Below are 58,636 nucleotides of genomic sequence, written 5' to 3' on the forward strand. Positions count from 1 at the left end.
ACATCGATATTAGCAGGTACACAGCATTGTTATTATCAATTGTAGTAAGGCACATTGTTATGAGTTTATAAATACACTAACTGACAATACAGAAAGTATATATATTGATAATCATAATTGATAATAAACAATCCGTGACTGAGACAGCAATGTCATAAAAATCCAATTAGCTACCTCTATATACAATCCCATGTGTATTATACATGTATATTAACTCAAAATTTTGAAACTTTAAATGTTTATATCTAATAAACGAATTAAGTTATATTAAAAATTCAAATGCCATTTACTATTAAATTAAAAACTTAAACATTTTATTAAATTAAAAATTTGTGTTACCATTTAAAAAAACAAAGTTGACCCCCCTCTAAGGCATAAGGGATAAACTTAAAAAGTATTACATAGTTAAAAATTCAAGAATAATGTGTAACTAAAGATAATAATAAAAAAAAATGTTTAAATTATTATTATTCTGCAAGTAATTGAGTGGGTTATGATAAAAAAATCACCCTGTATAATATGAATTATTGTTTGTTTTAAACTCGAATAAATCGAGTTTAAAATGTGTAAAAAAATTATTAAGAAAAAATCATAATTAAACCGATTTCGTGCTGAATAAAACAATTAATTTAATTAAAAAAAAAAAAATCAGATTCTTTCAATAAATTTATGAGTCACATTGACAATTGGTTTATTTAAGTTTAAATGCATTACCGTACTTATACATTACATCTCTTCGCTAATCTTCAATTTACTTTTTATAAAAAGAAGTATTTAAATACAATTAATGTGTATTATATATTATTGCGATAAAACAGTTACTAATGTAAAATTTGGTAAAGGTAAATAAAATCTAAAATAATGGTTTTTTTCAAGCATAAATTTTTATAATTATTTTTGTGACTAATATTCACCTTAATATTTTAATAAAATTGTACAACATTAATGCACTTAAACCATTGTTAAATTAATTTACACGTCTAATAAAAGCTTTCATTATATAAAGAAGGGTCAAATAATAATTATGTTTTACTTGAAGTTAGTTTTAAAAAGATAGAGTTAAGTAATAAGTTATAATAGTAAACTGGAAAGTTTTATTCGTAAAATTACCAGAGAGGTATTGAGTTCTATTTTTAAATATATTTCATATCGTCAAGATTCATACATTGTGTACATGTCATCTGCATTTAATTATTTGGTTAATAGATAATTCATGAATTTGTCATAAATCGTTTTAATAAAAATAAATCACTTTTACTATAGCTAAGATCATTATATTCTAATCCTAATTTTTTTATTTTTTCCAAAGTCACCGTTATATAATAAGATTTCTTGAAGTTTTCAATATCCATATTAGAATGATCATTTTTGCTGTGAGATAAAAAATATATAGCATTTTTCTCTAAATAAAAAACAATGCAAACCATGGTTAATTTATTATTTTTGATAAGCACAGTTATTTTTTTATTTGGGAGTTTACAAGGTGATTTGATCATCATAACCCTGCAACTACTTATATAATTTCGGGAATAGTTATTTTTATATTTTTAATTACATATACTTCTTGATTTATCAATAGTAAGTACTTTTTGTATCATTTCTTTTACCTAATAAGGGTGTCAACTTTATTGAAATTCATTAAAAGACAACATACATATTAAACTAGCTTACATAACAGAAAATGATTTAATTAAGGAAATGAAAACTTTTGGAACAGTACTTTTGAAGTTTTAACATTATTATACCAAGGCAGTAGGGGAGGGAGATGTCGAACAATAAAAATAGTGATAAAAGCGCCTCTTCTTCAGTCTACATTTTAAAATTATTTTACATTTCTTAAGATAAAAGTCGAATTATATATAACGCCAACGATTTGATATGATTTATTTGTAGCTGATCTAAAATTTTTATCAAATAATATACCAAGGTTATTTTATCTTTCAAACAATTTACTTTTGATCATTTCATTTGAAGTTATGTTGATTTTTTATCAATCTGATTTAATCAAAAATATATTTGATTATTGAATTTGGAAATTATATATCTCATTCAGCCGTGTACTAACAAAAATGATACTACATAATATTAGGAGCAAATAACAAAAAAATTAAGGCCAAAAAAGGCCAGTTTCTTATTTATATTTCTTATTAAAAATTCACAATAATTTCAAGTATATTAATTAAGTTACATTATACTGAGAGTGCAAATATATATTGGAATAAGGGATGCTGTAGCATCTCAGCCAGACAGCGCTTGAACTCATTAGTTTACTTTCAACCTCGATTGTGATATATTTTCCTGAAGCCTTACTATAAACAGTTTTAGAACCTAATAGACAGTAGTTCTCATGTCTATTTCAAAAACAATAAAATTGAGCAATTAGTAATAAGTATATTACTAATACGTGGTTCATATTTCTTCTTAATTAAATACAATTGTTTAAAAAAAATATTTGATTATTTAATATTAAAATAAATAATATCAACTTTTTCTCAGATAATACAATTTTATATATTTGACAAAAAATAATAAAGTTAAAAAAATTATTATTTTATTATATCTTTAGTATTAATCAGGTTGTATAGTTCATTAAAATAAATAAAACCTTATTCAGTACAATTTTATAAAATATTTATTATTTATACAATTAAAAAAAATTGAGAATAGTACTTTTAGTAAATTATTCTACTATCTACTATATCGTATCTAGTCGAAGACATTACCCTCAAAAATTGACAAAAATTTCCCTCGTTCACCGTAAATGAGGTAAATCTCCAAAAAAATACGATTTGTTATCTTTTGACGTATCTTTGAAAGAAATCGATTCGGTGAGAGCTGAGAAAAAGTCGTAACAGACACAAAAAAAAAAATAAATAAATAAAAAATTAAACACATCATAGTAAAATTTAGTGATAGTCCTTTTCCAATATTTTAAACTATCGAATAACTATTTGAATTGTTTTTATACAACCGAATAGTTTATTTTTAGCATAAACTATCGAATAGTTTTAAAAACTTTTCAAATAGGCTACCGAATGGTTTTCAAAAAATATTCGATTAGTTCTATCTAAAATTTTTATTAAGTACACTTAATTATAATAAGAAGATATTTAACGAATACTTAAAATAAATTATTATCCAATTAATAATAGTAAAAATTAGTGATAGGCATTTTCAAATATTTTAAACTATCGTATAACTATTCGAATTGTGTTTATACAACCGAATAGTTTATTTTTAGCATAAACTATACGAATATATTGTGTAACTATCGAATATTTTTACTATTCGAATATTTTTTGAATCGCTATCGAATAATTCGATAGTTACTATTCGATATTTCCCATGATTAGTAAAATTCATACCTTCTCAGCTTCGTATCGAATCTAAAATTTAAATTAAAAAAAAATAATAATATTAATTAAGTATATAAATAGTAGTATTTCTACTAGCTGGTTTGAAAATTTTTTTCATAGTAACCATGTATATATTTATTAATGATGATGATTTTCACTCTAAAATCTATTATGAGCATAGTTAGCAAAACAATAATAATCGACTCTGGTAATTATTAATAGTGATTTAAAGCAAATATCAATATTTATTGATAAAATATGGCTAACTCAATTAGTTATAATATTCAAAAAGAAACTTTGTTTAAAAAAAAGGTAAATGTAATTGTATTTGAACGTTAGTCAATTTGACTTTTTCTATTTATGATTAATTTATTTCTTACAAGTTGTAGTCAATTTAATTTTTATTAATATTTTCTTTGATTTTTATATTATTGAGTTACCTAAGTAGAATGTAAAGCACAGACAATAATATTGACAGATGACATAATTGCTAAAATAAAATCTATTCCAGAAACACATAACTTGATTTCACAAATTAAGAAAATTAAGAACATTGCAATCCAAACATGTATAATTTCCTCTGAGAAATTTACTCAGACTAAATTTAAAGCTATGTTTATTGCATCTGAAACACAAACAGAAATATCATCATTAAATTTATTAAATTTTGAAACACAAACTGTTCTACCATCAGATGATATTATTTCAAAAATAAAATCTTTGCCAGAGTCTCATAAATTAAATTTATAATTAAAAATTTTATGAACACTACTTCTCAGTGTTATCTCTTGGCTACTCCAAAGAAGCCTATTTTAGACATAAAGAAATTATCTTAAGGTGGTAGTTTAATTTAAATTTAAGGCAACAATTAATTATTTTTAGTTATTTTATTTAGTACATAATTGCATTAGTAGAACAATTTAGAGAGCATAAATTGCAGTTTTGTCTTTTGATTCCTTTAGATGCGTTTATTATGGAAGGTATGTTTACTTAAAAATCGAGATCTATTAAAAATTTAATAGGAAAAACAATTTTTTTAATTTATATTTTAGTTGATGTGGTGCATGATTGGTCAAATTCTAAATTGAACGTTAAAAATACATACTGGATAATTAGAAATTACATACTCATTTTTTTCTAATACTAAACACTAGTTTTTTTTTAACTGTTGATATAAGCATAGCTTTATAGAAAGGAATTCAAAAATAAATAATAATGTAGTAATAATAGTAATAAATAATAGTAATATTTTTGTTGTCTTATAGAATGATATTGTAAACTAACAGTGCGGAGCTAAGGTCATTAATAAATTACAATTCAATATTCTGGAAAATATTTCTCAACTTAAACTTAGGAATAATTATGATTATAGATTAAGAGTGCTGTACTCTTATGAAGATTTTTTTTGCACGACAAAAGTTAAATATGAACAAATGATAAAATCTATGGAGAATAACATGAAGGGATATATAGACAGATTCAATATCGTTGTTATAAACCACTACGTGATGAGCTTTGTGTCGTCAAATATAGTAATCAACAATTTTAATTATTAAAATAATATGAAAATAAGTAAACTGCATACGGATTTATTATAGTTATTTAATCAACTCAAAGAACTATTTAGTGTCTTTTATTTTTCATATGAATGGTTTATAACTATTAATAATCAAAAAACGTCTTTAATATGAAGATGTTACACGCCATAACAAAATCTACCATTATTTTTCTGTTAATATTTTTATTACTTTAATTTTAGGAGATGATAGTTGGTACAGAGGAATTTGTATTGCTATTGCAAACAGTATAGGGGACCAAATGTATATTATTAATTTAATTGATTGAGGAGAATCAGTTTCTGTAACATCTGCTGAACTACATAGATTGAAAAAGTTTTATATGAAACATGCGCCTCTGGCAGTTAAATGTGTCATATGAGGTACCTACGAAAATATTAGTTTGTTTGTTCAAAACTTAACAATTTTTTTTATTTAGATTTTAAATTTAAACACAAAATTAAATGCGCATAAAAAAACTCTGAGTTAACTAAAGAATAATGTTTACAAATGCAATGTCCATTCAAAACTTGGCGTCGTATTTATTTAATAACTAAAATTCTGGACATATTACGCAATCGACTAGATGTTTGATATTTTCTAAAGTATAATATTTTCTGATCAATTAGTTAATAATTAACTTAATTTGTATATAGAGAAATTATATAATTTATAAATTATATAATTGTTTATTATATAATTAATTTTTGCTCAGTTTGTTTGAGATAAATTTGTATAGATTAAATGTTTTTTACATTTACCAAGTTGGTTTTTTTAAGAACTAGTTTTGAGATCTTCAAAAATAAAAAGTAACCGAGGTACTTTAGATTAATAATAAATTGGTTATTAGCGTTATTATAATAATGAATGGAAAACCCTGTTCGGCTCTATTTATAAAAATAAGGTAACTTTTATAAAATCCAAAAGTTAGTTTCTGAACTTTATTTGATAAAATTTAAAAAATGAATATTTCCAATGTCAACAAGTAAACAAATTTAAGCTAATTCAAATTTCAAAGTTATTTTCTTGACATAGAAGAAGCAAAATAATTTATATGCTATGTCAAATATATTTATATAATTTTTATGAAAATCTGTATACTTCACTTGTAAGGTATTTTAAAATAAAATATAATACAAAACGGTAGCACAGTGGGGTTGCGGCACAGTGTGGACGTGGCATAGTTGGGACAAGTATAGATGATATCTGACAGTAATAAAAATCACAATCCTAAGAAACGCTTCGATGCAAATCTATAGATTTCAAGTTCGAATCAACCAAAGTAAAATATTAACATAATATACAAAAAAAATGATCAACTCTTTGTCATATTACAATTATTTTAATGATAAATTTATTTATTTATAACAACATATATAACATGCATACAATATTTTATTAAGTCTCGAATAATAAATCAATTTTTAAAAGACAAATTATTGAAACCTAATTCCTCATAATCATTTTTCACAACCTTTAGAAAAAATGATTTCAAATAATCACACAAAGAATGATAAGTAGTACTATATTCTGTTAAGTTATCCATTTGAATCAATCGTTCAAATGTTGTAGTTAAATTTATGTCTGATTCATATTTATTAATTCTGCAATATTTCATGTTAAATTCAATTACGTCTTTAAATTTCATCTCTAAATTTAAATAAACGTGAGCTACTTCTTTAAGAAACGTTTGAGCTTCATAAAGTCCACCATTAGTAAATAAAAATGGGGAAAAATACTTTTTTCTGATATCATTCAAATAATTAATAAAAAATTCTACCACTTTCTCTACTAATAATTCTGAATTTCGCTCTTTTTTTTTTATTGTGTAATGTCTTAAATTAACGAGAGCAATTAACATTTTTTTAAACATGTCATGTGATGTGATTAGTGTTTCATAAAGCTTAACCGCACAATTCATTTTATTTTCATATTTACAAACATTAATTATATGCCTCAACATTATATTAAAATTGTGAAATATTTCAATATAGCGACATCTTAAATAAAGTGCAAGATATGTCCGCATGAATTTATAATTTTTTGTATCATCCATTTTTATAAAGTCTTTGTAATACAGTGACTTTCCTTTTGTATATTTATTTTCAACAGCTATATGTTTCCATGATATCCAACCAATGTGAGATATAAAATGATTACACAATGCAATACCTTCCATATGGCCATATTTCCTAGGTTTGAAAAATTTAAACCTGTATGGAAAAAAAAGTCATGCATAGTTACTCAAAATTATTATCATAGCAATATAATCTTTTAAATAGATAAATAATTAAAATTGTGCTTAACAAAATAAATTTTTTAAATTTAAATAAAACTAAATGTAAATCTTACTTGAACGTATTTGTTCCTTCTAGTTGTTGAAAGCCTAATTTTGTATAAAAATTTTCAGTAATTCCAAAAATATATGATTCAAGATCTTTGTAAATATTATTAATATAATCGTTGGAATCCTCTACCAGTTTTTCCATTTGATCGATGTTATATTTCATCAATACATATGTTAAAATAGAACTTGTATGTTCTGTCCCGCACACTTTTCTATTTTGGTAAAGATTTGATATCATTAATTCAGCTTCTTTATTGAAATCTATTATATTTTCAAAAATATTGACCAAATTATCAGTAATAGATAAAACAATGAATTTATTTAACTGAAATGCGTAATTGTAAAAATAATTAATTTCACTATCTACAGTTTTAATATTAAGGACAGGCGAGTTTATAATTCGTAGGTCGATATTATCGAGATATTTTGCCATATTCAACATATTTTTAAACATAAATAATGAACATTTAAAAATATTAATAATTAGCTCTGTGCAATATTTCAATGGTCCATATTTATTTTTTGAAATGTACATTTCACATTTATTTAAAACAACGCTTAAAATTACATTGAAAGTTTGCATTGTATTGGTATGTTCACAGTTTAAGAGACAAGTTATACAGTAGAGTTTTTTTATAAAGTTTTTTTCATCGATAATTTCACTTGTGACGCTATTTTTATTAATTGTTAAGTGCTCACGTTTAATTTCTGTATGTTGAATAAAGTTCCATCCATTTTGAACACGAATGTAGTTTAATGAGTCAATAAGGTATTTTTTAAAATCTTTACGTTCAGTATAACAATATACATCTAAAACTTGACTTAATTGCCAAAATAAGAAAAACTCATATAACATTAATTTTTTATACATGCTTTATAACTTTTTGAAAAGAAATCTATGATATGATATTATTTTTACGAGTAAAATAATTTTAAACTCATTTTTAATATTGCTAATACTTTATTGAAATAGAATAAGAACAACATAATTTATTTTTATAATAACAATTATAATGCGATTTGTAAGTTGTTTAATATGATATTACTGTGTAAATTTGATTTTATAAAAGTTAAATATTTTTAGAAATTTTAATGACGTAATACATGAATTAAATTTTATAATGTTTCAAAAATTCATTGTTACACAAATGGTTGTAAAATTCTAACAATTTTATTAATTTCAAAAATATGAAGTTAAAATTTGTATGCGTCTAAAAACTATCAAATAAAATAAAGCTATATAGGTTAGCTATTTACTAATGATGGTACATGTATTTTTTTTTTTAATTTATAGTACGTAAAATAAGCTTTAATTTAACATATGTTTTAAGGACGTAGTATTTCCGGAACATTTTGAAAACTTAAGTTGAAAAAGTTGAGTTTTGTAAAAAAGTTGCTATATTGAATCTCCCCCTGTGGGCCAGTAAAGTGTCAGATTATCATAAAATTTATATCAAATGAAAAGGAAATACGTATAGTGCTTATATAAAAAAAATTATTTTAGTTCTTTCCTTTTTCCAAACGTTATGGCAGTTTTAAGTATCAAAATAACATTGATTTTTTACACGATGATGATATTTTTTGTTCAAATTTGATGGTCATTTGCACATAGAAAATAGGTAATCGGGAAATTTTTTTTTTTTTAACTTGTAGTATTAATGTAAGCTTTAATTTAACATAATTTAAAGGACGCAGTATTTCAAAATAGGTTTTCAAAATTAGAATATATGCTTATTTGCTAACATTATTTTCTCAATATTTGCATACTTCGAAAATAAAATTTTCTTCTTCTTCTTCGTCTTAATCCCAAACTACTTGGGGTCGGCCACCCTTATCCTAAACTTCCACTTGACAGGATCTCCCACATCCTCTACGCTCACATCAGTTGTCCTCATATCGCATTCAATAACATCTCTCCATCTTTTTTTTGGTCTTCCTCTACCTCTTCTTCCTTCAACATTCATTTCTATAACTGTTCTTACGGCTTCCGATTCTTCTCTTCTCATAACATGATCAAACCATCATCTTAGTCTATTTTCTCTCATCTTATCAGCGATTGACGCTACACCTATACTTTTATTACTGCTACTTTTATTATTAAATTTTTTTTGAAGTTATACATTATTAAAAGAAAACTATATTAGATAACTCATAAATAAGATTTCTTAACAAAAACAGTTTTTAAATTGTTTATTGTGGTTTATCTTGTAAAAATATATTTTTAATTAAATTTCTTATACTTGTTCTATATTATAATAACACATTTCAAACTATAACCTTTAATTTCATAATTTTATTAATATTGTTGATATCAAAAATAGTGTTAAAATTTAAATATTATTAAATTATTTTGGTGACCTCAGTCAATAAAAGTCAACCTTATACCCTACACATTTCACTAATTATTTTTACTCGTACTCTATAAACTCTGTCTTACTCCTACTTATTCTTAAACTTTTTTCTTCAAGAGCTTGGTTGGGTTTTCTTCCACACCTCTAGTCTTTGATTAATTTCCTCTCTATTTTCTTCTTTTAACACTATCGTCAGCAAACCACATGTACCACGGCACCTCTCCTTGTATTTCTTTAGTAATTTCATCCATTACTATAGAAAATAAGTAAGGGCTTAAAGCAAAACTCTGATGCTCTCCTACTCTTACCCGAAAACCTTCTGTTACTCCTCCCACATTTTTTACCCTATTATAAGTGCCATCATACATATCCTCTATTATATTAATGTACCTTTTCGTGACTCCTTTTCTCATTAATGCCCACTTTAGAACCTCTCTCGGTCATACTCTTTCTCCAAATCTATAAATACCATACAAAACTTTTTCTTTTTTTCCCTAAATTTTTTTATTAGCTATCTCACACAAAATAATAGTTCCATTGTTGACTTACCAGGCATAAATCCAAACTGGTTTTTGGATACCGATGTCTCATTTTTTATTCTCTTATCTATTACCTTTTCCCAAATTTTCATACTCCTGTATGTCTCCTTTACATTTAAATATCGGCACTACAATACTATTCCTCCATTCATTTGGTATTTTCCCTTCTTATAATATTTCATTTAAAAGTTCCTTCAACCACCTTATGCCAACACTGCCTAATATTTTCCATACTTCTACTGGCATTTCATCTGGTCCTACGGCTTTATTCTTTTACTTTGAAAATAAAATATTAAGACTTAAAAAATATTTAGTACTTTCACGTTTAACATTAAAACGTAAACTAATTAAAATCAATGAAAATGATATGCCGTTTCATAAAAAGCTTAATTTTTATCACATGGTAAAAAACGCTTCCGAAAAATTCTAACCAAAAATGAGACCATTATACAAACATACAGTTGAATGTATTTATAAAAAAATAAACATTTAAAATACATTTTATCATATATCACTAATGTGATCAAACAAAAACTCTTCCATTTGGTTCAAATTTCGAACATTACGTACTACTAATTTCTAAGTATATAAATAGTTAAGTGTCTATAGACAAATTGTATTTCGTTATAATATTTTAAAAATAAATATTTTCAAGAAAATGAATGACTTTTTTTAAAATAAAAAATATTCTGTTAGAATAAACTTAAAATATCATAATAATTTTATATTCAAAAACTAGAGTAATTTATCTATATTACATATATGATTTGTTATACATCATAAAATATACAAAAAAAAATTCTCAGCAAGTTGCCTCATAAAATAATAATAATTTAAAAATAAATTGCTACTTCATAAAAAATACTAGATTGTATAAGTTTTTGCTGTCGATTTAAAGTCAGCTTTAATATTTCTCCCCGCCGTTTTATCTCGATAACTATAATTCAACGAAAATGATTAAAAGTATTAATATCATACTTCGATGTTGATTTATTATAACGGCGAAACAGCCTTAGTACTCATCAATTAAGGGGTAGAACGGATAAATTTTTTCAATAGAATTATTTTTCTCTTTGATATATTGCTTAAACATTGAGTATCATTAATTTGACCGTTTTTCTTTGAGATAATTTTTATTATTTATTAAAATTTTGTTTTATTAATGTTCTTTGCTATTTGAGAAACTTTTAAAAACTATATTATTAAAGTTCTTTTGGTTGTATTTATGGTGAAATGTGGCACTTCTTTAATAAATCAGAATCGTGACATGATAAATTTTAACTTAAAGTTATAAAAATATACTGAATATTTTAAAAGTTTTGTATTAAAGAACTTGATTTATACTTCGAAGGTCATTAATATAAACACATTTTATTATTTTCTACTGTTCACGGTTAAGTAGGTCAAATGCTAATTAATTCATCAGATGTACAGAACCATGAGTTTCATTGTTTCTAATCAATCAATTGTATACATATCCAAAAAATATGCAATATCAAAAAAATAACCTTACATTGTAATAACAATTTTTTTTTTAATCTGTATAAAATTTGCTAAATTTAGTTTAGTATTTATCTATTGCATGTACTAAAAACCAAAATTATATTTGAACCATTGAAATATTTCAAAAAATTTATACAGAAATCATTTCTATTTTGTTCCAAATAATATATTGATTTACTCCATAGCAGTAATGGTAAAGAGACAGTGATAATTGTTTAAAAACAAAGAAAAGAAGTAATTGAATATTTTATTTATAAAAAAACATTTACCTAAATGAATATCTTTACTAGATTATAAAGTAACTATCCAACGTAACTATATAAAAAAATTTTATCACATAAAACTAATACCACATTACCATCCGCAAATTCCTAAAATTTTACTGATTGATAAGAATCAAAATTATTTTATTTAAAAAATGTTTAAACTTTGTAGTGTGAAATGTAAAAGAATAAAATGATTAGTGAAATTCTACTATTATGAGTGACCTGTTCACAAAATTCTTAAAATAAAAACACACATAGATATCATAATTTTACTCCTGACAAGTATGCAACACAATCAACATTGAAGTATGATATGTATCGTTTGTTTAACGGATTCAAACATACATAATCTTTTTCAAAATTTTCATTATAATATTATTATAATTATGTGAATAGGGTACACATTAAAATTTTCCTTGTAACACTATATTTAGTTCACAACGTGTGTTGTACATTGATGTTTATTTACATAAAATTAATATCCAAAAAACAAATATTGCTCGTTTACGTAAAAAAAAATTTACAATTCAATTATTAAAAAAAAAAACTAATTGTATATACAAAAATATTGTAAAATAATTCAGATAAACATAGATTAAACAGCTAAATTAAAAAAAGCTACTAGTTGTCAGTAGGTAAAGTTGACCTGTCTTCTCAAGGTTTTTCATTTAGACCAATGAAAGGTTAAAAAACGTGACATACTGTCCAGCCGCTTCGCACTATGACCATCGCAATTCAGCTCAATGGTAACACTGTAAAAATTATCATAAATAGAGTGACGACGGCCATTGTGATCTCACTGGACGATCGGCTAGAAGATTTACTAGGTGAATCGGTTGGCATTGGTGGTGTCGTAGGTTCGGCTGTGGGAAGACTAGTGCCGGGACAAGTCTTTCCAGCGATTAACTCGTCTCGGTAACCTGCCAGGGTCATACTTGCTGGTTGTTTACAATTGTTTTCGGCCAGTAAAACCGTAAAATAACTGTCATCAGACAACAGGCCCGGAAAGACTTGGTTGAGCTTCAGTACGCTGGTCCGCCGCGAGTCGCAGTCGCATTCAAACCGGTTACCCGACACCCGAACTGTGGGCCCCACACCAAACAAAAAGGGTCCGAGGTCCACGTCGTGCACAATGTTGTTTGCGAACGTCACGTGCCGGTCCGTTTTGAAAATTTGCAAATCGGCTGGTAGGCTGAAGAACTCATTTCCGTCTATGGTAACATTCCCATCGCCAAAGTTTCGAGAGCGGCTTATGGTCACACTGTCGCCAACCAAAGACACGTTGTTGAATTTATTACCGGACAAATTAATTTCCCTACCTTCTTCGACTATTATTGAGCCACTGTGTAATTTATCAAAAGTGCTGTTAACTATTTTTACTGAACCCGACCGGACCATTACACCTCCTGCCTCAATGGTTTTGACCTTAATAAAAAAAATTTAATTAATAAATTTGTTTAGTTAAATAAATAATCAGACTGTTAAATAACTTCTGACATACTATTTATTATTCTATTTCAATAGCATTGAAAATAAAATTCATTAATAGTTTGTTAAGTCAATTTTAAATTTACTAAATTTATAAATGAACAAATAAATACATGAACAAGCACATTCGGCAAGTCTTTGAGATTTAAGCGAAATTCCGTAGAATTATTAGTTTTTCCGTCGAATTTATAAACATAACAAATTTTATTGGTTAAAAGTTATTAAAATACAACATTACACAAGTGTTTCAAATGTTTTAACATCAAAGTTTTGTATATATTATTCTAGGAATTCGGTTATGAATTCTCAGACTATTCATTTATTTGCTCTAAACAACACTTTGACCCCAATGGTCGTAAGATCATTTACAAAAACACAACTATCAAAAATAATAAAAAAATTTTTATTAGCAATCGCCGATTACTATATAGATAATTCTTACGAGTTTTTATAATTTGTTAATCTTATATTCAGAGAACATTTTATCCAAATCATAGAAAAATAAAATAATATTATTGATTTATTTTTCTTCAATCACGTTCGTTTTATTTTCATATCTATAATTACTATGGCGAAATAAATATAAGCGTGTTATTTGTTATTATTTATAAATACTTTAAAGGTGTTTTATTACGGAAATATTTTTTTTAGAAAATTTAATCATAATTCCCATATTGACGACTGTCGATGACCTATTTTATTTTCTATACTCGCACGTCGTTGTTGACTGTTTTCAATAAACGAAAATATATTGAATTTATGGTTTCCAAGACATCCACAAGATCCAAGTTGTATATTATTATGAATTACACGAGTGACCATAAGAAATGACTGTTATTTTTGTGCATCATAGCAAATAAGGACGAGTTTAATAATATTATTGAAAATAACTAATTTTGAGTTTTCATAAGAAAGTTATTTCCATTATTGTTTGTAACAACTTCCAAAGTAACGCACTTTTAAACTTAGCCGGACAAGTACTTTGGCTATTGCTATGAAGAAGAAGACATTCACACGACAGATGTAAACAACTGAGCTAAAGTAATTCTAGCGACAAACAATTTTTCACGAATGTAAACAGATACTATATTTATATTGGCTTACTCTTTGATAATAAAAATAATAAAAACAATGAAATTGCGTACATATTGTAGTTCAAATAACATTATATGTTAACGTCCGGCCGATATCACCTAATTTTTAACGGTAAACTCTTAAGAAATTCGTTCCGATCTTCGACAGAACGAAACAGTAGTTTTGATTAAATTTATTTAACTGGTAAAAACATAATTCTACAAAATGAATCCCAAAAAAATGGCGACATTTTTCTTGTAATATCCCATGTTTTTAATTATGATAATTGTTATTTGATAATAATTCATTAATCTTAGGTTGGAGGATTATCATGTTATGTTTGTCATTTTGATACATACACGGAGAACTGAATGAAAAGTTTGATATTAAAAACTTTTAACATTAACAATAACATTTTAATAAATATCTCTCTAGTTAAATTGTTTGACTTTTGAAAACCGAGCAAGTGTAGTTTTTTCACGAGAAATCAATATTATGTATTTGTTTATGTATCAGCTAAAAAATGGCAGAAAAACAAACGATTTAATGTCGTCCATCTAAATGTATGATTTATACTGCAATAAGATAACAGAACCATATTTATTAATAATATTTTGCCTTATGATAAAAAAATAATTCCACTTTACACATTTATCATCCTTTAAAATATGTATCGAGTTTAAATTAGTTTACATAATAACGACTGTGCATGATTTTTAGTTTATTTATGAAATTGTATTATACTATAGGGAGTTCTATTGAAATAATAAAATCGAAATTTCTGTTTACTCTTCGGCGATATCAAAATGCTTTTCTCTCATCTTTCTTAAAGTTTTCCACGAGCTTTCATGCATGTTTAATATATTTATATATTTGCGTTCCATAAGGTCTGCCGACCTAAAAATAAACGAGTTTTATTTCTCAGCATAATAGGTTTTTTCTTCTTTAAAACTGTGCAACAAACTATTCAAAACCTTTTATGGAAAATTTTTACGTAAAATGAATTCTATTTCAGACAGATTATTTTTCAAGTTAAAGATTCCAGTGATTGCAAACAAATTGAAATACCAAATCAGTATTGAAAACCTTTATTTTTTTATGCGTGTATATCATTAAATACATGTTTAACATTAATTTATACATACGTTTATAAGAACACAGTTTTTTTTAATACATCACTTGAAAGTTTTCAGAAATATTTATTTGTATTACGCATTTTTACCGGAATAAATTTTATTTTTCTCGGTTGTTTTTTCGTACATTTTTATGAATGTAATAAATGTAGGCTATAAAATATTTTTGGTATTTCTAACCAGTTAAGATTTCAATGTGAACCTCTCCAACCACAAAGTCAGAGATGTTGTCCCCAATGTTCAATTTTTATGAACTGTCCGATATTTAGTCTTTTCTTCATCTCAACATTTCTTTGAATACTTAAGAAACCGATACCAGTTAGTCAATAATTGTTACGTCGAATAAATGCATCTATACATTCTGTCCAATATCAGACTGTCAGTAATGCATGTTTTTAATTATATGACTTTTAGTTTGTGTTACTAGATATTAAAAACGATCGGAACAAAAAACAATTGTAACACTGCATCGATCGTTATGCGTATAGATGGCCGATAACAAAAGTCAAGATAAAAAACGTGTTAAGTCTCGCCTTTTGTCGGCGATATTCTGTTTTTCATTAACCTCATCCGTTAACGGTCACGCAACACAAGAAGAAAATCTATTGTATTGTTTGAAACAATTCGTTGTCATATATGACCACTGTTTTCAGTCCAACAAACACTGCATCGTTAAATAATTAAAAATTTTCTAATTGTGAACAAAAGGTATTGATAATCAACTTTTGTCTGTATTTAAGACCAGTTAAACGATTATTGGCCATGTTTTACGAACATTTCAAAGATCAACAATACTATTGAACGGATTCTATTAATTATCGAAAAACCCAACCTCTTCAATGTATTAAAACACTGGTTTTAAAATTTAAGTGCTCATCAGAAATTATTTTATTAGTACAATATGATTTGATTGGAAAATATTAAAGTTGTATCACTTCTAGTCGAAGTCAATATCAAATATTCCGTTAGTGACTACACTTTATTTTTAGCTCGTGAAATACGATAATTTCATAGTTTTATAATTTAATGATTAACACATGAATGATAAAAATACAAAGCCTGTATATATTTATGTTTATTTCGATAAAAGAAATCAGGCTTTTTATATAGTAAAAATTGACCTATTACACTTTATAAATTAAATATCGAATATCTAAATATGTTTCTAGCAAAATATAAAATTAAGAATAAACAAAAAACAAATCTTATTTCAATCGTATCATATGTAGGATTTACACGATTTCGATTGATTGATCAAAATTGGGTCATTAATTAATGAGTTATTGTTTTATTTTTTTTCTGAGACTGGGCACTAACACGTTTAAAAGTTGAAAGTTGGCTTGACGTTTTATCTTTACAAGGTAACTTAATAAATACATTTGATATTTATTTCTTAATAAGTTAAGTTAGTGTTCAGTAATTTTGGTTAATAGACATTTTATTATAGTACTGATATAAAATAAAATAATACAATTTTCCCATAAATTAAAAATAACGAAAAAATGTCTGAAAAGTGACTGTCTATGATTTGAAGAACAATAACAAAGTTATGTGGTATTTAAGATTTGTAGTATTACAAAAAAGTGTTAAAAAATAAATGTCTTTATTGCAGTATTTACGGCAGATAGTTAAAATTTACTCTTTCTTTTGAAATAAAAATTGCCTTTTATTTGGACAACAATTTCTAATAGCTTAATTCACTTCAGTTAAAAAGTTATTATTACTATTTGAATAACTAATATTTCAAATAAGTTTACTATTTAAACCTAGTAACTTGTAAATCATTACTGAACTTTATTATTTTTTTAATCTAACATAACACCACAAGTTATAACAAAAAAATTACTAATATTTCCATCCTAAATTTATAAAAAATATACAACGATAGTTTGATTAACTGTGGAGTAATATAAAAAACAATATACATTTTTTTTTTTTGGACACATTAAAATCTAGTCATTTAACCGCAAAAGTTTTTACTGGTCAAAAACCCAACTCTAATAAAAAATAAGGAGATACTTAAAGTTAAAAAATAAAATTATAATGTATGCCTATTCCATTAAAAATAATGATGTCACTTCAATAAAAATAACATATGTAAATTAAAAACAGTTTTCTTTTAAACTGTACATGTATGTTTCATTCAGTACAACTCCTGTTTTATTCATTCTAAACTAAATTAAGGACAATCATTAGGTCAGTAGAATAATTATTACACATAGGTTAACAAATTAGATATTATTAATCCATTAGAATATTAGCGGTGATACACCGTGAACTGACTCAACTGTAAGAATAATTTACTTTAATTTTCGTTCGACAATTGAGTGGTAAGTAATCGAAATAATGAAAAAATAATTAACAGTTATTCCTAATGCGATACCATCGAAAATCGACAATTCAAAATAAGATTTTCTATCGGCTTATTCGAACTATATTCAATGACCTCGACAATAGTTCAATTATTAATATTATAACTCGATTAAAATTAAAAAATGTAACACGGCCACTTGAAGTATTTAAAGGACCGCGTGAATAAACTCGATATGAAAATACGTTAGCCTTATTATATTAATTAACGTGTCGCTGTAATTTATAAGCCATTCGAATCATTTAATAGTTACCGATGAGTTGATCATAGAAAATCCTTCGACTTTGTCGTGACTAAACGACATGTCTAATGCTCCAGGTTCGATTTCCTCGATTTCAACGCTGTCCAGAGTGATCTTGCGAAGTGGTGCAGATGCAGGAACTGTTCCCTGGACGAATTTTTGCACCTTAGTCCGACGGAGTTCGAGTTCTTTTAGCGTGTTGTTGGCTTGACCGAAACCGTCCAGTACGAGTCCATCGACATTTTCAATCACAAGAGTTTCCAGAACAGGAAAAAGACCCGCAGTGTAGTGGAACAGTTTGATGTCGCGCACTGTAACTTTCTTTAGGAGGTTTGCATTTGGCAATCCAGACGGCGGCAGCGATACAAGTCCACACGCAGCTAGTGTTAGTTCTTTTACGGCCAACAACAGAGACGCATCAGTCGGTCGTATAATCAAAAACTGTAATAAAAAATAAAATTGTTGAAAACTTGGAGTACAATTTCTATACCTTGAAAAATAGCTGTTATCACTTTTCGAGATTTACTCGAGTATAATCAAAATAAAGTAAACATTCAAAATGTTATTTTATAAGAATTATTTTTAATACGTGAACCTACAGAATTATTTATATTAAAACAACTGGGGCAGAAGATCTATCTAGATTAAAAATACAAGGAGAAAGGACGAATGAATGCAGAATACATAAAATTAATTTATACGAGAGCATAAAGAATGAAAATACGTCAGTTGTAGGGATTAATAATAAATATGATAAGTTTCTTGAAATCAACACTTGTTCTCTTCATTGTTTTTCCCGTATTTTATTAATGTTTCGAATATTAATATATTTTATGCACGACACATTACACACAAAATGATATTTTACTGAATATTTTACACTAATTAAAAGTAATTCATAACGGTGTTCCTTTATAGCTTCTCTGAAACATTAGTTTTTTTTTACGAGTCTACCTACCTAATTATTTAGGTTAAGCTTTGAAAATTACATACACAGTCATTTTCAAACATAATCAAAGGTACTGTTGGTAAAAATTACAAATTTATGTTTGATAAAAATAAATAAATAAAGCTATAATAATCCATGTTCTATTTTAGTGTTTATTAAAATTAAAACGCAGATATTAAAAATTAATCAGATACACATTGAGAAAATCCTTCGTAATTCAAAAAAACATATTATACATTTAAGAAACTGACGTGTTTAACTGACATTGAACTACTCGGGGGAAAAATAAAGGAGCATTTGGCCTCTTCCCAGAAGTCCTTAGCACCGACCGTTCGAGTCGGCCATAATAATTTTATTTTTGTTCTAATCCAACCTTACCTATTACTCGACTAAAAATATCATGTTTATTTTGTCTGTCAATCAATCGAAATGGTCTCCCCTCCGAAAAATACTGCGCTACGCTCCCGATGATGATTGTAAAAATTGGTTTTATAATATAAATATATATATACACACACGTTAAAAAATATTACAAATATGTATCATGTTGAATAATTTAGGATCTCTCGAGTTGGTATAATGTGCACATTATACAACAATAATATTATCACTGTACTCAGTAGTATTCATGTGGACTGCATTAACGAAGGGGTACCTGAAATATTCTAATATGTCGGTTTATAGTGCCTCGTTGTATTCATCCGCTTTAAGTCAGCAGTTTTAATATGCCCCTGTCGTGTAAGGGAACATCAGCCATTATTTGTTTAAATATTGTGTTGCACCTGTAGCACGTTTATAATCCGGTTCTTTAGTCTGCGATGTACACACCGAGTCTCACGACAGCTTAGTGATCTGTTTAATGTGTGTAATTCTATGCACAGACTGCATGGGATATTTTTTATTATACGATATTCAACTACGACGGTAAAAATGTCACAATAGAAACTTAGTGGTTGATGCACAAAACGACATGATAATAGCAACAAAAATTATAAAAGAGATTATTTTTTTGTCCGATTAATATTTTTTTTAAGCGTTCGAAAAATTGATTAAACTGTAAGTATAAATGTTCGTTGGTTTTGTACGNAAATGTCACAATAGAAACTTAGTGGTTGATGCACAAAACGACATGATAATAGCAACAAAAATTATAAAAGAGATTATTTTTTTTAAGCGTTCGAAAAATTGATTAAACTGTAAGTATAAATGTTCGTTGGTTTTGTACGGTTAACAATGCGCTAAAATAAATATCTCGATTTGAAATATTTTTAGAAAAATATAATCTATAAAACTCATAATTATTTTCCATCGTGTTTTTACTAATTATTATTTCAAATTCTACGATATGATCGAAAAAACTCTTCTGTTAAACATCACAATCTGACAAGCTGCGTCGCGTTGAATGACATGATGTGATTTGATATGATTATATACAGATAATACTTCATCAAACACGTATAATGTTAAAATTACCATATTATTATAATGTATTCTCGAATTACCGGCTTTAATGGATAACACAAATAAGTGCAGGTGAATTTCAGTACTAAGAAATAATAAAACTTTATGCACAAAGAGCACACCGTTATAGAACAGATATGCATTTTATTTAAATAAGACGAGAAATACAATAAAGTTATGATTTATCGTGTTAGGAATTGTCTGATGCCATAAAACCATAACAATGTTCGCTTTGATTAACGTACGCGACCCATGTGTCATTGATCTATTAATCATTCGGATTCGTGATGATTGTAATAAAAATACAATAAAAAGTAAATTGTCCGCATAATAGGCTATTCCGAAACAATCGTATTAAATATCAACGATATTACTTGTACGACATATAATAAGGTAATGTGAATCGCTTAATAAAAAAAACTCTAGTTTATTAAACTACAGAAATAAAATGAAAATTGTCATAGGAATGACTATAAAGAAAAATTACTGCAACTCGAACAAATTATGTTGCTAAAATTATCAAACGGACAGCTAATTAACTAAAATGATATCCCGTAAATTTAGCTAATATTAACATAAGCGCAATTTTAGACACAAGGTATTTATAATCAAAAGATAATTTAATAAAAAAAAAAAAGTTAACCGAGTATTTAGAATGAGACATACGTTCGTAATCATTAATTTATGTTTATTAGCACAATTTTCATAAATATTCAACTATCTTTAATTCAAGCCTCAATATTAAATTTTTTGATTTGGTTAAAATTTAATCAAATTTCATATTATTTCTACCTAAAGATACAACGGAAATTTGATTACATGTTTGAAAGTCAATGACCATTCCGGATGGAAGTTATCAACTAATTTAGTTATCGTAAAAAAATTCTATTAACTAGTACAAGATTACCAATATATTTTCAATTAATGTATGTTAAATAAACATTTCATGAAATTTATTGGAAACAATTTACATATTTATTAGTCTAGCCAAATCTAGAAACGTATTTCTTTTTGTATTGTTTATTGACTTGAAATCAATGACTTTTGGAAAGTCACAAAATAAACAGTTTTAAAATGACTCATTTACTTTACAACTAAATTCTGTGAAATTCTCGCAAAACACTTTGTTGCCTCAACTAATAATCTTTCTAAATTACCACTGAGTTTGCAGAATGAAAATTTAATTTAGAACGAAAGTAAATTTAACAAAATGTTTTATTTAAAGACTTTGACGATTCGAATTGTAAACATTGAAAACTATAAACACGTTGTAACAATTAACGTCATAATAAAGTAAAACTACTTAAATGTGACCTTTTTGTTGAATTTTACGGCTGAATAAAAATAACTCGCCGCCCAAGAACAACCCACGAGCTAAGACAGTCCACGATCTCTTTGAAAACTTTTTTTTTTTTAACATAAAGCATATTAAAAACTATTTATTTGACAAAAAATAATTAATTTTAATATTATGCATACAATGTATTTTTATATACTCTACCGCCTTCATAAAAATTTTGAAGAGTTGAAATGATAAAGATTCGGTTACTATCTATGAATTTTATACAATTCTGATGTTATTAGAATTCTGGACTTTTAATCTCTTTATTACTGTTCATAAATATTCAATATTTCAATTAGTGTACACGGAACAACTTTTGTAAAGCAATTTATTGTATTGTAGGCTTGTCAAACCAAAATGTAAATCTTAAATGAGATCAGTTTCATATTTCATTTAATATTCACCGCACCTTCATTTGTAATCTACATTTTCTTATTATAACCAGTTTAGTGATACTCAATACTTAACATCGAGTAATAAAATAATTGAAAAAGTAGCTAAGAAAAATTGTAATTAATAGAAAACATTTGTGTGGCACATATAAACAACAACAAAGGGAGTTGCTATAGTTAAGTAGCTTTAAAAAACTCGAATGGTTTAATGAGTATGAAAAATAACGATCTACTAAAAAAACAAATTTAGAAATTCATCGAACAAATGATTTGCAAAATAAAATACTCGGTACATCCGATTACTAAAAAAATTGTACACTATACTCTACTATTCGTGTTAAATGTTTTTCTTTAGTACTGATAAATGCATTTATTTTTAATTCATTTTTATGAACATTGCGCTTAATTTTTAATAATTCATGCCGACAACGAAGAAAACTTAAACAAATTGTTTAAACAAATAATGAACTGACCATTTTTGAACAAAATTATTTCTGTTATTTATCATAGTGTCATTGTTACTACTTTTATGTTTCCCTTGAGCATTACTCTAATGAAAATTTGAAAACTCCCATAAGTACTTAGTTGCTTACCTATACAAGGATTACTATAGCTCTATGCTTGTTTAAACTTTGTGATTAAAGTAGAGAGTCGGTAATCATTTTCATTTAAATTAGTTATTAGTTTTCAACTGACATAACCAATATTTAATGTTACTTTTATATGGTAGGTTTAGTTGAAATTTATGGCTTTTTAAAAAAAAAAAAGACACAAATTCACGGAATACGAACTAATGTGAGATTAAATCATATAAATACAATTATGTTATGTTTAATAGATCAATTCAATAAATCGAAACCGACCCAAAAACTATAACTACAATATACAGAAAATAATGGAGTAGAACTTACATGGTGTATATTTTATTGTTTAGAAATTGATTTAATGGTTTATTATATCGATCGAATGATGGGTATTTAATTACTCATTACTATTAATCTAATTGGAACTGATAAAATATAATAAAAAAAAACTTACTTTGTTCTTGATACAAGTACAGTTGACCGAGGTCGGGGCGACATTTGTGGGAAAACAAGCACAAGTTTCGCAAATACTTTTATTACCCGGCTGAGCACCAATTTCACTATTTAGCAACAAGTTCACTAATATAAATAATAACACCGCGCAAGTGCGTACAATCATTATGTTTTAGCGTTTGTAATCAAGTCGGTGAAACGGATTCTGAAAAGAGTTTTTCTGGAAATCAAGAACAGAAATTTAACATGTATACCACCGGCGGGCGCGGTGTCTAATGAGACGTACTTTGGTGCGCGAGGAGCTAACAGAGTCCGACTAAGACAACGTTTAAATTCTACCTAACCGTTAACTGTTGTCAGTGTACACCGGACGGATGCATAGGTCCGGAGGTACGACACTTTTGGCTCTTCAGTGAAACAGTAACGATAATGACGACAACTGTCTAGCGAACGAGAGGAATGTAAATAAATAAATATACATAATATCATAAACTGTGTAGAAGACTGACACATGTTCACTGTAAAACGGCAGCTTATCACCGACGTCTCCCCCCACCAACTCAACACGACCCTACCGATGCGGAGTTCCTCTTTCGAAGGAACGCGCGCTTGGGACGGGCAGCCTGTCTCTGGTTTGGTCAAACCCGTTTCTATAGGAAGCGTCGGCAAAAGGGACTAACCGTGGGGGTGACATAATGGACATGTTGATTATTTATGTTCCTTAAAATTTAAGTACTTTGTCGTTAACTAGTCGAACGTTTAGAGGAAATTGCACGTTTGAAAAATCACATCAATGAGTGGGATGATCTAATTTGTGTGGAAGAGCAAATCTTCAAAACGATGTAAAACAGCGTTTCACAAAACGGCACCCTGCGGAGCAGTCGCAGCAACATTTGTTAACCATAAGACGTCACTGGAAGTAATAAGAACCACTGAGTCCATTCCTATAACTATGTACTATGTGCTCGACTACTGCGCAAACAGCCTTTGGTTTAAGTAAAATTAAAACTATATTAAAAATATTATTAATTTAATATAGTTTTAATTTTACTTAATTAACTAGCCACAAGTGATCAATTTTTATTATAGCCTTTGGTTTATTAAAAAAATGTAATAAAGATCATTCAAGTAAACACTTACTATTATTAATCCATTAAATAATTACAATTGAATCGTAGTCCATGTTCAAATGTTTTCCTATGATAATTGAATATTTTAAATTCAATATTAAAACGTCGCTTTAACAGTTTTAAGTCAATTTTTTTTTTTTTTAATTTTTATGTCAAAAATATATTTTTCGAATTTTAGTGGTATGAACGCTTTAAAAAAGACGGCATCCACGTTTTGTATTGTTCCATATAATTATTTATCAAAAACTTTTGCCAGGCATGTAATTTATTACAATTGAATAACTAAAAATACAAAATAAAATAAACCTTTTAAAAATGCCATAGCTGTTTAATATATTGTCTATCTATTGCGTTTCAACATTAGTTTTTGTTAGATTGTTTTACAACATTTGTATGATGATTTTTTCTGTTGATATGCCGTAATTTATTTTGTATTTCGATTACGTTTTCAGAGAATTATTTTAGATTTGAGATCAAAAATAAAAAGGATAAGTTATATTGGAACCCCGTGGACAACATTCATTAAAAAAAAAACTTCCTTATCCATCCATCACGATAAAAAAATATACGTTAGGCTCACTCGTCTTAAAATACGTATAATCTGAACATGTGTAATCTAAACTGAACTATGTGTGTAGTTTTTTATTGATCCCTGATCGTTTATAAAATATTTGACAATTCATATCTACCATAAAAATACTTATTAAAAAAAATAATTTTTAGTAAGTTGAATACTGTATTTATAAATACAGTACACATAAACAGTATAAAAATAATAGTGATACTTTTATTCGTAATTTATTAATAATAAACTATATTTTCGTGCATTAAAAATTATTTACTTTATTTTTTACATTTCCCTGAGATAATTTGACTATTTTTAATATTTAAGGGATAAAAAAACAAGATTAATATTTTTTCCTATTTATGAAACTAATAAAAAATAACGATCAAAGTTTCTCTCGATTAAGTAATAAAATGTAAATTTATTCTTTTATTTATTTTTATGGTTTTACTATAAATATTCGCTATTTGAAGTTGATTTTAAGATCATAATTTACATACACTACTATTTTCGTTTGAAAAAATACTTTATCATTCATCACTTCAAATTTTAATTTTTGAAAATATTTAAATACATTTTTTATCTATACTTATGAATATTTTACAAACAAATTTAAATATTATTGTTTTGTTTGGTTAAATGTCACTTTAAAATCTTAAAATTTAAATTTGTTATGATACTAAATGAAATCTACTTTTTGTCGCATCGAATTTTCATGATGTAAAATAATAATAAATTATTAATCAACTGCTTGATTTTAAAGTAGAATGAAAAAAGAGTTGTTTTCATAAATTTGCTATTGCAATATATCGTTTATAAATAATGAAAATTCTGTTACTATAACTAATTTTCATAATAAAATAACAAGAAAAACTTTTAAAGGTTTTTGTAAAATTACTAATCAATATTAAAGCCTTTCGAGTTATTTTTAATTTAATTTCTATGGTAGTTTTATTTTTCGGAGAAAATGAATTTCATACATTTATAAAGCTCTAAAACATAAAATACAAATTCCAGACAAAAAGTTTTTGCTTATTAAAGTATCAAAAGGCATTCAAACGTTCAATGAATATAAAATTTATTTACTTTAATTATTTTTTTACCTTTAATTTTGACAGCCTTGGGTAAATTACTTTTCAAAAGCAATGACAAATTATTAGTGTTTTGGAAAATTAAATAACTAAAATGTTACGTTTCTTATTATCATTTTATTGCTATAAGTTTTTTCTTAATGAAATTTTTTTTTTATCTTAAATTTGATAGTGTATGAAAATTTCCGATTATCAAAAAGTAGTTAAATCTATACACAATTTTAATGAGTAACGTGGAACTTAAGAATGAGCTGATTTGACAACATTGTAGAAATCACTACTTCGAAAGACGGAAGAGATTATGTCTTTTTCATATTTAGGAATTTGTTAAAGATACGTTTGGTTGAAAGCGAAATTGGTGTAAGTAAATTTTTGTAATATTTCAGAAGTCTTTTTAAATATTATAAACTCATAAAGACTTATATAAATGCAGTGATAACAATAATGTAATAATATCGCCCTATGATCTAATTTTATGGGTACCTTTGATACCAAACAAAGGGGCAAGTTAGAAATTTTTCTTTTAACACATTTCGCCCAAAAATAACTTTCTTTCTAACCCTCACGTATAATTTCTTTAAAATAAATAATTTGTTTTATTATTTATTATTACTGCCCGTGAGGCTGCTGATTTTGAAAAAAATAAAGATTTTCAATTTTTCCCCTAAACTTACACTACAAGACCTATTTTCGTACCACATTTCACGTTTCTTCTTATACGGAATGTTTTATATAATTTAGTTAAACAAATTAAAACTATAAAACACAGGAGTTATAAAAAACCGGGGCTATTGTTTCGCATGAAGATACACTAGCTTTGCTAGAACTTGGCCAATCGTGCGCTCAGATCAATAAATAAAATTCAATGAGTCTCTTTCCATTCATTTTGCTGTAAGTATAGCTTTTCATACAATTCTTTGCATCACGTTGAATCAAAAAACCAAAATTAATTTAAAGTACACGTGCGTAGTTGAAAAAAGTATGATTAATGTAGTACTTTGTACCTTTGGCACGTATTATTTTATTTATAAGAAACGGCTTGTCCTTAGTTTTTAATAGTTGTAATTGTCATACAGCTATGTCGTCAGACGCATATTCAATTGATTTTTTAATTTATTTTACAGACATGCGAATGATTCCCATTCTGAAAATAAATACTGTCATTGCTTATCTCGTATTAAATTCAAGGATTATTATAGGTGACATATGACGATAAGCACATGCAAAATACTTCCCAGGTTTTCTCCGTAAAGTGTACTGTAAAATGTTTACTTTATTCTCATTTCGTATAAAATAGTTTTAATTAAAATATTAACGAACAACACAGTCACGTTGTCCCGTGTGCCGTTAAAAATCGATTTGCACAAAAAAACTCGGCGTGACACTATTCATGTGACATTATATACGAATCACAATTCAAATAAATCGGTCACCGTCAACGGTCGTTACGAGTGTCGCCATTATATCAACCAAAACACAAAAATTTATACTAATATGTTACCGAAGAAACCATTGAGCAATGTCTTTTTTATTTCCGTTTCGCTTAACAAAACTGATTTAAATACACTCGAATAAAACAATCGTATACATATAACATCAAAAATCTATTCATTACAAAATAAAATGCATACATATACATTCTTATGACAGATTTAGTATTCAATGTAAAAATAATACTTCATATGATGACCAACCTGACAAAACAAAGTAGAAGAATTTTGATTTCTATACAAAAAGCAATTTATAATAAATTTACGAATTCCTTTTGTTTATTCACTCATTGTTATTCATTTCATAATACAACATTTAGAAAATCACGTATGCTCAAACCAATGTGCCGGTGTGCATTGATCAGAACGTCCATCGCACTACAAATGGTTTGTTTTATCAAATAGATTATACTTTATAATGTGACTAAAATATTCAGAACTTTCAACAAATATAAATGTTTTGAATTTTGTAAATCTTTCTATAATTTTGTAGACGGCAACTGACTTGAAAGAATGATTATCTTAATGCGTTTATTTTGTTTAACGACTTAATGATTTTATTTTTAAAAGAGAGGGTTTATCAAATCAAAATATAATGAAAATTTATAGAAAATCACGAGTTCTTTCTTCCAGAGGCGCATGGCTCGCATCTATAACAAGATGTCTACCGGATGTGAGCTGACTGTCAATATTAGTTATAAGACCAAATGCTTAATGTAACTGAGACGTTCTTAAGGCAACTGGACACGGTGTACCTCTGCCAACGTCCGGTGAACACTTGTAAGAATGTAATATCGAATTTATTGGGCATTTTATAATAGTTACTAATTAGTTAAAAAAATACATAATTATAGCAAATGAAATTAAATAGTATTAATAATATTATTTATTATTATAATTATTTATATATTATTAAAAAAAAGTTTATTTAAATTGTAGTATCATTTAATTGAACTATAGTGATAACAAATATTAAACAAAATTATTATACATTTTTAAAAATAAACTATTAAAATTGTATTTTAAAAGAACCCTAATAATTACCTTTCTGTACTATTTACAAAACTATTTTAGAAAAACTGGCGCTACAAAATTTCCAAGTGCATTTTTCTTAAATTATGACAGTATTTAAAATGCAGCATTTACTTCAATAATTTCAAAAATTAAATATTTTCAAATTTTTTACATTATTTAATTTAAATTACTGTAAAATTAGCAAAAGGCAATAACTATCACAAGAACAGTTAGTGTGTTTTTATAACTAATGTTCATTAAGGCCCGGATTTAAATTCATATTGCATGTTCTTTTTAATTATCTTAGATAATGCTTTCCAAGCATAAAATATAAACATATATAAGCCGGGAAATAATATGAGACCTATTGTGTCGAATATTAATGGCTTAACTTACAATTTGGCTAAACACTTAGTAAGGGTGTTTTTATTTATTTAAAAATTCGATAGTTTTTCAAATAAAAGTAATATTGACTTTTTTCAAAAATTATCTCGTTATACTACTTAAATTAATGATAGGATAATTTCTTTTGACGTAGTAGCCTTATTTCCGAGTATTCAGATATATATAACAATTGTTTTTCTCAAAGACTGGCTAAAGGAACAAAACACAATAAAATTAATGAGCTTATTAATCTGACAAAGTTATGTATAAATCAACATTATTTTCAGTTTCGGAATAAATTTTATGAGCAAACTTAGATAACAGCAATAAGAAATCCGCTATCACCATTTTTAATAAAACTTTTAATAAGTAAATTTGAAACAAATTTAAAGAACACCTATGGTGATTTTCCGAAATTTGGGTTAAGTGTGTAGATGATATTTTTGCGGTAACAAACAAAAATTTTAATTCAGAGGTCTTCATAAAACATTTAAATTATTTTTACCCGTCTATTAAATTTACATAGCAACGGGAAGAAGAGGTAAAATTAACTTTTTGGATTAATTAGTTGAAATAGTAGTAGGAGGGGATTAAAATTTGATATTTATCAGAAAAAAACACACATATTCAAGTACATTCCGAACAGTTCGATCCACAGATGGCAACACTAAACGGCAGTTTTGAATAATATGTTTTACAGATTAGTTAATATTCCGATGAATAACATAGGTTTTAATAAAGAACTGGAGGTTATAGGAGAAATAACTAGATTTAATGAGTATAACGAAAACGTAATTTCAAAATTAGTCTGAACACAATAGTGGAACAAAAGACAAATAGCACACTCACTAGCGTTGCGGAATTAAAAGTAATTAAATCGACCATTTAATATAATCCAGATATCATCTCAAATGGACTAGCTAAAATTTTTAAGAATTTTGGTATTACTTTGGTAACATCTAAAAGTAATAATTTAAGAGATTTATTAGATAACCCTAAAGATAAAATAGAAAAAAGAACAGAAATCGGGCATTTATAAAATATAATGTGAAAGTTGTTATAAATGTTACGTTGGATAAACTAAAAGAAATATAGGGATCAAGTTTATAGAACACTTAAGAAACATTAAAAATCAAGAAGTTGATAAATCTTCTGTGCCCGAACATTTATTGTCACATAATCACTCCAATAAAACCATAAAACTAATTAAAAACGTAAGTAATTATAAAGAGCACAATGTAAGGGATGCATTAGAAATGTTTAAAAATAAGAACAATTTAATTAATTGGGATCTTGGCCCTCTGAAAAATTAATTTTTAAACTTGGGTAAATTGGCAAAATGTCACTTGGGGTAAATAAAAGGATTTTTTTTTCGGTTACAGTGTCAGTATGTGTTTAGCGTTTATAATAGTAACATTGTTCCTGAAATAAGTATCCGCCAATTTGTAGTAATTTTTTTGCGGCTTTTTAAGTTAAATATTTTTAATATAATTTTAATTTAAAATAATTAGCCACAAGTGATCAATTTTTATTGAACATTCTTTGTTTGAAGTCTTTTTTATAGAGTATACATTAATATTTTATGTGCTATTTTTTATTTTTTATTTTTAGAATGCTTCTATCATTTTAATGAGGAAATTTTAGAAATTTTTAAGGACTTTTATGTATTTTCAGGACTTTTAAGTCCGTGTCCTAATTATTACCACGATTTATTATTGACTGTCTTTAACTATATTTTCGATTTCACATTAGAAATAACAAGATTGAATAAATTAAAAAATCTAATACTTTTTGGAAATTTATCGAATTTGAGTGGAATTATTTATACAATCTTAATTAAATTAAATATTTGTGTTAATCAGATTGCCTGTTTTCTACAGATTGGTGGTGTAGATAATTTATCGAATTTCCTCTTCTAACTTTGCTTCTTTAATTAAATGTTTACTCCTGTAAATTATGATTATATTAGAAATAAATGTTTAAATAGTTATAAGCATATTAAAAACTTATGTTTTTGTTATATTAGTTTAATTAGTTAAGACTGTCTTGGATAAATTTTGTTATGTTATTACAATTAATACTAAGGTAGTATAATATAAATTGATTACTTGTGGCTAATATTATTTAAAGTTATATTAAAATATTAATGTAAAATTATAAACATATTAAAATTATTTAACTCAAAAGTCACAAAAAAAAAAAAAATTACTAGAAAATCACAGAAAATTCAGATATGTATCTCGAGAACAATGTTACCATTATCAACACTAAATATATACAAGTATGTGTTTTATTTTTTAGTATTAGTTAATGCTTTGGATATAATTTTAAATTTGAACTTAAGTAGTACTTAAAGAAATTAAAATATTCGGTTAAATAAATACTTAAATAGTTAATGAATCAATAGAGTTCATATATTTTTGATTAGTACATCTTCACAGATGTCAATATTTAGTTAAAAAGTTTACTATTATAAAAAATTATAAATTTATTATTAGTATTGTTGACTATCATACAAAGTCTTAAAGTAATAATGTTCGTTTACAAAATAGATGTGTTGATATTTTATTTTATTACGATTAAAGATATGCTACTGCACAAGTCTTCACAAATCTACTTAGCAAGCAAAAATAATTTCACTTTTTAAAAATAATAAGGACTACAAAAAAAATCTATTTTTGCAGTTTACATATTTTCTAGATCCAACACTATAAATGTAATATTCGAGTTAAAAAAATGTTAAAAGAGATTTTTAAGAGATTTTTTAACTAATACATAATTAATTAATATTTAATAAAAGATTTCAAATAAGCTGTAAAATAAAAATATATTAAATTATTTATCGAAACTATCATAAGTAATTTAAATTACTATTACTTATAAGATTGTATAATTGAAATATGTTCATTAAATGTTTGTAAATATTTTTATAAATTTTAGTACCCGAAATAATATTTTTTTAATTTCTTTATAAATTAATAAAACTATATCAAGAAATATGCAAATTTTACCTAGACATTTGATTTGCCTTAACTCATTTATTAAGCATACAATACGGCGTTATAAATAGGCAAAATATATGAAAGAAAATGTATTAATAATTTGTTCATAAGAAGTCCTATGAAAAACCAGTAACGAACTATCAATTTAAAATACTGTGATTTATTCTATTGGTCAATGATTATATAAAAAAGTAATTATTACTGTTTATTTTATAATAATTACTCTTTTTTATGTATTATGTTTAAATAAAATAAAATAGTTAATTCTAGTTTAAATATGTAGACAAGAAATTTTCATTTGCTGTGTAGATGTTATGATCTAAAAAAAATATATCACAGAAGTTTTAAGCATGCGCAATGATTTGTGTCTGGGTCAGAAAAAGTTGTACAGGCTAATAATCCTACCTATACAGCCGATATTTTTAAGAAGAACCAAGTAACTTGAAAGGTATTTACCTTTATATGTCATTTTTTCAACTCGTATAGAAATCATATATAGAGTGTTCAGTAACTAAGAAAACGGATTTCTATTGTTCTCATTATTTGTAACAATTAATCTATTTCTTACTTTTTGAACACCTGTATAGTAACGTGTGATAAGTGCGCACGCCAATGATTTTAAATAATTATTTCATCTGTTTTGGAAATATTACCTATTTATAATATTTCCATATATCTAAATAAAATTGATATTTTTTACTAACAAATTATTTCAAGTTTGTATATAATTTATAGAAATATCTATTTTTTTAGTTAAATGTTATGAAATTTAAAACATTGCTTTTTGAATTGATGTTGCTATGTGAATGTGGTGAGATAGTTACACAAATTAGGCAATTCATCACTAAGTTTTTATTAATAAAATATTGTTAAAAACAAATCATCTTTCCACCTTACCTGAATTATTATATTTAATTACCTCAAAGGATGATATATTAAAACTAGGTATCAATATAATAAAAATTGACTTAAATCATATTTCAATTAATTAATAAAAATAACAAGATAGATGACGGTATTTTTTGATATTCATTAAGTATATTCTACATTTTAAGAAAATAACTATTTCATTTTTCTTATTCAGAAAGTAAGCTAGGAAAAATATTTCTATTATTCTTATTTTTCGTTACAATTGAATATTTTCTTTACTTTTTGAATGTTCTGTATATCAGATACAATCTGTAAATCAGATTGGTTTATTTAGTTTGAATTTTTTTTATTATGAATATTATTTTACTTTTTGTTAATTTACGAAATAACAATTATCTACATAGATTAAATCTTTCATATAAAAACTATGCATGGCCTTTACATTGAAATATAATTATTTGCACGTTTTGTTGCTGTAATCGTTTTTATGCAAAAAATCTTTAATTAAATTACGACTATTAAATCTAATTTTATTGTTATAGCATGAACATAATTATAAAATATTAATACAGATAATTAATGTTAATATAATCTTAAACCTTTATAGCTATCTTTGAATTTAGATCATCTAATATTTTTACGAAACCTGCATACTTAGATAACTTTTTGTATTCAAGTTTTAATTAATATCGTTATCCATCACGATAAAACAGCTGATTTACAACAAAAATACATGTTTTTTTTTTTTAATAATTAAGTTGTTTTATTAAAAACTACATGTAGGTTGAGAGTGATAGTTTTTAATAATATATTGGTAAATAATGTAAAACGTTTATATTAATTTTTTTTTTTTTGTTATAAAATATACATAATTATATTCTTATAATCAATAACACAGACATCGTTTTTTTGGACAAGTTGCGCCATATACAATACATTTATCTTGACAATATACATCAGCTCCAGGCTTTCCAGCTATTTCTCCAATACCTATGCATTGTTCACTAAAAAGAAAATTATTTTAATTTCAAAACATTAATTAATTTAAAAAAAGAAGGTGGCTCATCATATTTTGATATATCTTTTTTTGTTGATTTAATCATCTTTTTACACTTCTTTCAAATTAATTGTCAATTATATAAAGCACATTTTTTATAACTATTTTACTGTAAGAATAAGTTTTGTTATAGAGAAAAATAAATCAAAAGATGCTTTGAAGTTAAAATATTTGTCAAAACACACAGAATCACTCTGTATTTCATTTAGTTAATTACAATAAACACTTACGGACACGTGCAGTACTCTTCAGGACAATTAGAGGGAAAATTAACACAATTACTTTCACACCATTTATCCATTCCTGATATTGTTCTATATTTTCGTGTTGCGACACAAACTTGAGCTCTGATTTAAAACAAAAAATATTTTTCAATTCCTAAGCTTAATAAAATATCTTATATTATATAATAGATAATAAAAAATTAATAGACATCCTTAAATTTTAAAAAAATACCAAACATTTAATTACATAATATAAATTTAAATATAATGTTTTTATATAATAAAGAAAAAAAATATTTTATAAATAATTTATGTAATATTTAAAATGTTTTTCTCTCTCTCTTTCTCCTTATATATATTTATATATACTTTTTAATCAATTATGTATATATTACAATTAAAAATCTTCACGTATACATAAAAAAATTAAAACCCGGAAAAAAATAGCCACAAATTCATAACTATGCATAAACGTAATACCACTAAAATCATGTTTATTCATAAAAATATAATTATCTTATTATACAATAAGACATTAAAAATTCTGACAATGCTGTAAAAATTATTTAATGATTTTCGATTTTCAATTTTTTTTTAAAAATGAAAAGTTTGGCGACTTTATTTTGGGTAAATTATTTGTGGAGATAAGAAAAAAATTTTAGCTTTCCTTGAGCATTTAAAAATGTTGGCATTTTTTGATAAAAAGCCTCTTTACCTTTAGCTTATTTTTATTTAAATTTGCAATTTTTACCAGTCTTATCTATAAACATTTCTGGGATACCCTGAAAATTTCGTCGAAAACTGTCAATAATCTAATCCCAATAACACTTAAAAAAATTTTTTGTTAATGATTGTACAATTTTATTTTACTAAAATGAATAAAATTCATAAAAGGAAAATAGTGAAATGTGTAGGGTATAAGGTTGGCTTTTATTGACTGAGGTCACCAAAATAATTTAATAATATTTAAATTTTAACACTATTTTTGGTATCAACAATATTTTAAGGAACGAGCATATTAGAGGGAGTATGGGTGTAGTGACAATCGTGCATAAGATCAGAGAAAATAGACTTAGATGGTTTGGTCATGTTATGAGGAGAGAACAATCGGAAGCTGTAAGAACAGTTATAGAAATGAACGTTGAAGGAAGAAGAGGTAGAGGAAGACCAAAAAAGAGATGGAGAGATGTTATTGAATGCGATATGAGGGCAGCTGATGTGGGAGATCGTGTCAAGTGGAAGTTTAGGATAAGGGTGGCCGATCCCAAGTAATTGGAATTCAAGCGAGGAAGAAGAAGAAAACGAGGTAGACTTTGTAGGTTGAGAACGCGTCAAACCTTCGTATGAAAGTATTGAGATCATTATTATTATTTTCTAAAATAATTTTTTTGATGAAAATAAAACAAATTTTAAAAATATTACGTTGAGATAACAAATTTAATGGTTGATTATTTAAATACTCATAGTATCAGGTACGTACTTAACTACAAGTGGGTAATAAACCTGTGGACCCATACTTATACTATCGATACCTCGAAGTAATGCTAAGGAATTTGATTGTGGACGATTATGAATGAACTGTGGAGGAACTCCTGAAGTACTTGTTACTATTCGGACATCTGCACAGTTTCTGAATGTCTCAGGACGACCACATCCCAATCCTTCTGTGCCATTTTCACATGTGCCCCACATGTTACCTGAAGTTAATGATTCATTAATAGCACGAATGAAATACTCAAAAGATAATTTAAATCACACATTCCTTCAAAAAACGAAAATTAATACTGTCTTTTATAAAATCTCGGATAAAAATTTAATTTTTACTTTGAAAAAATTACCTTCTTATTAAATTAACCTAAGATATCGACAAGTACCAAGTAAACGTATAAAAAAACTATTTAAAGACACTTTTACTTAAACTGAAGTTGAAGGAAGTTTAAATACCAAAATATTTGATTAGTCTCAAAAAAAAAATAGAAAATTATACTTATAAAAAATAATTTTTAGATATAACTACAGAAATTATTAGAAAATGTAATAAAAATAAAATAACTTCTGTAAAAATTTCTCCTTACAGAAATTAAACTTTTTTTTTCAATTTCAAATTAATCAGAACCCATTAAATCTTAGAACTTCCAGCTGCAGATTCATATAATTCAGAAATGCTGCAAAATATATCTGTCTTGTTATTTTAACAGTGGATTTACATTAATGAGAAAAAATAACAGTAGGAAATACATTTTACAGTTTATTTATTAATATTATTATTATGTATTAATGCTTAATAACCAGATATAAATTCTATTGGCCTTTATTCCCTAAATCATTGAAATTTTTGAAAATATAAAAGTTTAGTGTATTACATACATTTTTAATAATAGTAAAATGTGGCATTAATAATAATATAAAAAATAACAATATTTAACATAAATACAATTAAGTTAATATAATTAAGCTTAATGTATTTCATTTATTTAAATATTGAACAAAATTTGATTTTCTAAATATATTTAATTTTGTAGGTAAATAGTTCCTATTAGAAACTTTACAATGAAGTTTCTTTAAATACTTTTATAAAAATTAGCATATGTTTAACATTTTCATATAACTTAGATGATTAAAAAACTTTACACTATACAAAACTTTTATATTATGAGTTCCCTGAAAAAGCAATTTATTTTTATATATGTGGGCTATTACTTTCTTTTTTTATCATTCAAGTAAATTTGATTATTAGCTATCTTATTACATTTCATTTAATATGAATATTGACATAAATAAACAAATTTTTAATTATTTTCACTTGTATCTATTTATACACTCATATATTTATAAATATTCCTTAACTGTAATATATTTGTAATTTCTTCTTAAATAAAATAAAAGTTTTTAAATATTTTTAGGGCGTTATGCTAATTACCAGTGTAATATGTCCATTGAATAACACATTGAGTACAAGTTACGTATGGTGGTAATTTTACTCTATACCTAAATATATCTTTTTTTTTCGATTCAGATGGAATGATATAGCGGACTTGCCGAGTTCCTGATAAATACAATGGGTACCTTAAACAAGATAAGAATTAAAAAAATATTAAATGAATTATATAAACATCCAATAAAACCCATATCATAAGTACTGATAAAACATTATGAAATACTATATAATAAAAAAAAAAGTTTTGTACTATAACAGACCGATTTAAACGTAATAGATGTTTCTTAATATTCTCTTAAAAATGTTTGTATTATATTTACTTTAGTTGTTTACAATAAAAATATTATATAGCACTTAAATTTATACTTAAACTATTGTTTCTACCAATAATGAATATAATTTTTTTTTGTTATGTTTAAAAATACATATTTGTAAACAAGCAATTAATGGGTATACAACAGGTACTTTTCTCTTATTAAATCTCTAACTATTTTGTATTATTTTGAGAACGCCTTGAGCTTTACTAAAATGCATAATTTTAGAGCTAATATCCTCTTAATAAAGTTTTAACCATCAATAATTTATGTAGAAATTTCATGACAAAATGATCAAAGGTGATTTCTAAAAAATAAATCTACAAATAATTTATGTAACCTGCTCATTTTATTATATCATTTATCCAAAGGGTTAATTTAATTTTATATATTAAGGATTTAATAAACTAATAGAAGTACAATAAATGCTTAAATTAGCTAATAAATATTAGCACTATTTTATACGAAAAAATTTTAAAGGCAATACCTTTTTTTTATTATCTGATTATTTTAACGTTATAATATTGTAAAAATAGGTGTACACATAATAAATGTATTAAAAAACACTTCAAAAATTAACATTATAAGTAACTTATAACTTACTACAAGGGTAGAGGAAAATAACTACTGATCAAGAAAAGAGTAAAAATATGACTTTAAAGCAAGTTGAACTCTCAAACCGTGGAGTCCAATTTATGATATTTTAAAGAAATCTGGAGTAAAAATGAATGTTTGTAATGCACAGAAATTGTTAAAACATACAGCAACGGTGATACTTATTCAAAAAAATCTACAAAAGCCAGTTAATAAAGAATTAAATAGATTAGTTAAAAAGGCGATTTATAGGATAAAAAAAAATTGATTAATATGATTCTAATGATTAGTCTTAATACTATTATGACTAAAGAATAAATTAAATAATATTTTCAAAGTATCAAATATATCTAGATTCTTGAAATATTATTTTTGAATATTGATAAATAAATGTTCTGAAATTAATTATTAAATAAATTATTAATAAATGAAACATGTATTAATAGATATTATAAAATTAGTGGTTAAATACTCAAAATAATACACAATTACCCTGTCTTTATATTTTTGTTGTTCAGTATAAGTTAAATAATTTAATATAAAATACCTCTCAAAGCAAGTCTGATTTGCTTCATAACGCGGATTGTTATTCGGACAAAGATACATTTCAAATCGTCCTTTGTGATTAGCTGTTAATTCAATTTCAACTTCAATAGTCTATATCAAAATTAAAAATATATTATATCATCTTAGCTTTAAATATATTTTCTCAATCGCACATAAAATAAAATTATAAAAAATGGTTAATAATTAACTATTTTTTACAATTATTGTACTTCATTTTATTCGCTTTTTATGATATTTTTAAATGGAACACTGGATTATTAGTAAATTACTTACAAGATAGTAGTGAATAGATTTACTTAACGAAAAAGTAAACGAAATATAAATAATATGTTAAAGGATGTTAAGGTAAATATTGCTTTTCCATTATTTTGATTAGGTATTCATGAAATTTACTGAGTTTATAAGTAATTGTTCTGTTATTTTATAAATAAAAATATAATTCATTATTTATGATAGTTTTATTTTATGCATTTTGTGATTAAAAACCGCATGAAAAATAAAATATTTGTTTAAAGTAAATTAGATAAAGTCATGTTAATGTAAGTAAATTTTAAAACTCGATTAACTTTTCGTTTGTAAATACAAATAATAAATTATAAAAATACTTTATAAGTGGATTAAAAATAATGTAACTATAACACAGGTCAACAAAAAAAAAATAATATGTTTAGTTGATGTTAATTAAAATGTTAATTTTCTGTTTCCATAAGTCTATAAAAGATTATAGTTACCATTATTTTTTGTTAAAGATTAGTCTTGTGTTTTTTATGTTGTTCAATAAATACGTAGGTTTTTATGGATGTTTCATATAATAAGGAATAATAAATGGTTGATAATGTTTAGATGAATTTAAAAATTTGTTATTAGATTTAGTATACCTAACGAAGGAAATTTGGTATTTTTTTTTTTGAGGAACTAATGTTACTAATTTCGTACATTCATAATTGAAAAAACATTATTTTGATTGATAATAATATGTATTCTTTTTTTTTTAAGAATAACTTTCCTATAAAATAACCCTAAACCTAATAATTATTTACAACTTTAAAAAATATACACCATTTTAGCTTCGATGCGAAGCTGAGAAAGTATTGGTTTTACTAAGATGTTTCTTTTTTTTTTTTGTGTCTGTTACCACTTTTTCTCAGCTCTCACTGAACCGATTTCTTTCAACGATACGTCAAAAGATCACAAATCGTATCTAGTCGAAGACATTACCCTCAAAAATTGAAAAAAATTCCCTTGTTCCCCGTAAATGGGGGAAACCTCCAAAAAAATTACAAATTTAAAAATCACTAATTTTCGAAATTTTTTCAATTATTTTTACTTAAAATTGCTATAACTTTTTTAAAAATAACCAAATCAATATAATTCTTTTTTTCATAGATGCATGATGTCTTTACCTATCATTTGGTATATTTTATTTTCATATCTGACCCTTTATCTGCCCACAGGGGGGGATTTAAAATGATAACTTTTTTCCCAAAAAATTAATTTTTTCAACTTGACTTTTGAATATGTTCCGGAAGTCTGACACTTTTATATATATCTTAAATTAAAGCTAATGTAATTTACTTTATTATGCAAAAAAAAAATTTCAGACTTTATTTTATCTTCACGGTGAAAATGGCTACCAAATGCTATTATTGTGTGAAAATTCTCGATTTTATTTTTTACATTTTTAACTTTATAATGCTATGACATATTGAAAAGTGTATGGATCAACATTATTTTTTTATGAGAAATAATATTTTTTAATAATCCCTTTTTCATTCTACATACTTTATCTTAATTAGGATATTAATAATGAACTAGCAGATCATGTAGCTTTTGGAATAATCCACCAATTTTTTAAAATTAAACACTATCTAAAGATTTGCATCGAAGCGTTTTTTTTTTATAGTGATTTTAATCACTGTCAGATATCATTATACTTGATCCATCTATACCACGTCACCACTGTGCCGCGACCCCCCTGTGCTGTTTTTTTTTTTTTTTTGTGTCTGTTACCACTTTTTCTCAGCTCTCACCGAACGGATTTCTTTCAACGATACGTCAAAAGATCACAAATCGTATCTAGTCGAAGACATTACCCTCAAAAATTGAAAAAAATTCCCTTGTTCCCCGTAAATGGGGGAAACCTCCAAAAAAATTACAAATTTAAAAATCACTAATTTTCGAAATTTTTTCAATTATTTTTACTTAAAATTGCTATAACTTTTTTAAAAATAACCAAATCAATATAATTCTTTTTTTCATAGATGCATGATGTCTTTACCTATCATTTGGTATATTTTATTTTCATATCTGACCCTTTATCTGCCCACAGGGGGGGATTTAAAATGATAACTTTTTTCCCAAAAAATTAATTTTTTCAACTTGACTTTTGAAATGTTCCGGAAGGTCTGACACTTTTATATATATCTTAAATTAAAGCTAATGTAATATGCTTTATCATGAAAAAAAAAAATTTCGGACTTTATCTTATCTTCATGGTGAAAATGGCTACCGAATGCTATTTTTGTGTGAAAATTTTCGATTTTGTATTTTCCATTTTTAACTTTATTATGCTATAACTTTTTGAAAAATGTATGAATCATTACAATTTTTTTATGAGAAGTAGTATTTATATAGATCTTTCATTCGACATACTGTTTTTTTAAATCGGACCATTTCCCTAAATACAGGGGGGATTCAAAACATAAAAATGCATATAGAAAGTAGAACTTTTTCAACTTAACTTTTGAAAGTGTTCCGGAAGGTCTGACACTTTTATATATATCTTAAATTAAAGCTAATGTAATATACTTTATAATGGTAAAAAAAAATTTCGGACTTTATTTTATCTTCATGGTGAAAACAGACATTAAACTTAATAAAAAAAATACGATTTTTGTAAAAAAATTCTTTTTTATATTTTTAACTTTATAATGCTATAACTTCTCGAAAGATGTATGGATCAATATAATTCTTTTTTTTGTAGATGCATGATGTCTTTACCTATCATTTGGTATATTTTTTTTATAAATCTGACTTTTTACCTGCCTACAGGGGGGGATTCAAAATGACAACTTTTTCACAAAAAATTAACTTTTTCAACTTAAATTTTGAAAGTGTTCCGGAAAGTCTGACACTTTTATATATATCTTAAATTAAAGCTAATGTAATTTACTTTATTATGCAAAAAAAAAATTTCGGACTTTATTTTATCTTCACGGTGAAAATGGCTACCGAATGCTATTATTGTGTGAAAATTCTCGATTTTATTTTTTACATTTTTAACTTTATAATGCTATGACATATTGAAAAGTGTATGGATCAACATTATTTTTTTATGAGAAATAATATTTTTTAATATCCCTTTTTCATTCGACATACTTTATCTTAATTAGGATATTAATAATTAATTAGCAGATCATGTAGCTTTTGGAATAATCCACCAATTTTTTAAAATTAAAAAAAACTATCTAAAGATTTGCATCGAAGCGTTTTTTTTCTATAGTGATTTTAATCACTGTCAGATATCATTATACTTGATCCATCTATGCCACGTTACCACTGTATCGCGACCCCCCAATAAATGAATATATAAAAAAAAAATTGACTTTTAGTATAATTTGTTATTTTATTATTATAGCTAAAAAACCAAAATTTTTATGAGTTACATTTTAATTAAAATTTACATCAGTTACAATTTATTTTAAACCCAGACTTAAAATTTGTGTTGACCAGTGTAATTAAATACTTTAAATAAAGATATATTCAGTGTCATTTATAAACAATGGAACTAATTGAAATATCCTACTTAAAATGATAATAATTAAAAATATAGAAAAATATTTTTATGTATTATAATTAGTTGATTAGTTTGTTTTATTACGTTAAAATTTTATTTCAATAATTTTCCCATGAAAATAATTATTTATTATTATTTTAATAATTAATTTTATGCCGTTAGTATATAGTTTTTTATCTCTTTAGAATCAACAAACCTTAATTTTAATTTTATTTAATAAGAACCTCTGTTTATAAATCGATAATACAATAGAAAAAAATATTATATTAAATTTTTTTTTTTATCCAATGAACATACTTTACATTATTTTAAAATATATATGCTGCTGGATATAGTTTGTATTGTCGTATATGCACTACACTCGTGTTACATACTCACTGTGTTTTAAGATAATGTAATGTTTAAGACAGCTTGCCGAATAAAAAAAATTGTAGTTAAGTATTTTTATCTCTGAAGGTATAGAAAAAAATAGTTATTTAGCTAAACATTATTATAGATTTTTTTGGACCAAATGATTTTTGTCTTTACAAAAAAGTAGAATTTTCATTAACTCTGTCAAATTGAGTGTTTTATCTTTAATCGAGCATATTGTATACATTTACTGAATAACCAATTAATTACGCCTTACGAATTATAAATTATGATTGTTTCTTTTAAGAAGTTCATAATATCATATGTTTTATAATTTTTGAAACAAAATTTAGTCCTTCCCATTTCTCCCTCTTTCTTTTAAAATATTATCAACTTGAATTTTTTTAAAGTGGACATACTATGTTATTTGTTACATAATATTACATTATATGTTAAATTAACTTAAAAAAAAATACTGGTATTTAACAACTTTTGGACCAGTATTTTGGAAGTTATTAACACTTTATTATTAACAATTGGAGGCATAGTGCAGATTTGTTAAATGGTCAATGATAAATCAATCTGTATATCTTTAACATTAAAGCTTAACTACCTAAAATGTTTTCAAGCTCTATGAAATTCTAAGGATAATATATTAGAATTGACCTTACCTGACCTGAAAAATAATGTCTGCTGATTATTCCTCTGCCATATTCACCACCTGCTTCGTGCAATCTTGGTGAAGGTTGATTATAAGCATCCCCACACACTCCACATTTACCATCATTTTGGGACCATTGAACTGTCAAAAAAACACAATTGTATTTTATTTTACAATCTAAGTTTTATGAATATTCATCTTAATTAATAAATTTCAATTTACAAATACAATAAAAAATTATATTTACCGGAGTATCCTCCACAATAAAGCTCATTGTCGTTGTAATCAACGGGATTTGGAAATCCAAATCGCCACATACTATTTCTAGATGGTGGATCCATCAACCTTCCATGCCCGTTTACTAAGCTTAACATCCATAATGTCTGCATAATACATATTTTTTCAACATATGTAAAAGTTAAAGAGACAAACTTAAAACACTTAGATGTATCTAATGATTTATCAAATTTGCATTAACAACTAATTATAGAGTTAAAAAGGTTTCAGACTCTACTAGACTGATAAAACAAGATTAAAAACCAAATAAATTATCTTAATTTATGTATTGTTCCAGTGACGTACACAGAATGGCTAACAAGGCTATAACCCCAATTGAAAAATTCTATTATATTATTTTTTATTTATTTTTAGAAGGCTAGTTACTATTTTTATCAATTATAAATTCTCATATAAAAATCCAATCTTTTCTTTTAGAATTCTTAAAAATTGTAATTATTTTAAGATTAACTTATTAAGTACAGCGTTTTTAGTTCAATGAATTTTTTGGACAGTTGAAATTATTTAGGAAATAAATCAGATACAGAGGTAGTCCTATGATACAAAAATTAGATGATTCAATAAAATGTAAATAATTTACGACATATCTAGCATGTCAAGGGTAAACAACAAATCGAATTAAAATTTATGAGTAATCCATGAATTAAGATCACGATATGATATTATTTTTTATGCAATATATAACAATGGTTTGTAAAGGTGCCAAATGTATTAATATTAATTTTAATGTTCGTGAATTCTATTCGAAATACGACGAAATTCAATATATATTCTGAATATTGACAATAAAATGATCAAGCCAACTTTTTAATGATCAAGGCTGGTTATGTTTAAAACAGTTATTAACGGTTGTATTTTATTTTAACCAGGTGTTATGAATTAACCACAGATCTAAATAATAATATATTTAAATAAATTTTGGTACTCTAGAGAGGTAATTAAAATTTACATGCATAATATACCATGTGTTTCATTATGAATAAATTGTAATCACTTTTTTAACGATTTAAATTGGTTTCTAAAAAAAAAAAATTTTATAACGAGACTAATTATTTTTGGTATTAATGAAGTATTTGTTTATTTATAATCATTATTTATTTATATTATTTTAAAGATTTAAAACATTATGCAATAGTAATAAATATACTACCCAGAGAGAAAATGTTCATTATATTTATTACTTCGTTGGTTTAAGTTATTCAAGTAATTAACTTAATAAAACACAGAGATATATTTAGGGAGGAGCATAGGGTAGACTTGCGCTTTGGGAGTTGACATTTTTAGAGGCATTTCTAGTGTACCACTGTAAAAAATATATACATTAATATAGAGAATTTACAAACAAAAACTATTACTTTTATGTCTATAATAAAAGTATGGAAAAAAATAAAAAATGTCATTTTAATTTGCACGATTTATTAAAAAATTATCCGCTTGACCTTTCTAAGTTTTTAATCTAATAAGTATGCATATTAAGTATGCATATTATCAAACAAAGTAGAATATTATTTACATAATTTCATTTATAGGTCATACAAATTTAATGTTCAATATGTTACAATAACGACTACATCAAAATTATATAACACAAAATTCTAAAAGCAAAAATAGCTCACTAACATATGTAGCAGTATAATCATCTTTAGTAAAAATAATAGTTCATAGTTCTTAATAGCTCAAGATTAATTTTATAAAAAATATTATTTTAACTATAACCTAAATATATTTGTACCAAGTTCAAATTACCATTAAGTTTATCTTCTCATGTATATATTAAAGCTAGCCTTAACAAAAGTGTCGCACTAACCTTTAATAGTTTTTAAATAAATAGTTTTATATTGCCGTTGTCCTTATTTGGTTCATCGAATTACTTAAAAAAGAACAAGAGGCTATTTTCTTTTTGTGTAAATAATAACAAAATTAATTTTTTGATTGTTCGATCATTACAAGAAAAACAATATTTTTATCGCAAATATTATTTAAATATATAGCAATGCTTCAAGTATTACATTCTTGAGAAAAAATCAAATATTTCGAGCTACGTAGTTAATTTTTTATTAGACAACAATAACTTATACAGAGCGATTCATTTGTTATGAATCATTCATTTAGTCAAAATATAAAAATACTGATGAGAATTTTTTTTAGTTTCTTTTAGGTATTTGTTATTTCAATTTATCTATCATAAAGTATTTTTTATATTCATTCATTATGCCTTAAAATAATGAAATTTACCAAATGGCATCATACGTATATTAAATAGATTATTTAATATAAAGTGATCTAATTAAGAACATGACTAATAACATTTGGATCAGCATTTCAGAAGTTATTAAAATTATTTTATACTTAGGTGGATAAAAGAGAGCGGCCGAGAAATGACTAGTGATAAAATAACAACATCTGTGTCTCACCTCCAGCCATCACTATACCATGCTAATAACTTTCAAAATACTGGTGCAAAAGTTGATATTGACCAGTTGTTTTCTTAATGAAGTCATTATTTATTAAATATGCTGATTAAATATGTGTGTTGTTATTTGAAAAATTTAAATTGACACCCTTATAAATTATAAGGGATCAACATAAAAAATATTCTATTATTGATAAATTAAAAAAATCCTATTATAATTTTCATTTTTTGACTAATTAAGTAGCTCATGATAAATCTGTTTATGAAATCCTAATACAATAATTGTATTCAATTAAAAACTTTAATTTAATTTCTTTTCTGTGTCTAGCGAGAAATTATTTTAAAAATATCGTGAAAATAAACAAAATTATTTTATCGATTCAATGTTACTATTTGTTGAAAATACAAAACTACGTAATTCGAATTATTCAAAATTATTCAGTAGTAAGCTTATAAANTTCAATGTTACTATTTGTTGAAAATACAAAACTACGTAATTCGAATTATTCAAAATTATTCAGTAATAAGCTTATAAAATTTCAATATTTAATAATAAACACAATCCCATTAACATTTTTAAACAAGCTCATTTTATGAATCTTTAAAAAAAAAAAAAAATTATTGTTTGTTAAAAAACTGCTACATTATATGAATAAAAATATACAAATTAATTCAAAACGTCCACTTTTTTTGAGTTAATTATATTGTATGTGATATTTAATTAATATCATACGATGATAACTTACAAAAAAATATTATATTAAAACTACACAGCGAATATGAGACATCATAATTAAATTTATATTACCTGAATTGATGTCACAAATAAAAAATGCCAAAATCGTTGTCGAGTGAATGTCCAACATTTTAACATTTTGTGGTACAATTGTGTCAAACCAATAACTGCATTCAAACTAAAACAATATAGGAAAATTAATTAATCAATTATATTCCTATATTATTTAATAAATATATAGCTTTATAAATAAATACAAAAATTCAATTATTAAGTTGTAACAAAAATTAGCAAAACTTGCAAGACTTATGCTTTTTTAAAATATAAGTCAATTTTAAGATCAATAGTGCTGGGACTAAATTTATGAATATAATAGTTAGAAACTAAATACTCGAAATTATCGAAACTATGGTGTCATACAAATCGTTAACTATTGGATGTCGAGGTTAGTCTTGTGGTAGGCTTTGAATTAAAAATTTAATTGATAACGCTTTTTAACAAGGTCTTTGCCATTAAACTTTGGAATACTTATTATTGAAGTATAGTATTAATCATAGAGACACGATCATAAAATCGAATGGGCAAAAATAGCCCAAAAGGGAAGAAAAACGTGTACAAGAAAGTACAATTACATTATTCATATTAGTCAACGCATTAAATGGTTTTGCGCTCCAGTCGTAAATGTTATCCAACTATTCCATGGCAAAGGTCAAGCACCGCTGATGTTTATAGTTCCTCAGAATTTTGCACCATTATTCTGTGACACTTCATCCGCCGAGAAATAATTGAATAATAACATTTGTTATTATTCCTTTTTTTTTCCCTTTGAGATTTATGACTTTTTACTCTCGTTGTTAGTGATCTCACCATACTCATACATAGTTAACATTATTTCATTATTTACCATTAGGCATCTTGGATTTTGTTCAAAGTGCGACGACCTTCAAGACGATAAAAGGATTGAATAGATATGTATAATTCAGATGGTAATGGAAATTTGCGGGAAACGTTTAAATCCCAGGACTATTGCCGTCTGCTTTATCGACAAAACTTCGTTAAAAAAAGTCTTGATCGTGACATCTTCAGCTGTAATGCCCAACATATTTATGGATGACTTATCCAGTACTCTGGTCAAATGACAAATAACTCCCAACTAAGACAATACATATGTTCATGACCATGAAATTTTAAACTTATTTCTTGTAAAACCCAATGGAAAAAATAGAATAGACAATTAAATATTTTTATTTGATACTAAATACTGATTTTTTTTTTTTACCTAAATATTTTAAATACATAATTTTATGTTTAAATGAAATTATAATGTTTCGTATTATACTACTATCAGTAATAATAAATATAAACAATTTTTTTTTGAATATTTATGTACGAAATTTGTTTTTGAAAATCAAATGCTGAAGTCTATAAAACTATAGTTGAATATTAATTCTATTAAGATATATGTAAATATCTAGCTAATTCTGGAAAAACTGCTTATTGAACATCTATATTCAATTTTTTTATAAATGAAAGAGCACAGCAACATTACCCTAATAAAATCATTTGCGAAGACTCCGAGCACAAATTTTATTATCTGAATTGTTCATAATTGCGCATGTTTAAAAATTATTTCAATTTTTAAAAAATCAGTAATCAAATTCATATCAGTTGAGTATTTAGAAGGGAGGTATTACAGAGGCACGTGACAACCTATTGACTGAGTCATGTTAATTTATTATCAAGCAAATTAGTGTTAAAATAATCACCCTGGTAAATTTATACAATTTGATTCTTTTGACGCTAGCTGCTCAATTTTACTTAAAATAATAGTTGAATATCCATTTGTTAAATGAGTTTTATATCAACATTTTCTAACATTTTAGAAGAGATAATTTTAAAATAATTTTATACGCATAAATATAATTTAAATAGGGCATTTTTTGATATGCCAATTTTTTCAAAATAGCTAGTTTTTATCACTTTTAAAAAAATTAATAATGGGTATAAGACAAGTAATAATTGAGTTACAAGCATTTTTAATACATAAAATTGGTATTTAGCACAACTAGGTACATCTTATACTGGTGTATTTTCATAATGCATATTCCAGCTGCTTTATATACACACTATGAGTATTAAAATATTTGAACTTAGTAATTACTTATTCTAAAGTTGTTATCGATCCATGAATTATTTTTTATGTAAAATAGTGCTAAACACTGGCTACAAATATATAGCTATATAAGTAAAAATTTATAATATATTATTTGATAATAATATATTTTTATTTCAGTCATTATTGTTTTTCTATACAAGAGATTTTGAAATTTGTTGTGAATTTTTTTTTTGCTTTTGCTAGTTATATATATTTTTCCATTTATTTGTTATAAAATATTTTTCATATTCATCCCTTTGTCTTATAGAGGTGTTAACTTAATAAAAAATAATGTATGGATCATTACAATTTTTTTATGATAAGTACTATTTATATATTTCTTTTATGTCACATACAATTTTTTAAAATCGGTCAATGTCCCTTTATACATAGGGGTCAAAACTTAAAAATGCATATAGAAAATAATACTTTTTCAGAATATTTTTAATTAAAATATATATCTTTATTATTCATACGTAACCTAATAAGGAAACATAAATATTTGCTATATTAAATATATTTATAAATAACAAACAATTTTTTTTTTTAAGTATTGCATCAAGACCTTAAACTTTTATATACGTTTGCCATAAAAATAATAACTACATTATAATTTTTTATAATTTCTCCGTAAAAATTACAATACTAAATTATTAAATATCAGTTTCATATTATATTTAATTGCTATTATAAATATTTATACATATATTACACTTATAAATCATAAAACTTGTAATCAAGATATCATGTTGCTTTTGGAATAATCCAAAAAGTTTTTAAAATTAAACATTATCTACAGATTTGCATCGAAGGGGCATTTTTTATGATAGTGATTTTAATCACTGTCAGATTAAATCTATACTGAACCCAACTATAACACGTCCCCACTGTGCTGCAATTCCACTATACTGGGTTTTTTTATGTTATTTATGACTCATAAATATTATACTAGTGCTGTAGATTGATACGTCCAAAATGATAATAGATATTTAGTTTATCAAGTTAGCCTATTCGACGATATAAAAATACTGTTTTGTTATACTAATTAATTTGCTATTGCTAAATTAATTTTAACAATCAATTAGTGTTTTATTACTTAAATACACATCCACGATTTGATGAAATCATTTTATTATTAGTATTAAGCCAATATTCAGTATGAATATTAACAATAAATGTAAAAAATAAATCTGTATTATCATTTTGACTTTATATTTTCTATAAATAATTATTTAAGTAAAAACAAAACTTATAGACATTAAATAATGATTTTCATTCAAAATTATTATAATAGTAAGATGGCAATTTTACTATATATATAAAAAAAAAAAAAAATTACTTATATTTAACAAAAAATAAGTATTAATAAGATATTCGGGTATTCTAAATTATTAATTATTATTGAAATTATCCGTAATAGCTTTTTATTATGAAATAAAAATAAGGATAAAATCCTTATAAATAATGATCCTTTAGATTGTCGATTTTATATTTCATGTCTGTAGCACATGTCTTTAAGAACTAAAGAAAACTAAAAATATTAATTCTTATTTGTTGGCAAACATAACATTTTCGTTGTGTTTGCTTCTCTTGCGTAATATTAGTTTATTGTTTGTGTACTTTCATCTCAAGAATTAGTATTTCACATAAGGTGTTTCTCTATATTACTTCAGTATAGAGGGCATTAGTCATTTAAAAATTGTGCATTAGTCATCGGTTAACAACAAATAAAACATAATATTTAAGTAAAATATTCCATTGATATGAAAACGGATGTTCATTTTGGATAGTTTTAATTAATTTTTCAAATAAGTCCAATAGTGGATTTTTGTAATACAGCCAAACTTAATATTAGTAGTAGTTATGGTTAGAAAAAAAAAATACCCGAAAAATAGATTATTATTTTATGTTGGTATTGTATGGAAAACAAAAACATTAAACTCGATATTCTCGATATTCTCGAAATTAAAATAAAATTATACTTTTATCTCTAAATTTAAATTTCTAAGCTAATATTGAGTATTTATATCAAATCGATAGATTTTTATTAAATAAATAATATACTTGAATTTAACATCTTCAGTAAAAGTGATTTTATGAAGAACGAAAATAAATCAATTTGAATTATTCACGGATACCTGAAACTGACCCAATTGAAGTTTTCTCTGACAACCCCCCCATGACAAATTGATTTGATTGATGGATTCACATTCTTAACCACAATGCAGGTTGTTATATCTCATAGATAGAGTTGAAAATTAAGCTAAAGAAACTGTACTTTTTGATAATTAAAATTAGCTTTTAGTTACGTTAATACATGCGAGTAACAATTACACTATTTAATAAAGAGGTATCATAAAGGTCATGTCTTAAATAATTTAATAGATCTATGAATAACTACAAAATTTTAAATGAATTATAATTTTAAAACAACATTTTTTACTATTAAATAAACACTCATTTAATAAATAATTCATAGAATTTAATATTTTATAATAAAACTTTAAAGAATGTTGTTAGTAAACAATTAAAGAAATCATTAAAACAATTATTTCTATATTTTTTATTAGTAATTCCATTTTTATATTTTGGTTACAAATTACTAAGTTTTATTCATATAAACGTGAATATTCTTAAACTTAACTTTTATTATTGGTATTATATAAGTATATATATATATTAAACTTAGAAATCCTTTTAAATTTTATGGCAATTAGTTTAACAAAAACAGTACTATAACCGTATACTCTAATTGCTTAATCTAGAAGTCGTTTATTTAACTTATAAGATATAAACCACAGCTGAGCTCAGATATAATTTATAAAGGATTATATGATTATGGGTAGTATATAAATTAAATTCAAATAAACTTCATTAAATTTGTAAAAAAATCTCTTTTGAAATTATAGCAAGTGAGCTTGAAAAAAAAGTTTAGTATTTAACAAGCACGCATAATGGCTTGTTTTTATTAAAAGTTTTCATTTTAATTTAAACAAAAACATGTTTTTGAATGTAATGATTTACAATTTAATACATTAAGTTAAATTCATATGTTAAGTATATTTTTGAGATCACATAATCATATATGTAAAAGTTCTATTTGTTTTTAAAAATGCTTTGAAGATAACAAATCTTTTCAATACTTGTCTACATGTATTTAAAATATATTACTTATAATTATTATAGATAATATATTTTTTAATAATTATATATTAAGGAATTAAATAAATATACCAATACAAGTCATCACAAGAAATTTGTTTTATATTGAATAACAAAAAAAAAAAAATGTTTACATTTTTAAAAATTTAATTGATTTCAAAACAATAATTTACAGTCTTGACAAGGATGAGTTGGGTTACTTTTAAAACACAAAGTTTTCAAAATATACATTGGTCTTATGAAACTTTTTATAGGTTCTAAACTATTTATTTGTTTTATACAGTTTTGTATTTTAACATGTTTTTTAACAACCCTGATTCTTAGTTGTGCATTGACCTCAATAGAAAAACTATTAATTGTCATAAATTGTAATATAATAGTAAAGATAATTTTTGTAATACCAGAAAATAGATATAGTACTCATTTGTTATACACGTAAAAAACACGTATTATTTCGATAAAACTCAGTGATAACGCACATAAAATACAAACAAACAGACTTTTTTATCATTTTGTTAACTAATTGACTTTTAAATAGAATTTTAAGAATGTACACTTTACATTATACTGAGTTGGATGTATTGTTTTATATGGTTTAAAANTTAAGAATGTACACTTTACATTATACTGAGTTGGATGTATTGTTTTATATGGTTTAAAAGTATCAAAATAAAAATTCACTTATATATATATATAAACTTATATAAATACTTTTTTATAGAATTTTAGTCTTAACTAAAATTCATATACATGTTATATGTATATAACATCTTATATATGTCTATGTATTGGGTAAATAATATTCAATGCAATTTAAATTTAGTTTTAAACACTGAATAGACATGTCAATAGCATGCATGATTATCGAACTGGACGACTAATGATCAAGCCATTATTATAAACGAAGTAGGTATTCCGCTTGAGGTCATAAGCCTCGCAAGTTTATGTGACAGGAATATTAGAGCTTCCGAAATCAGATTTCTTATTACCTATTCTTTTTTGTTCTGGGTCATATTAGTAGGTGTTGGTTAAAATAATAAAAACAGTTAATTCAGGGTCATCTTAGTTATGTTCTAATAACACCGATAATTATTTAAATGCCTGATTTCCAAAAATCACTAAAATATTACATAATAACCCTGGGGGTGGTTTTTTTTATTGCTTTTTATATGTAAAAACAAAAAATTGTACTTGCTTTTATAATTTTTTTTTAAACAATTTAACTAATTAAATTAATATTTTCTTATTTATCAATTTTATTTTTTTAGACAAATATCTAAAACATGACAATATTTGGCTCTAAAAATCTATAACGTGACGATTTTACGTGCAAGCATTTACAATGAACATTTTTGTTATAATGCGGTCAGTCGTTTTAGATACTATATAGAAAATATTGATATCTTTATAATGTATCTTTCAGGGTTCATAAAAAATAATTCTAAACCAGAACGCCATAGTAAACGTTACGTTCAAAATTAATCCATACAACCCTTCAAACCTATTTATTATTATTAAAAAGAACCATTTAATTTCAATGAACATAAACTCAAAATTAATATTTGGTAATTTTACAAGTATGAATTGTATCTTATAATAAATTACAAGTAGCTAAATTTTAAAATTAATATATTCTTGTAAAAAATTCAATAGTATTCCCTAAATTTGTATTTAATTACGCTTGAAAAACAGAAAAACCTATTAAATAAAAAAACGCAGCATGGTAAAATTTTGGTTGTTTTAACTTATAAAAAAAATATATGTATAAAAAAATTAATTTTACTTACCTTAATTAGAAAAATATCTCTATATCAAGTAAAAGTATTGTTATTTTAAACTACCATATGATAAATAGAATTTAAAATTTTTATATAAATACTTAGTGTTCAGATGTTATTATTAATAAATAACGTAAAATACACTTAAACCATGACAATAACATTATAAAGTTAACGTACTCGCAGTACTGATACCTCCTCGTTGATGTCTCTGGTGTTTTATAATGTGGTTTGTTGGACACACTCATCTCTTCAAATACTTAGTGCATATCCCCCGATTCGCGTCAATTTTCTTACATTACACTGGTTATAAATATTTCATCAATTTACAAAAACAATTGCATAAATATAAAAATAATAAAGTTAAGGATTTTAAAATGATGTTACTATTTTTTTTCAACAAAAATATTACTTATTTTATTCATTTGACAAAAAATGTAATCATGATAAATTTTCCAATCAAATCTTTAAAGTTTAATACATAAACGTTATTTTATAAAATTAAATAACTATTAGTAGTTATTAATTATTTTTCTTAACAATATAATATTAAAATAATTGGAATTTCAATGCATAATTTATAGCAAAGAATATTACACAAATCGATAAATGTAACCTTTTTGTAGGTATCGAGTGGTAGTTATAATTTCTTAGATTTTAATTAATATGTTTACCTCTTTTCATTATTGCTATTTATTTGTCATTTCCCAAATTAAGTGATCTGAATAGAACCACATAAAACAAAACTGTTTAAAAAACTTATTGTGTTATAATGTTTTCCGGTTAATTGTTGGACAATATAAGTAGTGAAATAATAAGACTCGTCATTTAGATTTTCAATTAAGTAATTAAATGTTATTTGATGAGCGCGGCTATTCTTCAAATAAGACCGTTGACCTCGCACTATTTATTAAAATCCGCATATTGTTAAAGCCCATACCTAAAAAATGTTAGCCATACAATAGCACTCGCCTAAGCAAACGACGTACAATAAATTTTTCTTTAAAAAATATGCGCGAACAATAGGAATATAATAGCAACTCTTTTATTGCATTACGTTAAGTCTCATGTTGGATTTATAAAAAAAAACTAAAAAATATTATCTTAAAGAAATTACACAAATCTTAAGTCATCTAAATCTTGATTTTATCTCTCTATTTATCTACATTTTGATATTAACGCTTATATCATTCTAATATTCTATTTTTACTTTATACTTGCAGTGTAAATAAAGTTAACAATGGAATTGTACATAAATAATTTTGCACGTATTTCAGTAATAATTATTTCAATAGACTTTTCTTATCAAATAGAGACTTAATTTTTTACGAGTATACATAAATTTTCTACTTCATTTGACTAGTATGAAATAAAATATTAGAATGCACTTATTAATTTCAAAGATGACAGTATTATAAAAAAAAAAATGTAACGTCACCAATTAACGTAAATTCTTTTAAATTAAAGTTACAGTGAATTATTTAAAAGAATTCTTTAAATAATAGCTCAACCCTACATTGCAATTTTTCTTTTTTGAAATCATATTATTCATTAAAAAAAAGATATGTTTGCTTTTAGTAATAGACATCGTATAAAATATATTTATTTCTAAATTAAAGAACTTTCTACAAAAAGGTAGTAGTTGTATATTTTAAAAAATCATTACCAAAATTTTGTTTTATATTTTTTATTTCTATATAATATAATGACGTTTATAATTTTATTTGTAAACTTACTTGACTTAAAATACATATAGTTAAGTTTTTCTAGTATTAAGTCAAAGAATTTTTTTTTACAATAAAAACATTTAGACCTCCAAATGACAAAAAGGTTGAACTATCTCCTTTTTGCAGCAAACATTTCAATTATTACTGTTTGAACGATTTCAAGCAGCTACATGAGTTAAGTTATATTGTACAATTATAAAATATACAGAGTGTTCAAAAAGTAAAGAAAAATGTCAATTATTACAAACTATGAGTATAATAGATACCCTTTTCCTTATTTACTGAATACTCTATAGAATTGTATTTAATAATATGCATAATATACTATTTTATGTCAGCTATTTTTATTATAAATCTAATTTGCATTATAATTTTACTGTTAAAATAAGTGATGTGAGCTAGTATGACTTTAACTTTGCAAAATTGAATTAAAAGAAAAATCTGTAATATATATTAAATGGAATTTGTATGTGAATATAAAAAATTAGCTTGCATGGATTTACATTTGATATAATGTTTAATAAATCTAAATTGATTTATCTTATTTAATAATAAATCCCAGAAAACAGTATTTTGCACTCAATGGTAATTTTACCTCAAGTGATGTTTTTTGTGATCCATTAAGACACAATAATCCTGAACGGTTCCATTAGCAATAAGAATTAATTAAAAGTGTGTTCTATGTAAATAAAATATAATCCTTCACGCAATAAAATTTAATTGTAAAAAATATAATCCTCAAATACTATTATTTTATTGAGATTTATAGTATTTAATAGTTCTAACAGTAATAAGGGTTCATAAAATTCATAATGATCATAATATACCAGTTGAAATATATGTATGGAAAATTATTAAATTTTGTTTATTTAAATATATATATATGTATATATATATATATGAATTAATTGATTTATTCTTGTTTTAATTTAAAAAAAGTATATATATATATATATATATATATACATAATATAAATCATGTATAAGTTCTTTTTATATTAATGAAAATATTATACTCATTAAAATAATAAGACTTTATATAGTTAAAATATGTGTCACAATGCTCTTATTTTATTAATTGGATGCAGTAGTTTTCTTTGTTCCTATACAATTTGTGGTACGATTAGTAATAACATGTGTAACTTCGATTAATACATCACTTTCAGGTTAGCTTGAGGCGACCAATCACTAGTAGAAAGATTATGAGTTCTTTGCAAGTATATCTTAGAATGTTTTTTGATAATATGTTTAAACATATAAGTAAATAAATAAAAATCGATTTAAAAAATATGAATTGAATTCGTTATACTGAAATATATATTTTTAATATATTAACAAAAACCAAAAATATTGATGTAAAACAGTAATGTTTAAATAGTGTAAATAATTATCATTTTTGAAAATAATTCCGTATTAGTATCGATTGCAGTTATGAATTAGCTAATACTATGATTGGACCAACTATGTGTATAAATTTGTTAACTGGTATAATTTCGGTTTATAATAAAAATTTGTCATTAAGTTGCCAAACAAAAGAATGAATGGACACATTAAGTCTTCATTATTTTAAATATTAATTTCATTCGATTTCTTTCCGCCTAGCCGTACAGGTTTTCCCCATCCTTTTTAACATTAACAGTAGTTTACAAAAGAAGAGATTAATTTAATAAATATAAATTTATGGGCCAAATATAAGTAAAAAATGTATGTGTCTATAGACTAATTACAGAATTAAGACACAATGTGTATTTAATCTATGACTAAACTCAGCAGACGTGCACGTACAATCGCAATAGGTTTAGCTATTCTACGAAATCTACAATTAATACCTTCAATCATTTAAATTTATATTACTTATTTAGAATTCCAAGAATATTATTACTGACTACTACAAAAACAAACAATTTGAAATTATCTCGAACTGATATGGTAGAAATTTATGTAACAATAATAATCTTAGTGTGTCCAGTAAACAATGTCTATACTTATTATTATTATTTTTTTTTTATCGTTTATATCAGCCCATTAAGGGCCATCGTGGCCTCTTCCGAAGAAAGAGGTTTCTTAATCAATTATATACTTATACAATAAATATAATATTTTAAATATTTTACAAAGTGTACTTACGAGAATGATCGGTTTTTACAATATACACATATTGTATGGATAGTTATTCTATGTTTAGAAAAACTTTCTTTGTATTTCTATAATAATTATCCTTAGAATTTTTACTTTGAACCCTTTATTTTTAGAGATGATTAACATTTATTGTAAGACTTTTATAGCCTTAATTTTAATGAGTAAAGTAAGTGATGATTTGTGCCCCTTCGCAAGACAATCATAATATCTTTTATGCTATCATAAATAATTTCTTGGTAATATTAAATTTTTTTTGATTAACATTAATAAAAGAATTTTTTTTTATTCAAAAACAGAATAGCTAATTCTACGACATAGCATAAATTATAAATATGCTTTACTCATAGATGTATGTATACATATAGTGTATACATAATAAACAAATTTGATTATTATATTTATGATATATGCATTGATGACAATGAATAACACAAAAGGAGGGATCCAATTAGATCTTTTTTTATGTTGCATATTTTATGCATAGATTTTAAATTAGTAGGTCTCTGTATTTTTTTCTATCTGTCCTCTGTTCATTGGCTGTTATTTGAATATATTTAAGATTAAAATTATGATAATGATAATTAGAGGGGCAATTCTCGAAGTTGTACGATAAATAATTGCATACGATATATATGTCGAGTATAGTAAAATTTTAACGAAAGTGATAAATCATTTTTATACTTTAACAGGTTCCATAACTTTTTTATCATTCATCGAATTTTCTAAAAATATATCACATAAACTATTATGGTTATATTGTGGTTAATGTAAAGAA

General features: G+C 24.9%; 3 protein-coding genes across 3 annotated transcripts; all 3 read right to left on the reverse strand.

Moving 5' to 3' along the window:
* Nucleotides 1-6,276: 6,276 nt before the first annotated feature.
* Nucleotides 6,277-8,207, reverse strand: LOC126901805 (uncharacterized). The gene is made up of 2 exons (XM_050678572.1): nt 7,265-8,207; nt 6,277-7,125 (listed from the first exon to the last, which is right to left on the reverse strand). Exons 1-2 carry the CDS (start codon nt 8,128-8,130, stop codon nt 6,330-6,332), a joined length of 1,662 nt encoding a protein of 553 aa, XP_050534529.1. The 5' UTR covers nt 8,131-8,207; the 3' UTR covers nt 6,277-6,329.
* A 4,120-nt stretch (nt 8,208-12,327) lies between these two features.
* Nucleotides 12,328-23,921, reverse strand: LOC126901810 (uncharacterized). The gene is made up of 3 exons (XM_050678607.1): nt 23,408-23,921; nt 18,238-18,666; nt 12,328-13,343 (listed from the first exon to the last, which is right to left on the reverse strand). The coding sequence occupies exons 1-3, from the start codon at nt 23,570-23,572 to the stop codon at nt 12,654-12,656; spliced, it is 1,284 nt and encodes a 427-aa protein (XP_050534564.1). The 5' UTR covers nt 23,573-23,921; the 3' UTR covers nt 12,328-12,653.
* A 9,815-nt stretch (nt 23,922-33,736) lies between these two features.
* On the reverse strand, nt 33,737-54,206 carry LOC126901232 (uncharacterized). The gene is made up of 9 exons (XM_050677588.1): nt 54,005-54,206; nt 46,973-47,078; nt 43,702-43,837; nt 43,465-43,595; nt 38,627-38,736; nt 37,154-37,299; nt 35,714-35,930; nt 34,240-34,356; nt 33,737-33,956 (listed from the first exon to the last, which is right to left on the reverse strand). The coding sequence occupies exons 2-9, from the start codon at nt 47,036-47,038 to the stop codon at nt 33,839-33,841; spliced, it is 1,041 nt and encodes a 346-aa protein (XP_050533545.1). The 5' UTR covers nt 47,039-47,078; nt 54,005-54,206; the 3' UTR covers nt 33,737-33,838.
* Nucleotides 54,207-58,636: the final 4,430 nt, after the last annotated feature.

The sequence above is a fragment of the Daktulosphaira vitifoliae genome, unplaced genomic scaffold (assembly GCF_025091365.1).
Source record: "Daktulosphaira vitifoliae isolate Bord-2020 unplaced genomic scaffold, ASM2509136v1 Scaffold_3, whole genome shotgun sequence".
In the NCBI taxonomy this organism is placed as follows: domain Eukaryota; kingdom Metazoa; phylum Arthropoda; class Insecta; order Hemiptera; family Phylloxeridae; genus Daktulosphaira; species Daktulosphaira vitifoliae.

Coding starts and splice junctions, on each gene's coding strand:
- LOC126901232 (XM_050677588.1), bottom strand. CDS start 47,038: ATGTTAAAATGTTGGACATTCACTCGACAACGATTTTGGCATTTTTTA. Junction 43,838..46,972: donor TATTTGTGACATCAATTCAG/GTAATATAAATT, acceptor TGTATTATGCAG/ACATTATGGATGTTAAGCTT. Junction 38,737..43,464: donor GACATTATTTTTCAGGTCAG/GTAAGGTCAATT, acceptor ATTTTGATATAG/ACTATTGAAGTTGAAATTGA.
- LOC126901810 (XM_050678607.1), bottom strand. CDS start 23,572: ATGATTGTACGCACTTGCGCGGTGTTATTATTTATATTAGTGAACTTG. Junction 18,667..23,407: donor GTACTTGTATCAAGAACAAA/GTAAGTTTTTTT, acceptor TTTTTATTACAG/TTTTTGATTATACGACCGAC. Junction 13,344..18,237: donor TTTCTATGATCAACTCATCG/GTAACTATTAAA, acceptor TTTTTTATTAAG/GTCAAAACCATTGAGGCAGG.
- LOC126901805 (XM_050678572.1), bottom strand. CDS start 8,130: ATGTATAAAAAATTAATGTTATATGAGTTTTTCTTATTTTGGCAATTA. Junction 7,126..7,264: donor GAAGGAACAAATACGTTCAA/GTAAGATTTACA, acceptor TTTTCCATACAG/GTTTAAATTTTTCAAACCTA.